At 35.1% G+C, this 62,486-nt stretch overlaps 3 protein-coding genes and 1 pseudogene across 4 annotated transcripts; all 4 read right to left on the bottom strand.

Moving 5' to 3' along the window:
* Positions 1–7,190: 7,190 nt before the first annotated feature.
* Positions 7,191–10,768, bottom strand: LOC142632089 (NAC domain-containing protein 54). The gene is made up of 3 exons (XM_075806507.1): positions 10,526–10,768; positions 9,832–10,109; positions 7,191–7,783 (listed from the first exon to the last, which is right to left on the bottom strand). Exons 1-3 carry the CDS (start codon positions 10,680–10,682, stop codon positions 7,490–7,492), a joined length of 729 nt encoding a protein of 242 aa, XP_075662622.1. The 5' UTR covers positions 10,683–10,768; the 3' UTR covers positions 7,191–7,489.
* An 8,677-nt stretch (positions 10,769–19,445) lies between these two features.
* Positions 19,446–29,506, bottom strand: LOC142631734 (uncharacterized). 2 transcript variants are annotated; one of them, XM_075806022.1, is made up of 5 exons: positions 28,544–29,506; positions 28,314–28,448; positions 28,107–28,189; positions 19,864–19,969; positions 19,446–19,758 (listed from the first exon to the last, which is right to left on the bottom strand). In XM_075806022.1, the coding sequence occupies exons 1-5, from the start codon at positions 29,135–29,137 to the stop codon at positions 19,669–19,671; spliced, it is 1,008 nt and encodes a 335-aa protein (XP_075662137.1). In that variant the 5' UTR covers positions 29,138–29,506; the 3' UTR covers positions 19,446–19,668. The 2 variants fall into 2 exon arrangements, with proteins under 2 accessions (XP_075662137.1, XP_075662138.1); XM_075806023.1 differs by lacking the exon at positions 19,864–19,969 and having other exon boundaries at positions 28,544–29,277.
* Positions 29,507–30,681: 1,175 nt separating this feature from the next.
* LOC142632615 (protein FAR1-RELATED SEQUENCE 5-like) lies at positions 30,682–40,534 on the bottom strand (annotated as a pseudogene).
* A 5,433-nt stretch (positions 40,535–45,967) lies between these two features.
* Positions 45,968–53,966, bottom strand: LOC142631265 (uncharacterized). Its single transcript, XM_075805395.1, has 7 exons — positions 52,990–53,966; positions 49,996–50,034; positions 49,831–49,901; positions 47,398–47,462; positions 47,093–47,182; positions 46,847–46,939; positions 45,968–46,680 (listed from the first exon to the last, which is right to left on the bottom strand). The coding sequence occupies exons 1-7, from the start codon at positions 53,604–53,606 to the stop codon at positions 46,279–46,281; spliced, it is 1,377 nt and encodes a 458-aa protein (XP_075661510.1). The 5' UTR covers positions 53,607–53,966; the 3' UTR covers positions 45,968–46,278.
* Between the last annotated feature and the right edge of the window lie 8,520 nt (positions 53,967–62,486).

The raw sequence follows: 62,486 nt of genomic DNA on the forward strand, positions 1-62,486 counted from the left end.
AAATTATCTGTGTGTGCATATATATATATATATAGAGAATCGGATGGCTTTTATAAGTCAATTCTCGATAAAAATAAAAAATTGGATATAACATATCGGTTTTTGGTGTTTTGATATCCAATAGGTATAAAATTATTTCCAGCCTCTTAGATTGTGCATATGCTCTAAGATTATGTTTTGGTGTTTAGGGGTTCGATCTAAAATTTCAGAGTTTTTAATGTGAAAATCAACTTTTAATTCTTTAGGAATTTCGCTTTTAGGTTATTTTTATTTGATTTAAGTGGAGGGTATTTCATTATTTACATGTAATAATTTAAGAAAACAAAGATAAAAAAAAAAGAGGACATTTACTTGAGGAATTCTAAACAAGGAGTGCTTGAATTCTATTTGAAAAAAATTTGAGGACTATTTTGCTAATATGACTTAATTCGAGGTAGTTATTTTCCATAGAGAAATATTAAGAAAGAGAGAAAATGTATTAATCAATGAATTGGTTTATTGTTCTACGAATGAAAATGTGATTATATTGAAGTATATATAGAACCTTATAAAACTATTGTATTGGCCAACATATATTTATCCTAGTGATTCTATTATTCTTCATTCGCATTAGTAATTCTAACGTGTATTAAATGAGATTAACATGTTTGATAATATAACTAACTAACCAACTAAGTAAATGCCTAACTAACTAAATCCAACGTTACAACAATGGTTGTTTATATATACGCCTATAGGCGTTAGGTTCCTAACATTTTCCTCGCGTTCAAAATACCTTGCCTGTGAGAGGTGTTGTTGTGGTTGGCATCTTCGTGAGGCGGAACCAACCAACCACTAACCCAATAGTCTAAGGCATCTTCACCATCAAATATACCAACTACTCTAAAGCAATTAATCACATTCTAAAATGAGTAAGCAAATTTCATTTCGAATTAGACCTGCAAGGCGGACACTCCCAACTGGACCGAATTCTATCATTCTTTTATGTCCGTTTACAGCAACTCTATTTTCTGCGTGGACCATAGCCAAAGCACAAGGGACTTGCACTTCTTTAATCTTTCTAATACAAGCTCATCATTTATAGGCTATGAGGAACTTGAAACATTTTATATCTTTCCACGTAACCAATATTTCCTTGTCCGTTGAAGCAAATTCACTCCATTTTGTAAGTATAAAAACCAAATTCTCAAAAACTCATTGGCGGAGACCCAAACATCATTCTCAATGCCAAGGGATGCAACCGCATTTAGTTTCTCTAGAGTGGACATCTGTTTTGTTGGGCTAATTAGTATCGAGTGCACAACCTGCATGGGCACGAGCTACTGGGTTTGAGTTAGTCTGAAGCAAAGGAGGGAATGTGGGCAGGAAAACAAGAAGTAGGTTGTTTAATTTGTTTGCCTTGGAACTAACTGTTAACTGTTCCAACTTCCAATCCAAGACCAAACGCCCAAGAATCATTATTCTTTTGGCCACTTATTATTAATATTTCTTGTTTTGCCGCAACAAAATTCAAATTTTCCAACCCGTATATCTCATGTTCAAACGAGTTGTTGGTGATTGGGAAGTACATATCAATCCAAAACATTTTCACCACACCAACTATATTATTGCAAGGTTTAGAATTTCTCACCTTGGGACAAATCTCCTTCCCATGCAATAGACCATAAGCAGCCGGTGTGATTTTGATCTCTAAGTCATCCGCATTGACCAATAATGTGGAGATATACCAAAATGATATCCCATGAATGAGCTACTATTCAGTTTTCTTTGTTCACTAAACGCAGCCGGTTTACTATTCTCAAGAACCACTATTTGTTCTTGGAGTTTCTGAAGACTTTTTCCTAACAAACGACAAAGAATATCACATATATCATACCCAGATTCTCACCACAAAAAACGACGTTGCATTCCAATGGATTTTGGTATGCTTTACTAGGTGACATGTGCATGTGTACGTATGCGTATGACACGTGTATGTAGGCATTCCACGTCTGACATTTTAGCCTTTTTTTTCTTTTTTTTTTTTGGATTAGAACCTAGTGCACTGTTGCGCCTGGTGCATTGTTCATGTCCCAAGAATAATTCATCAAGGTATATGAACAGTATTTTTTATTGTAAACAGTATTTTTTATTGTAAACAGTAACTGAAAATTATTTTTTTATTGTTATTAGTTTTCAACAAAATAAGTTGTATTTAAACGCACCTTTATTTTAAGGAGTCGCTACCAATTTTTAGGATTCTAAGGTTTGATTGGTTACTTAAGTCTAATTAATTTTATTTTCTAATTTTACTTAAGAAAACCCTAAGGCTCCTAAGCTAAACTAGAAAATAAAAAAATTTCTCGAACCAGAAATTGTAGATTCGGAATTTCGGTTACATGTGGTAAAGATATTATGCATCCCACAACGTCTATACAAATCCATAGTACCTTGTTTTGAATTTAAACTTAAAATTTCACCATTTTAAATAACAACTAACATATTTGGCATTTGGTAAAAAAAAAAAAAAAAGTATGTATGTACATGTGAAATAAAGCATAAATAAAACCTATTTTAGGATGACATATGATCTATCCCAGTATGACATAGATAGAAATGGCATTCAATCTATTCTAGGATGACATGTAAATATGACATGCAATCTGTCCTAAGATGAAATGTATGAAGGTATATGAAAGAATGACATGTAAACTATTATAGGATGACATGTAAAAATGACATGCAATCTATCCTAACATATGACATATATAATATGATGATGTATAAATGAATGGCATGTGAACAATGAATAAAAAGTTTAAATAAAAGGGGTAAAAGGTATACCTCATGCCAATTAGAACATGGATTAGATCAACAATGGAGGATGAAGGGAATTTTTCTAGAGGGCTGGGAGTTGTTCCAAAGGGCTCTGGAGGCAGGGGACAAAAAGTTGGGCGTTTTTTGTGTTATGACCAATGGGGGAGCTGGAGCTTTTAAACTAGCTGTGCTGGCACTCAAGCGCAGCTTTAAGCCTAGTCTAGTTATTCCAGCTCAGTTTTAGCTGCTCTTTGTTTCCAGCTTTCCCTGCACCAACTTTGCATTCTGATTTTGATGATCTTGGTGTCCACTGAAAGATCTTGCAGCGTACTTTCCGTTAAATATTAACATTGATATACCATGTTGAATATGCTAGTATAGATGTGGAAGTAAAAGCATAAAGTATAGAATACAATAACACATGAGGATTACGCGGTTCAGCTTAACGGCCTACATCCACGGAGGAAACTCTAAAGGGCTACATCAATAATATATTAGAGCGAAGTACAAATCATGTGTTACAATGAACCATAACATGTGTACATATAGTAGACTAAACCCTAGACTAATAGACTTCTAGTACAAGTAAAAGACTTGGTTTGCACACAAAGTAGAATTAGGCTTGGGCTTTTACTAATGGGCTAATATATCTCTGACACTTTCTATAGGTTCCATCCTTGAGTCATTTGGAGCTCCTTGCAGAAAGTTAATAGCCTCCAAACCTGGCTGCACACATTAACCTCCATGATTTAGGCTAATCTTCCCGACTTAATACCTCTTGATTCAAACATAATTTTATTGAGCCATCTGCTCCAAGATGTTAAGGAACACTCTCAATTCAAGAAAGTATGTACCTTTTGGGTCCAAGATCCACGAGCAATTAAGAATCTGCATGAAAATTTAGTACCGAAAATGCAATTTCATCGGATTTCCTTAACTTTGGCCTATTTTTCCTCTAAATCATTTTAGATTTCCCGATCTCCGTTTTGATCAAATGAGGTGTCATTGGAAAGCTTATGAAGTCCACTCTCGAAAAATACTTGCTTTTTTTCTCCAAGTTTCAAATTGAGTGAGTTTATTTAAAGATTTTGAAAAATGGGTGAAAAACAAGAGTTGATAAATAAAAATAGTAAAACACTTTCCTGGACTTTTGGTAAATTACTTTTATTAAATGAGATTTTAGCAAATTAAGCTCACCAAAATGAAAATCACCACCCCCCTCCCAAAAAAAAAAAATGAAAATCACCACAAGCCCTTTCCAACAACATCTTATTTGGGCAACTTTGAGGTTGTTTGCTTATAATTCAATTAAATGAACTATAATGACACGTTGCCACTTTCAATCAGTAAGCAATTATTATTATTTTTTCCACTAAATCTTGTTCATTTTAAATCTGATTTGGGTCCGTGAATTGTCAAACTGAAAAGAGTTAAATAACCTTAATTGTTTTGTTTGCAACATTATTTTATTATTTTAAAAATATTGTTAGTGGAATACTGACATGGCAGAATCCAGACCATTAAATCATTAAAGAGTGGTTAAAATTTAAGGAAATCTACTAATACAGTACCCTAGGAAATCTAGAGGATCTGAATCTTTTTTTTTTTGTCAAAAACAAGGTCAAAATGTGGGTTAACCATAGTCAATCTTGGTCAAAATTTCAAACAATGGTTGAAAAAATTTTAATTTTAAAATGGAAAGATGAAAATGCTCATTTAGGAAAAAAATTGACTTGGTTTGATTGTCGGTCTACTTGGTCAAAAATGGCATTTTGGTCATTTTGACTCTGAACATGAAAAAGTGATAATCCATCATCCAATTGGGATGAATTCTATTGTTTTAAAAAATTCTCTTAGTCCCAAGATTAAGAAGGTAATTTTTGCAATTTTGTGAAAAATGAGAGTTTGGTACACAAATTGAGCAAACAAAATACAACATAAAAAACATGAATCTTCAAAACCATGGGCTAGTTCAGTTGATTCAAGAAGTTGTAACTTTTATCGCTTGTACCTTCAAGAAGCTGCAACTCTTCTAGCTCCTCTTTGACATAGAAATTAGCATCTTAGTTTGTAACAATAGTTGTTGGTTCTTGGGAACTTAATTTGTTCTTCGAGTTCCATTGAATCAAGAGATTGTAACTCTTTTTTGGCCATGTTCTCAACTTCCTCCAATTTTGAGAGATCTTCTTTCATAGCCTTGTGAGATTCACTACAATTCTTGAAAATCTAATCGTAAGTCATCTTTACACTTATCAAGATCAACAGTTCTAATACCACTTGTAAGGAACCTAGTGGTTCCTAATGAGATGGATAGGAATTGTAGGGAAATGTATGGGATTTGTAGAGAAATTGACTTAATTAAGCAGCTGCAACTTCATTTTCTAAATACCTAATGTGAATTGGACACTATTTATGCATCAAGCACTAAATATGTTTCTAATTTGTATTCTAGTTAATGCTTGAGCTTTTGGTAAGGAATTCTCTTCATGTTCTATTCTTTCTAGTCATGTATTTGAGTTGTTAGCTATTCCATGAGTTCTTTCAATGATTACAGTCCATGGATGATGTTTCCATCACTACAAAAAAACGTGTTTTTAAGCCGCGTTTTTTAGCTGCGTTTTACAAAAACGCAGCTATAGGGGGTAATTTGAACTGCGTTTTACACCCTAGACGTATAACCGCGTTTGAAAAACACGGCTACAGACCACCTCTGAAGCTGCATTTTGTGATGTTGAGGCTGCGTTTAGCAGGGTGGGACTTAAGCCGCGTTCTTAAAAACGCAACTCTCCACCTCAATTTTTGTATCTTTTTTTTTTTCAATATGTCTGGAGCTGCGTTTAACAAACACAGCTTAACAAATGCTTAGAGCTGCGTTTAATTAAACGCAGCTTAAACGTGTCTGGAGCTACGTTTGTTAAACGCAGCTTAAAAATTTGTAGAGCTACGTTTGATTAAACGCGGCTTAGTTTTAGTATAAATAGAAAAATAAATATCCCTCTCTCAAATCACTCTCAACTCTCACGGTACCTCTCAATCCACGACGTCGCCGATACACTCCCCTCCTTCCCTCACTTCCACCCTCTCCGAATCCCTTTCCTCCCAAATCTCCAAATCCCTTTCCTCCTTCGTCTCTTCCAATTTTCGCAGCAAAAATTGATTTTGTTCATTGATTTTGTATGCAAGTGACAGCTTGTGTACTTGATAGTCCTTTAAGTTTTCTTGGTTGTGTATATTATTTCAAATGCTTGGACCAAAACTTAAAACTCTTGGTAGTAAAAAATCTTGAGTGGCTTTTTCTGTACTAATGAAAATTTCATCATCGAATCATGTTTATGACTCATTATAACAACTCTTGCAAAGATGAGTTGGTCCTGGCTTTAGATTTCATTTACATCATCATGCTACGGCCTAAAACATATTGGAACTTTATGTTTAGCATGTTTTAAGTCCAAATATGTTGTTTTATGACTTATGGAATCTCTAAATTGTGTATGTACCTTAAGCTCAATGAATTGGTTTAAGTGCCTTTAAGCAACTATCTTGAAATTCGGTTGTAATTCGTTATCCTAGTTACTGTTTTGTGCTTGTTTAGTTGCTGTCATGGCTGTCCAACCCTTAAATTATCTTAAATAAGTGTGTTAATACAAGTATGAAACTCAATACAGGTATGTGATTTGGTCATTGACAAAACATAATTATCAATATGATTTATTTGTTAAGCTTGCTTAGGTAGACAGTAGTAAATCCTTGATGTTGAATTGAATATTTTTCCTTCTTGCCATTTCGAATCTAAGAATCTTGCTTGCTATAACTCAGGCTTTGTAGGTTCCCATCTCAAGCATCCATTGTTACATGATTTTTATCCATATCTTTGATTTATGCTTCATGCTACAAAAGCCTAGTTGACATTCACTTAATTGAGAGGAGTATTTAATGACTGTACCCTATGCTTTGTTTGTGTGATGCATGCCTCATAAAATATTTTGGTTTTCTTGTTATCATGGTTTCTTTTGGTTTGGTGCATCATGTTATTTGATGTATGCATGTTGTATTTTGGGAACATCATTGAGGTGGGATTAGGGTTTTCTTGATTTTGAGAGTTTGGTGGTGAAATGCATCTATAATTTATGCCAAGGTAGAGTTTGGTTTGTTCCAAGTCTTTCGATTCGTCGGAAGGCACATCATTATCAGGCTTTTACAAATAACAAAGACTATTTGCTCCAAATTTAACTTGTCGCACAACACCACCGCATAATCTCAATTTTTTCTCTAATGAATATATGTATGAAGATTTATACCCGGCCCATGCATTGGATATATAAGACTCTGGAGGTTAGAAGACTGCAAATTAAGTGGCGTATATATACCCGGCCCATGTATTCGGCCATTCTAAATATCAAAACAACGATAAGTAACACTTATGTCCTTTTATTCCACAAGTAACACCCAAATTGCCACAAAGAAGAGGCAAATCTCAAGAGAAAAAAAATAAATAAAAAACTCTCCATAGAGTCATCCGATAAATTGACCCTACTGAAGCAACCCAACCAAACCATCAAATTCAATTAGAGATAATTAATCTACATATGAAAATTGAAAAATCTTAGAAACTGTTTTCGAATAGTGTCTTATTATATCCAATATTTTGTTTTTTAATGTTATTGGCCTCCAATCATGCATGCCACTAGATGGTTTAATTTGTGAATGCCACGCGAGAGACTTCTTCACCACCACCACCACCACCACCACCCACAGCTGCGTTAGAAGAACACCATGCATCGTCTGTGATGAACTGCATCCACGAATCATCTTTGTCTTCCTCATCCAAGCATGATGATGATGCCATGGTAACATCTGGAGACATGGTTTCATACTCGTTTATTACACCCTGTGAGCTCTCAAGTAATGATAAACTACATTGCCCTTGCTCTTCTATTTCAGAACAGATTCCATTTTTCTTGAACACGCGACAAAGTGCATACGTATCCTGCAGGTAACCAATTATTGTAAGTGTATCTACAGCAAAATGCTTTACGTTTTATACATTTTTGTTTTTCTATATGACAAGTGTTGTGAGAGAGCAGAGAGCGCGACAGAGAGGAAAATAAAGACTAAAGCTGGTTTATTAAATTGTAAGTCTTCTATATATATATATATATATATATATATATATATATATATATATATATATATAAATAACTAACATCCTTATGGATATTATTTAAAGCCTGTATCCAAGGCCAAATAAAGTTTAAAGCAGTCAGTCAATAATTGGGGCTGAAACTGATACGTTAATTGTTACTCTAACAAGAATTATTGTATTAGTACAGAACTGAAGTAGCAGAAAATCTTCCATCTTTCGTATAGCCAGTGGCTTCCTCAGTGATTGTGTATGTAAGACTAATTGTTTAACTATTACAATAGGGTGAAGTATTGCAATACTTTTGTTTGTGAAACCCATCATATATGTTGGAGAGAATAATTCACAATGTATTGAAGTTTCTAATACAATATATTGATTGAAATCTTTTAAATCCAAATCCATAACCCTTGGAAAGGATACATTTCTTGCTACAATACATAATTAGGGGATGAATAATTTGATTAATATCGACTGGCTTGTTGTTTTATTGTTTGGAATAAAGTAAAAAGCAGCCGACACCTTCTTACACCGTGAAAGTGATAGGGATGACGCTTTTGGAGTGCATAACAATAGTCATAGAATCTACATTTTGTAGATCAGAGAATATTAAAAAGTTGATAAAATAGATTAATAATATGGTTTGAGCTGGGATTCTGGTCATTCGGGGATAGTACTTTTGTCTTACTAGAGAAAGACAAAGTGAAGCAACACTTTGTCACTTAAGAGATCTAAGACCAGTGCAAGCAACGAATATGTCAGGCATTTTTGTTTATGTTATAAATATTAATAAAAAATTACAAAGGAGAGAGAGAGAGACCCTAACTTTGCATGCACGTCATGCACTTCTCACGTTACCACACACGCCTTATCTATGTTCATACAGCCGGTAGTAATTATTAGGTTTAATTGTCATTGCTACTGTGGTTGTAATAAATTAAACAGTGATCTAGCATATTATAATGGCAATTGGTGAAGCTTCAGCTTTCTTTCTGTCCTTTGGTATAAAAGAGGTGGGGGAGAAAAGCAAGGAAAAATGCTTTTCTCACTAGGATAAGCATCGGACTTCTTGCTTTTCAAGCCAAATAGTAACATTTATGTGGAAAAAAAAAATGTACTAGTAATAATAGAGTGGAAATCATAAAGTAAAATGAAATGAATAATTTTCTAGTAATATAATTACTATTACAATGTCTTTTGCCCAAAAACAGAAAAGGAGGGTAAGAGTTAGGATTAATTTGGTTTGGGATTAATGCTAAATGGAGTATTGACACAAGAAAACTCACTTTGGAAAATGGTGCCATGAATGAAAAGCTTTTGTTGAAAATCCTTATGAATTCAATATTCGTTACTAGTTCATCACTTATCCGGCCAATTATGACCCAAAAATACACAAAGAAATGAGATAAATTGAATTTCTCAATTCATCACAACATTGGTAATTAGGGTGGGTATTTCCATGCCACTGATTGGTTTTTTTGCTGTTGGAGGAGGCTTGGAAGGATGAAACTTTCTCCATCAAAAGCAAAGTATTTTGGTCAAGAGTATTATTAGATGTGGATTTTTCACTTCTTTTGTTATCCATGTTGCAGTAGTTTCATTACTAAATCAAGAAACTATTAGTTCATCAGCCGAAGTGTCATCGATCGCACTAGAAAAAGTGCATATTATGTTATATATGTTGTTGATGATGATGATGATAATGAATACAAACCTAGTAGGGGACAACAATATTTTTGTTTAAGATCCATAGTGACTAATCACAGAGCAACGCCATATGTGGAACAATGTTACTACTCTTTTAGATTGTCAGTGCATTTATCAATGATATTATCAAGGATCAATAATACAGTCTAAGACCACAAAGCAAAAGCATGCATCAACAATGTAGGTACCTGAATTCCGGAGGGGTCCTCACATTCCTTGTCGTCAAGGCGATATTCATGCATAACCCAGTCAGTTCTAATCCCCTGAGGCGCTCGTCCTCTGTAGTAAACCAACGTCTTCTTCATTCCAATGGGTCGGCTCTGGCATGTAACCCTTCTGTCCTTTCCAGTTGACTTCCAATATCCAGCTCGAGTTGCTCTATTTGTTCTAAATCCATTTGGGTATTTTCGATCCCGGGGTCCAAAGAAGTACCATTCTGGGTCTCTACTTGGCAAAAATGATTTTTCTACAATAATTTATAGCAAAATTTCAAACAAACATAGAGTATTCACTCTTATAATAGCAATACAACAAACACAATTTTTATTTTTATTTTGTTTCTGAATGAACATCGAATACTTAATTCGGTAAAATAAGAGGAAATGTATAAAGAAATAAAGAAAGAATGAAAGAAAGGCATCCGAAGACATTGGCAATCTTTGATGGTGGGTGTCAAATTAATGAATGGACTTTCCTGCTTGCTTTAAAAAAGGCAAAATACTAAAAGAACCTTATGTATGTACGCTATCATCTGACTGGTACTCAATAGAATGGCATTCTGATGCTTAATGCAATCTAACACACAAACCATACAGAAAAAGAATCAAAGACATAAAAATCAATATGGAAGTTGGAGTGTGAGGAGGAGGAGGAGGATCATACCTGCTAACTCCCATGGTTCGCATTTGTAGAGATCAACCTCAGGAATAATGTCAAGTTCGATTTCTTGGCCGTTGATTTTCCTCTTGAGATAATAATTCACAAGCTCTTCGTCGGTCGGATGGAACCTAAAGCCAGGAGGTAGTCCGACCGGTGCCATTTCTTTCCTTTCTTCTATCCTTGTAAACTCTTTTCTCTTAGCACTACTACCAACATGACTTATATACAAAAGGATTCAAAGTCCTTTGTCTTTGGGTCATTTTTCACTTTCTCTTTTACAGATTCTCAGACAAACTTCCTTCTTTCTTATACTACCTCTAATAATGCTTCAGGTCCAAGTTTCTCAACAAAATGCCCACTATTCCTGCTCTCCGCTCATTAATTAACTGCCTTATTTTCATGAACAATATTTATAGGTTAATATTGAGACGGTCTAGCTCCTATTACTAGCGGTTTGTGTAATATATACGGTAGGAGGGTTAATTGTTAGACCTAATGGAGCATACCGTATGCCGAAAGACATGATTCTATACTATAAACCTATTTGTTTTCTCAAATCTTTCAATCTCTATGTGTTTACTAAATTCCAAATTTTTATTTACAATAAAACCCTATGCCAGACATATATAAAGACTAGGAGACGAGCTACAGTTTACCCTAATTGGGCATTACACTAAATTGAGTCTCTTGAGCCAACCAATATAAATTAATCTCTTTAAGACTCCCTTCAAAATCAAGGTAGAAGCTTGTTGATGCCTTGAGTTTAAACATAAGTTGCATGAAGATCCCTTGAAAGTGGCATTGAACTTAATATCATGGATGCATGATAGATTGGCACAATGTGAAATGAATTTATAAGTGGGTTGGTGAATTTAGTTATATTGGACCCAAATGGGTTAATTTGAGTTAGGAACCGTATATGAGATCAAGTTTGTCAGACTGAAAAGAGGACTCTGCTAAGGTGGTAGATGGCATATCACTAAAATGGCAAGTAAGATACACTGGGTAGACATAGCGTGACCTAGCTAGTTGTGACATGTGGCATTAACGTCATGGAAGTCTGAATCAGCAAGTGGGGTAAATGAGGTGCATGATAGTGTAAGGACAGGTGCAACGTCATGTCAACCTTGTAATTTTGTGGTTGTGTAAATCGGTGACCATAGAAGTTCCCTTTATGATTGTGTATATCAATGACCGTAAATTGCATGTATAATTGTTCACTGATCTTAATGTATGTCATATTATTGAGGTCTTCGTATTGATTGAGAATTGCCATAGCTTTATCAAGAGAGAACCTATCCCCACTAGCTGCAAATTAACCACATTACTTAGAGCTACTCCTAAGGCTGTAAATGAACCAAGCCAATCATAAACAACTCGGATTCGGCTTGATAAAAAGCTTGTTCATATTTATTTGTTTGTTTAAAAATAAGCCAAGCTTGAGCCTTAATTTTAGGCTTGTTTAATAAGCAAGCTGAACCCAAACAAAAAAATTTGTTCAAGAACAAGCTCGTGAGCTATTATGCTTGATACACAACAATTCAAGTATAGACTCATTTATTAGTTTCTATGTGTAGCTAAATATACTCATTATACATATCTTAATAATGACATGGTCAACATGAGATCACTACTTATATTACCTTAATTTTTGCCTTCCCTTTAAACTGATCAGAACCACTTTAAACTATAGTTATATTTAAAAATAAATAAATAATTAAGTAGGTCGCATATGATCATTTTCTATCAATCATCTAAAGTAAATTTATGAAACATGTTAATATTTTCTCATTCCTAATAGTTACAAACAAGTATTTTTTTAGTCCTGCACCATCTAACGTGAATATAAAATTGTATTTTGAACAATTGCTGAAACTGTAGACAAGAAATGGTGAATGAATGAATTTAATTATGTAAATTATTAATTTAAATAATGGCTAATCATAAGTAAGACTAGATATATAATAAAATAAGTACACTATTTTCTTTTTCTTTTTTCTTAATTTTAGAGATTAAAGAATTTAATAATGTAATTTTTTTTAGATCTCTAACTCAAAAACTTGACGTGAGGTCGAGTTTGAACTTGATATTAAGTTTGAGTTTGACTTGACTAATTAATCAAGCCAAGTCAAGCCAAGCTCAAGCTTTTTGGCTTTGGTTTTCCCACAAACTCAAGCTTAAACACTATTATTAGGCTTGTCACAAGCTCAAGCCAAGTTCAAGCTTTTGATTTTTCTTGACAAGCCGAGTTTAAACATGCACTACTTGACAAAGCTCAGCTCGTTTACAGCCCTAGCTAACCCTTTTCTTTCCCGATCTGGCCATAAACTTTGCCTTTGTAATTTCAGTAGAGATGGCAAAGTAAGCCTAAACTCATTTGCCAGTCTAAACGCACCCACTCTAATTAAACTCAAACCCACTCAATTATTAATTGGGTTAAATGGACATCAACCCAATTAGACCCAGTGATTATTGGGTTTTAACTAAAAACTCATTGAGGCCCATTTAACCCAAAAACAATATACTCAAATTCAACCCAGTCCTTCCCATAAAAATAAATAAAATAAAATAAAAACCCAGCCCTCAGACGTTTTAGTGTTTCACAAGGGTTTTCATTTTTTCTCATTTTCTCAGCCTCCAATCACGTTTTAATCAGAAACCCAACAGCTTCAGCAGCTTCAAAGCTTCGGAGATTCCCCAAATTTTCAGCATTTCTTTCAAATCTTCATCATAAACTGAAAATTTTCTAACCTAGCCATCATCTTCTTCTCTCTACTCAAACCCTAGCCTCTCTCTTTCCCTCTTTCTCTGTGCTTCTCTTTGAGCATGAAGCTCTTCAATGGAGGCGTTATTCGTGGTGGAAATAAGAATCTATTGTAGAAATGGACGATGAGTTTGGTGGTGCTATGTTTGTTTGGCGAGAAAATGATGGAAAATGAGGAAAAATTGTGGCTAATGAGTGTGCCTTGTAATAATCCACATCCAGGTCGTTCTCCAGGGATTGATCGTAGGTGAGCGGTGGCTCTAACTCGTCTGAGTTAGAGGTGGCTTCGTGGTGGTTGTCCACTCGTGGTGGCTACCTCAGAGACAATCTCAGATCTTAGATCCCAAGCCGTCAATTCCAAGAATCCTACTTTCTTTTTTTTTGAGAAATTTAGTATGGCTTCTGTTGCTGTTAGATTTGTTAGGCTTCTCTGTATTTCTTTGATTTGGGGTAAGATTTTTTAGGGCTTTTCTGTATGTTTCTTATTTTTGGTAGATTTCAACTGTTTGGTAGATAAGAAAGTGTGGGAAAGTACAAGAAATTTGTTTAATATTATTAGAGTACTTTGGTCATTTTCACTTTAGTGGCATTTTGGTAATTGGGTAATTAGGTGGGTTGGGGTTTACTCATAATAATTGAGTTAGGTTGGATTTGGGATAGAAGCAATTAGTTAAATGGGTTTTAATGGGTAAATGGGTTTTATATACCCAACCCAATTATGTCCACTCCAAACCCACCCATTTGACACCCCTAAATTTTTGCGTAGTTTTTGATTGCTTAAAGTCATCTCAGTAAGCCTCTCCCCTTTCTTGGCAACTTTCTCCCCTTAAAGCTTGCTTGTTGCATTAATTTGACGCTTTATCAACACATTGGGTTTGCTCCTCAACACCTATTTCCTCCGCATCCTGAGTTATTGTCCATGTTTGGTGTATAGCAATCATCATCCAGGTCAATAGATACGCCAACATTATCAAACTCGTCATTTAGAGCACGCTCATTATCTAGGACTGGTTTGTTTAAGGAAATTTGAAGGACACTAGTTGCAGTACTTTTCTTGAACAATTGCTTTAGTTTATCATTGTACTCACATCCTTTTTTTTTTTTTTTTTTGAATTTCACTACTTTAGGATTTGCCTACAAGAAATGTGTAAAATTAAGTCAAACAACATGTATTAGATTATTTATTTGGCACAAACAAAGAAAGATAACCCACACCTACTTAGGGCCAGTAACAGTGTTTGTCAACTCATTCCAACCCAATCCTATATATGCCTGTTAGGATCATATTTTATATGTAATTGGGTAATCTTTTGACTAAACACGCTTTACTTGTAATTAGGTAGATCTAAATTGGGTTTAATGTATTAAGTAGTATGTTGTTCAAACATATTAAGTGGTATCATTAAAGACATGAAAGTTGATCCAAGAAACAAATGAATAAAAGTTGTTTCATTAATTCTCAACACATGCTCAACACATGCTATTATCGAAGATTAATGGAGAAGCTCGACATAAGCTCAATCTATCAAAATCTACAATTTTAGAAATCTTAAATCTGAAATTCGACCCATGATGACTTGAATGATTAGGGTTTCTCTTCTTACAACCCTAGTCATATATAAGACTTATTTTAAAATTCATCACTTACGAAAACAAAGATCTAGAACTTATACACTCTATAAGAAGTTGTGTTTGTGCGCCTTAAGGTTTTGTAACCAAATACTTCCTCCTGATCTTCATAATTTATGAAGTAAAGAATTTTGCAACCAACAACAATCAATCAAGTTGTTAGAGTTAGTCACGTTCTAGAATCCATGCAAAGAAATTAGCCACAAATTGAAGATTTGTGCAACAAAGGAAAGAAGTCTTCTACATAATCAAGTCCAATTAAGTATTGGAGCACTACATTTATTGCCTTCATTGCCACCACAATTACTAAATTTGACATCCCCAACATCACAGCTATTACTATCACCATAAATACTTAGTTACTCCATATTATATCAGATAATCTTCTTCTTTTTTCTCTTTTGTGAAAAAATCAAGATTTTTAGTAAGTATTTCATCGTATTGTTTGGTTAATACTTAGTTACTCCATTGCTGATGAGTAACTAAGTATAATATGATGAAATGCGATGTGTTAGGTGTAAGCGCACAATTGTACCCGGACCTAAAAACGAATGTTGGGCTCAGGCCCAATGAGCCTTATACAATATAATTTGTAGAGTATGGGTTTGAAATCTAGGTTCGAGATGCTGGAGGTTTGATTAGCAAGCTAGAATGTTACAATCTGTGCACATGATGAACAAATATGACAAATAGATCTCCTCGGACGTAAACCGAGGACGATTTGTATAAATATTCTCTTTCTAGGCCAAAGTTTACAATTCTTAGTTCTCCTTTTAGTTTTAGAGCCGATCCCCCTCTCTTTCCTCTCTCGTCTCCTTATATACTTCTTCCTCTTCACTGTTCATCCACGTGTCATACAAATCTTTCCCTTAGATACTTGTCCCATCCACTACCTTCTTGAAGTCTTTAAATAATAGCAGGAAGGTTCAATTCTATTGTTCAGAGGTCATTTCCCCATTAATGCTGCCAGGAAAGTAGATGCAGGGTCTTTAATGTGGAGGTAGCAGCCTTTTCCCTAGATATTTCTATCACATCTTTGCGTCTAGAGGGTGCTTGGATCACCCTCTTACCCATCAGTTTTTTCAGAATTCTGCCTTTAACCTTCTTGACGAGTCTCAGGGTCATTGCCAGGCCAGTCCGAGGACACATTCCTCCTCGGACAACTCCTCTGACCTTTATGGTGCATACTGACTTGTGGGCCTAGAGGCCTTAACTAAAAACAAACTGATACCCGTTAATAAAGCCCAAAGCTCAAATGTTTATTCGGGAATTTTTATCCCCACAATGTGTTAGGATGTGTGCCCTTAAATCCTATTGTATGATGCTATGTATAATATTATGTATGACTTAGTGTTGTGATTAATAAAGTTGTTTTATTATTATCTAAAATAATGGTAACATGAATATTGAGACATTATCATATAATCCATAAGATCCATAGTATGTGATTTAGTCACAGAATATATAAATCACAAGTACTTTGTAAACTCAGAATTGTAGTTCGTAGTCGATGATGAAATTGGGTATTTAATCTGCGAAGACTATAACGTATCAACTAAGATGATTTGTCTTGATCATGAAAATGAAAATTTCTAGTTGGTATGTTGATATATTTTAAGAGTTAAAACATATTGAACTGGACGGCTGTGAGATTTATTATTCTTCTAACAACTGTCAAATGGATAATAAACTCACGACTTCTATTTACATAAACTCTTAATCTTGAAAGGATAATGAACCTAATCATGAAATGTAAGTTACTTTGATATATCAGGAGTAAGATCTAAAGTCACAATCAAAACTTCAGTATGTTAGGCAACCACATTTAGTGTTAATGGAACATATATTTTCAAGATGGAATTCATAATCTCTTAATGGAGATATAAAATATTCCCTTGAAATAAGTTTAATAGGTTTGGTTATTCAGAGTGTTAGGCCTAACCACTTTAGTAAGGAGTTACTAAAGTATATATTTATAGAATTTGATTTCATAAATATATGATGAATAACTTAAAGAATTAAACCAAGTACTCAAGAAATTAAGATGTAGTAATTTTTAAAGTGACAGTCTATATTCATGACTTTGTATTACTACGAATAGTTTATAAAGTGGTTGCATGTATAATAAAGTCTTGGGACATAATTTATAAATAAGTCTTAGAGTGCAATTTTATTTATATAGTGGTATTAAATATAATTAACAGTAACTTTAGACTTGTCAAGAGTTGACAGAAAAGTCCAAAGCCCATTGGAGTTAGTGTCTTATTGGTCCATTTTGATCTCACTCCAATCCACACACTAAAACCCAATTGGAGAGACCCAATAGGTCAACCCAATTAGATAATCAATTAGTTACAAAGGGAGAAACATATAGAATTTTATGTAGGTGTATGAAATGGTGTGTATGTGAGTGTGAGACACCCTCTAATTCTCCCTTAGAAACTGATTGAGAGGCCACTCTTATTGGGAGTAAAGTGGAATTGGGGTGAAGATTAAAAGTATTTCCAACTACTTCTGATCTTTGTTTTGAAATTCACTACACCAAGGTACGCTCTCTTGTTCTTAAGTTCTAAAACTTACATAGTGCATGTTATCGATTGCGAATTAAGTAGATCTGTTAAATTTCCGCTGCATATGTTTGTATGCAATACAAACATGTATTTTTCCAACATCAGGGGCTGTTTGGATTTTGATGATTCCCTCACTCATCACCCAATTTTCATTACTCCTCACCAAAAATGATGGGACTCATGGAGATGCAGCTTGTTTGGATTTATTTTCAAGTTTTTTTTTTCATCACTCAATCTCACATTTTTTAGTAATGAGATATAAAAACTGAAAACAAGTTTTAGGTATTTTTAAGTTATGGAAACTGACTTATGATAGCATTTTTGTAATTCTCCTGAACTTAGTGGTCCCACCCACATGTTAAGTTCCATCCGTGGTAGAGCAATAATGGCCAACCAACGGCTACAACATTATTCATTCTCAGCCTCCATTGTTGTTGTTTCTAAAAGGTGATATTGCTCTCTAAAATCTATTGCTTCAATGTATCTTTTTTTTTTTTTCTTTTTTTCTTCCTTTCTTCACATCTATTGCTTCTTCAGCTGAAACACCATCTTCCTTTAAATTCACCAAGTCCTCAGTCACAATAACGTCCTTCCAAAGATTCACAAAACCCAATTTTCATTACCCATCACTCAAAAATGATGGGACTCACAGAGATGCAGCTTGTTTGGATTTGTTTTCAAGTTTTGTTTCCATCACTCAATTCTCACAATTTTTAGTAATGATATACAAAAACGGAAAACAAGTTTTAGGTGTTTTTGAGTTATGGAAACTTAGTTATGATAGCATTTTTGTAATTCTGCTAAAATCAGTGGTCCTACCCACATGTTAAGTCCCATCCGTGGCAGAGCAATAATGCCCAGCTAACGGCTACAACACTATTCATTCTTAGCCTCCATTGTTGCTGTTTTTGAAAGGTGATATTGCTTTCTAAAATCTATTGCTTCAATGTATCTTTTTTTTCTTTTCTTTTCTTCCTTTCTTCACATCTATTGCTTCTTCAGCTGAAATACCATCTTCTTTTAAATTCACCAAGTCCTTGGTCACAATAACGTCCTTCCAAAGATTCACAAAACCCTAGACACAAACCCAAAAAAAAAAAAAAAAAAAACTCTCACTTGCAGCCACTCTCAAAGAAGAAGACATTGACAGAGAGAGAGTCAATTTTTTATTTATTAAAAAAAATGAATAAAGAAGAAGACATACTTGTGGATCAATGGTAGCATGGTTAAAAGGTGGATTCTACGTTTTTGAGTTTTTAAAGTTATAAACAGAACTAAGTTTTAAGTGCCAAACCGGGTTTTGAAAATATTTGGGGATTATTGATTTATAAGAAATGAGTTATAAAGTAATGAGTGAGCATTTTTTTTCTCATCCAAACAGCGTAAACAACATTTTTCTATTGTTTGGTTAATACTAAAAATCATGAGTATTTCACAAATGGAGTAACTAAGTATTTCGTCATATTATATCAGAGAATCTTCTTTCTTTTTTTCTCTTTTTTTTTTTTCCCTGACATCCTTATAGTTTAAAACTTTAAATTTGAGAAGTCATTCTATTTAAACTGCATTCATAGCTAAGCTTACTTTTTTACAAAGAAAATTCATACCATATTCTTCCTCTTTCTTCAATAAACTTGACGAGTCACCAAATTCTTATTAAAAAAAAAAAAGAATTGCCAAAATTTTGAAAAGAAAAATTTATAAATTATAATCCTCGTTCCTGAAATTTGGTATAGATTAAGTTTAGTCCCTTAAATTCAAAAGGTTTAGATTTAGTTCCTAAATTTTCTGTTTTAGAAAAAATAAATGCAATTTGGTCCCTCGATCTACTTCTGTCTACATAACTAACGGTATGTAAAACCGAAATGGAATTTTTACCACAAATTTTAGGAACCAAAATTATAATTATCATTTATAAATAAATAAATAGAAGAAGAAGAAGAAGAAGAGGAAGAAGAAGAAGCTGAAAAAGGACACTGATGTATGAGATATCAAACAAAGACTAGAAGTTCAACATGTCCATATTTATGATGATAGCTTCCGAAGTGCTACAACCTTTTTTCTTTGATAATTCAATTGTTACAACAAGTGAGGAGGTTTAAACCTTTGTTCTCCTCATAAGACTAAGCAATATTATTGAACTACAAGGCTCTTAGTGATGAAGCACCACAACTTACCTATATTTAAGCAGTTCCACAAACCTTCCACTGCTCAAATTCTGCAAAGCTCAACAAAAAAGAACTGGCATTTTGATGTCCACCACCTCCAAATTCCTGAGAAGGATTTGCAAATCACATTTACCTCTTCAGTTGCAATTACCACATATACCCTTGTTAAGGGGTAGGAAACTAATTCTTTCAGAAAATATGTAAATGAACCTGTGAGATGGGTGTTGTGTCTTCACTGTCCACACTCCTAAGGCTTATTTTCAGCAACTGGTCATTTTCAAGCTCAGGGACTCTGTATACAACAGCTCCAATGCCCCTAAGAGAATGCAAAATGCATAATTTATAAATAAGCATATGGAGGATGGCTTCAGCTTCATATATGTGTGTGTGCGCGCGCGCGCACGTGTGTGCAGCAAATGGCATCCAAATAAATAAATTTGGTGCCCAACCTTTGCCCCGTGTTTCAAAATGGTCCCTATCTTTTAAAATGTTTCAATACCCACACAATTGATTCATACTATCTGTCACAGCCCTAGTTGACTAGAGAGAGAGAGAGAGAAAGAGAGAGAAGATGATTCCATACCCACACACACCCCTAGTTGATTACTTACATACACATAAGTACAAAAAGGCTAGTAAGGCACAAAGACACCTCACCCACACACACACACACATGCACGTTGAGTACACAGCCAAATATTAGTTCCACAAAACGTTAATTTCATAATTCAGAGGGTTCATTGTTTAACAAAAATTAGAAGAATCACACACCCCACCAAACCAGAAAGTTCACTCACTCTCACTCAACAGCTCACTTGAGTAAACCTTCTTGCTCAACACTTCGCTCAAGAGAAATAGGTTTGCAAAAGCAAACCTCCACATCAAATAAATTATTAGGGTTAAATGATTTCCATTTGCCACGTCATCCTTTTCCATCCAACAGTGGATGGTGTGTGTGTAACCATAAGGACTAAAATGAACATTTTAAAGGACTTTTTGAAATATGGGGCAAAGGTCAAAGACCAAATGTGGAATTTAACCTAGAAAGTTATAAAAAATTTATTAAAAAAAAAAAGGGAAATTCACAACAACAAAAAAACACCAAATTTCACCTCTTGTGACAATTTAAATCCTGACTTGATTTTGCCATTTTAAGCCTGATATTTTATAACTATGACAATCCGAACACTCTCTCCATAATACCAAAGAACCTATTCTTGGCAGTCATTACTTCAATTCCTCTCTCAAATATCATTCACTTTTTCTTATTTATGTCTGAAATTTCTCTTTTTACTAGTATTGTCCCCCTCTCTATTGTGCTTCATGCTCTCTCCCTCCCTCAGTGTTTCTCTCTCTAATGTCAAGAAGAAGAAAACCAGTAACAGAAAAATAGTGTCACTTGGGTATAATAGGCACCAATCAAAATTTTCCTCCCACCAAGTAGGTAGTTTCACTAATGGTTTTTAAAAGACATGGACAAAGATGGTTCTCATGGTATATAAAGCCTACAATTTGATATGGAAAAATCTAAAAAGTAGGGTTTAATTTGTCAAAGGGGGGCGAACTCAAGGGTTTTTTTTTTTCTTTGAGGGGGGAAGGGGGGGGGGGTACCTTCCCCTATTTTAAATAAACAATCAAAAAAGCTTATCAGGACAGAAGCCAACTTAATGCAAATGAAAGTGATCTACATCAAGTACACGATATTAAGTTGAATTCTAGTAGGGCAGGAAATGAGAATAAATTACACCCAAAACATGGTAATTTGTATGTCCAAATCAAATTCTTTTTTTAGCAATGTGTTATTCAGAGAATGCTCAGTTCCCAGACATGAAAGCTCATGGCACGTTGAATGTAACAGAAGCAGAATGGACACATTTGAAAATGAAGATGACAGGATGGACCTAAAATGCTTCCATGATTATGGCACCTCAAAGTTGAAAACAACGCAATGGAGCTTGGTTGTCAATATCAACCTCATTCTGAATCTAAACAGAAGGAATTTTGATCAATGGTACTACATAAATGAAATTGGAACTGGACTAAGTTCAAAAAATTTATATGTAATGTTGCAACAAATTAACATCTAAATTTAGCCAAGGCATTAACTTTCAAGTAAGCATAAGCAAGATATGAATCTGCACTATCCAAATGAACTTCAAACTGAAGGTGTGAATGAGTGATTGTTGAACAACACATTGATATGGACTAAGTTCAACTTAATGGATTGAGAATGAACTCCTTTAACCTCCTTCGAGCTAAACCAGGTCTTCATTGGCTTCTATGCAATTTGAAAATAGTACTAGGCCAAAACCAACAGGAAAAACTGCCGATTCTCTCTACAGGTTGGTCTTGTCACTTAAAAACCAATATTTAGTGTTTAACAATCATTTACTGGTAAAAAAATGCATACATCAACACTGAAAGTCCAAAACCAACATTGCCTCCTCAACTTACTCTCCAATAGAAATTTTCTACAAGACCAATAGCTTTGATATACAGCTGCCAGTGATTAAAATTTGACAAAGAAATTAGCAACATGGATTCCATCTACTGATTTTATAATTCCAACAGAAATTAATAATATGGTGAAACACAGGACATGTTCATTCTTGGCGAAAAGAATTTTTTTTGCATTTAACATTATTTTTGAAATATTTTAGTTAATAGTTATGTTTGCAAAACAATGTAGCAAACTAGCATCTCGAGTCTTAGAAACTCGAGTTTCTAAGACTCAAGTTGCATGTGCTGACAGTCTGATGTGGAAAAAAATCCACGTGGAAATCAAGTATTTAAAACTCGATTTCCATTCTTCTTCGTGTTCTTCTTTTTCTTCACCTGGTCCGTTCTTCTTCTCTGTTTTTCTTGGTTCTTCTTCTGCGGGTTGCTTTCTTTTTTGTGCTTGGGTTCTTCGTGTTCTTCCATGAGTTTCTTTCTTCTTCGTGTTCTTTCTATGCCCGTGGGGACTATTCTTCTTCTTCCTCTGTGGGTCTCTCCGTCTTCTTTACTTCTTCAATTTCAGATCTTCTTCTTTCTTTCTTCTTTAGATTCTTCTTCTTATTATATGGAACTCGAGTCTTTAAGACTCGAGTTCCATGTGGCAAAAACATGCCCATGTTAGCAATCAGAACTCGAGGCTTTGAGGCTCGATTTCTTTACTGAACTCGAGCCTCAAAGGCTCGAGATGCTATCCTCCTCAATTCTTTCCAATACCTGCTAACTAACGATATTGTGTAGCAAACTCATGCTACTCTACAAATATCCGCCGATGCCAAAGCTGATTCAAGAATTGATACAAGTGCCATGTGCCAACATTCTTATACTCCAACGCTTCAAAACTTGAGGCCGAGTTTTCTCAAACTAGAAGAGACTGGTGCAGGAAGCACAAAAAAAATTATTATTTTAATTTTTTTCTATTTGATTTTAGAAGCCAATTGGATTTGGTCAATTGGATTTCATTTTAAGTCTTATTAGTTAATTAAGTTGTTAGGAGATTATTTAATATCCTAGAGTAAAGTTTATTTTTGTAATTCAATAATTAGGATATCCTAATTGAATCAAAATTAGGATTTTCCAATATAAGTTAGAGCTAGGTTTTACTCAAAGTGATCTACGAAAGCATGCTATTCTATTCCAATGGAGACAAGTATGATTGATTAATAAATATTTGTTGGAATTTTCCCCATAATCTAGTCCGAGCTCTAGAAAATCCAGGTGCTAACTCCTAATTTTTAATTTTTTCTTCAATTTTAATGTTGCATCAAGTTTTGGTTTGTCCTACATTAAAATTACCATTGGGGATATTTTATACTAGAAAGTACACATAACATAACTTAAATTCTGAATAAATCCTATGGTATCAACTTACATGACAAGCAATATACCATTTTTACACACTACCATGCACATTGTTGAATCTTTCAGAATCTTACGCAATCAGCAATTGACTATCAAGTGGATAAAGAACAAAATGATGGGATTAAATTTAATAAGAATTTTAATCCAATCAATTTAGATCTCCATTGTTTGGATAACTATATGTAAAATTAAGAAACTAGAGTATTATAGTAATTACAATGATGATAATAATGGTAGTGGTAACAACTTCATTAAAAAATGTGGTGGTATGGTGTTTTGGTAGAAGTGTTGGGACGATGGTAATGGTGTGGTGATGGTAGCAGTGGTGGTAACTGGTTATCAGGTTATGGCAAGTTGTGGTAATGATGATGGCAGTGGCAACAATAGTTATGGAAATATGATGAGTAATAGTTGAATTGTATGAAAATGGTAGTGCTGGTAGAATTAGTAATTGAAAACTTTATCCATGGAATTTGAGCTTGGAATTTGGATGCTAAGAAATTCCAAGTTCAAAATTCCATATGATTTTTGAAACAACTTTCTTGTTAATCCAAACAAGAAAAGTAAACATTAGAATTTGCAGATAAAATTTTTGAGTAAATTCTCACCTCTGACACCTCAAAAACCCTTATCTAAACAAAACATAAAAGATATGGACAGATCTTTTGCCTTATATCACCAAGTAATATCTGCAGTTATATACCATTCCTTGACTAGAAAGAATCCCTTTGGACTCCTTTTAATCTTGATACAATCAGTGATTGAGTATAAGTCATCACATTAGTGAAAGAACTTTTGAAAAAGGTCATTCATTCTCCTTCAGATAGATAACAAAGCTTCTACCTCAAAACTCTTTATCTAGTTCTATTATTTAATCTCCTAATAATTTTCATTTGAATGTCAAATTTTCTCTTCTTCTCTAAGATTTTTTATTTGGCTAACATTTTAGGAAGAATCTTGAGCCAGCTGAAAGCCATACATGAAATCTCACCCTCAACAAGGACTATATGGGGAGTGGGGGGGGTGGGGGGATAAGAGAAATCATTTTTTTTTTATAGGTAATAAGAGTAATATTATTTATAAAAGAGAGAGAAAAGAATACAAGGTGTTCAAGATGATGAACGCACAACAAAAAAGTAAAAATAAAAAAAAAAGGAAGAAGAAATCTAATCAGGATACTATTCTAAGAGAAAGCAGAAACTATATAGCAGAACAATCTGAGAAACCCCAACACCAAGACCAATCAAAAAGAGTTTGTTGGCACAAATCATTTAACTAAACCAACAATTTCCCTCAAATGAGCGACGATTCTGTTCCCATTCAAACAATCCACATCAAACAGCCTGGAACTAAATTCCAAATATATAAATTATGTATCCCAAGAAAATGTCGCCAACAAAATAACAAACTCTTCACCAAGCTTGGCATAACCCATTGAATCCCAAAAACCTAAAGAATATGCACCCATAAAGAATGAGCTACAGGACAATGAAGAGGGAGATGATCCACAGATTCCCCATCACAACACATATAACACCAATTTGCCAACGAACAACCACTAATCATGAGATTATCCAAAGTTAGAATTTGGCAATGAGCTGCTATCCACAAAAAGAACGCCGTCATTTTAGGAACCTTTACTTTCCTTTCCAAGGGAAGGTAGAGTTGGGAAAATCCCGAGTCTCATTGTAAAAGGATCAGGTATCAAACTTACCATTGCCATTAAGGCACCAAAGTAGACTGTCTATAACCCGCACCCTTAGGAATTCAAGCTTGGGTAAATTCAAGGAAAGAGAAAACTGCATCTAGTTCCCAATCATGAAAATCTCTATAAAATCTTAAGTTCCAAACTCTATCATCTCCAACCTCCAAATGACCCAAAAGCACGGTGGGTCTACCATTTATATCAGAAATTTTAACTATAGCATCTCCATGAATCACGTTTTGTCCCAAAACAACTCAATAACTCTTGGCTATTCAAAATTCCTTAACTTCCACTGATTACCATAATGAAGCACATTTTTCCCATTCTGACCACCACCGGCTGATGGACCAAAACCACCAGTATTTGCAGAAGTCACCCCTTGTAACAGCAGTGGTTTTTCACCAGATAAGAACCTGCATAATTCTTTCCAAAACAAGGACCACCCAGAACGTTTAGAGCTTGTTGGTGTCATAACACAACCTCGACGAGCTCCACCATGATAAAGAACTATTTCCACAAAGAGACCAGCCTTATTTGATCTACCACAAAATTCCAACAACTTGTTGTTTTCTCTGGGTCACTTACAAAGGATATCCTTCCCTAGGACCCAATCACGAATATCAGCAAAGCAAGAAAGAATCTAATCCATGCCTTTACGCCCTACCCAAATGGAACTTTAACATTCCTGCAACTCTCATGGATAGCATATAAATCAGACTGCCCACCATCAAACAAACAAACAAAGAGAGAGAGAGAGAGAGAGAGAGAGTGAGAGAGAGAGAAAGATTTTGCATCAATACGAAAAGAACCTTTATTGCTCCCTTGACTAGCAGAAAAAAGTTTAGGCAAGGTATTGTGTGGGGATAATTTGATGGAATATGGTGTGGGTAAAGGGGTAGCAGATAGGGGTGTAGGTTTAGGCACTGAAGGAAGGTTAGGCACAGAAGGTGGCTTGTAAAGGAATTTTAGGAAAAGACTGAAATAGAGGGGGTGAGGGTGAGGTAGTCGATGTTGAAGTGGGGGGACAAAAATGGGGATATGGGAGAAAGCCAAAAGGTGGTGGAAACTGTGGTGGTAACAAGAAAGGGAAAGGAGAAGGTGTAGGAACATGTGAGGATGGTAGAAAGGGAAAGAAAGATGGAAGTGGCAGCGGCTGGGGGTGAGGGTGAGGATGGGTTGAGGGAGGCAGTGCAGTGCTCATTGGCTTATTTTCTACCTAGAAAAGGTGAAATTATGTATAAAGAAATCTGATCCGCATTTTTCCATGCTATAGGTTGCTTCTAGTCAACCTTTCATTTGTAAAGTTGCTTCAGGACAGTGCTAACCATTAAAACTCAAGGTTTCATACACATTTAATGATGGGAATATGTACAAAATTCTCAGATCTGTGAGATGCAAAAATAGAGAAAAAAATATACGCCAAAGAAAATATAATCACACACAAGACAGTATTTACGTGATTCGGCAATTTGTCTATGTCCACAGAGTTGCAAGAATTTCACTATTCTCAGGGAAAAATACAGAGTGCGGTAGTACAGTTTTCTCTCACCAAAAAAAAAAAAAATCAAACACAACTAGGCTCCACAAAGCCCACATTGCTTCTACGTCATCCTACACAGCCACGGACTCACTGATCTTCTGCTCATTGTGGAAGGTTGTTATTAGAATAACCAACACATGATCCACAGTTCAAGAATCTTGGGTAATTCATGGAACCTTAGAGCCAACTTAGACAACAGAGAAAAAGAAAATAGTCTACTTTTGATAGAAAGAGAGCTTTTGCAGAGAATAGAAATGGGCTCTGTACTGTGGGTTACTGATGGTTAAAGCTGTCCCCTTTCAATGCCAAATAAGATGTGTATACTAGAGGGACAGTTTCTCTCATCTCATTAGTGGGTCGGGCACACTAATGGGTGCCTTAGTTGAGCTGGACCCTACCAAAAGTTAACACTTAATATTTTTTTAAATGGAGTACTTTCTTTTGAGTTTTGACAACTATCCCATCTTAAATGCAACATTTCAAAAGCTTCCAATGCTTGGCCCTCTACATTTAGGAAAATACCCCACCCAAGGATCCCTTTGTGACCTTCCACTGCATGGAAAATGTAGGGATTTCAAGAAAGGAATGCCTATAGATTTTAGAAAGAATTCCCATTTGATCATACTGAATTAATTTCCAGGAAAAAAAAAAAGATATGTGCATTCCACAGCACAAAGTTGTGTAATCTGCAAAGAGAGACTTCTAGTATGTATTTTTCAGGCTGCAAGTGTTCTTGAGTTTAATCATGTTCCTTTTGTATATACTATAACTAAGTGCTTCAGAATCATAAGCCCTTTAAGCTAATGAATAAATTTCTATGTAGCTTATATTATAAATATTATAATTACTAGCAAAAGGAAAGTCCACCCCTATTGAATCAGTAATCGGAAAGACGACTCTACCTCCTCTGTGAGATTTAGCTTGATTCCAACCTTTATAATTGCTCAATACATCATGTATTCATAAAAAGAATAGTGTTACTGATCCACTTAGAATTTTCCACACTCCAAATTGTGTTTGTGTGTTCTTGCAAAAGTATAAACACAAGAAGTGGACTGGCAAAAGATAAATACTGAGGGCTAACTTGCTGCTCAATCAAAATTTTCGTAAAGCTTTGAATAATTTTCAGGAGAACTACATAGACAAAAAAAAAAAGTATGAATCCATTTGGAACTATCCATCCCATTTGAGTCACCAAATTTCTTTATTCATGTATCAGTCTTACAGTAGCTATTCTTGCTATTAACTATTGGCATGGCACATTTCTTTCAAGCTTATGCACAAAAGCTAGAAATGAAGAATAAAAAATTGTAGAGAACAAAATTATAATGAAAAAAAGCATTTATGACAAACCTCAAATTTTGATTACGACTTTTGGTAGCCAATTGGTGCCCTAATTCACTCCTCAACTCTGAAATGGAGTCTGCATCAACAGCCTACAAATTGGTGGGCAAGATTAGTAATTCATATTCAATTTCTCCATTTTAATTTTTTTTCAATGAGGAAACATAGAAAATAAATTTAATATGAGTAAGCATAACAGGAACTTAATTTGCATACAAGGCAATGTCCAAAACGTCCAGCAGCAAGGGCAATTTGATAAGAGTGGTTGAGAGCATCATCTATTAATATCTGCTTGTGTGATAAGCTCAACATGCCTTGAGTAATCACAGACTCCACATCCAAGCCAAGTAACTGCCAAAGATTCATTTTTTATTTAAAGAAGAAATTGACGAGGCATAGAATAGTAGTAGTAGTAGTAGTAGGAGGAGGAGTAGTAGGAGGGTTACCTGTTGAAACAAGGTGGGGTTTGAGCGAACATCATATTCGATACTCAAATCTTTCAAACCACTGTTAAAAGCTTTGCTATTGAGAAGCCTCCACCTCCAAAGATCTCCATCTTCAATGTAATCGAACAGTGGCCTAACACGCTCATATACACCCAAATGACCATCATCATGATTACGATTATTACTATTAATAAGCTTATCCTTAAAATAATCAAAAGCAATGGTGGCCCCACTCCTCTCCATGTCTATCACCTTACTCACATTGTCAGGAGGAAGAAGCGAAGTTTCGGATAGCGCAGTTTTGTGATGGTCCAAGATGACAACTCTGTCAACTATGGAGGAGAGTTGTTGGACAAATCCGGAGGGACCCACGAAATCAAGGAGGTAGAGATCACCGATTTCATATTCATGGAGAGGAAGGTTTTGAGGTTTGATGGGATTGTAGACAGTGTTGGGAAAGAAGAGAGCAGGGAGCGATGTGGCGGAGAAGTAAAGGTGAGCCGCCAATGCAGCGAAAGCGCCGTCTGGACAAGGGTAGTGATACAGTATTGCTGATACCTTTACCTTGTTCTTCATCTTCCTATTCCCCGTCATTCATACTACCAACACCCACTCCATTTAGACCCCAACCTCTAACAACTATCCTTCACTCCCACTCCGATACTTCCACCTGATCCAGTTTGAAATTTTCAGATCCTATGATAATAATCCTAATTATAAAATCATCTATCTAAAGTTAGATCTACCAAGTGGTGCTAGTAGGGAAATTTAATAAATTGGCATAATTTTGCGTTGCCACTCGCCAGGCGTAAAAGTTGTGGTCGATAAAAGTGTGTTCTCACATGGCTAATCATCCCCCTTTTACCGATCACAAGACGTGTTGTGGGCTTGTGGCACAAACTTATGCCAATTCATGCGTCTCTGACGCTACTCCAGTTGTACCGCACCTTCTATTTTTTATTTAGGCCTCGTTCGGACGGGGAAATAGAATAAAGAAGTGGGAGGATGAAAAAAAAAAAGAAAAAAAAAAAGAGAGGAAGAAAAATATTTTAGTTTTTACTGTTATGTATTTGGTTGGAGGGTAGAAAAAGTGGGAGGATGAAAAACTCTTGTATTCGGTTGGAGAGAAAAATGGGATGATAGAAAATGTAATTTATATAAATTAACTATTATACCCTTGTTATATAACATGTAAGAAATAGATTTATCAATCATTACATAATATAAAATTTATCAATCATATATATAAATTTTTATTTTTATTTTTATTATTATAATGTAAAAATTAGATTAAGTTATATTAAAAAAAAACTTTTGTTGAAAAAAAAAAAAAAAAAAGAGAATGTTCAGGACCACCAAAAAAAAAAAAAAAAAAAAAAAAAGAACCTTGGACGGTTTTTATAATCCAAAACCAAATATCATTATGTAAGGTATCCACATGGTACAACAAAAACTACTAGGTGCGAGATTATTCAACCACATGTTTACCAAGCAATCTTATGCCACATTCATCCATTCATTCAAAACAAAACAAAACAAAAAAAACAAAAAAAACAAAAAGGGCTATCTCAAATGCAAACAGCGCATTTGCCTTCTAAATTCTACGGAAACATTCCAGCTAAATTTGGCCCAATTTAACAGCTTTGAGCCACTCTTCTTTGACCTGTAAACTCTTTATCTCTCTGCAGTGTTTTTAACCATGCTGATCAGTACATTGAACTTCATGAGAGAACTCATACAAGTACAACAACATAGATATGTAGATGACTTATCCAAAAAAAAAAAGAATTAACCTGTGCTTACTCAGGTTTCATCAGAACCAAGAATGAATGACAAACCATCTCAATCCAACACACCTAGGCTAGACAAAATGTAGATCTGAACCAAGAAGAAGTACAAAACTTTGGAGCAAAATGATATTAATTTCATTTATCCATAGCACAGTGCAAGTTAGAATATTACACTATCTTCTACTGTCTTAACTAAAATACAATTTCATCAAATATTGCTAATTATGTAGAATACTACATTTAGCCCACAAAAGTTAGCGAATCAAAAGTCAGCAAAATGTTAAATTGCATTGTTTACTATTATGCAACTTAGCTACTACCAAAAGTCAATTGACAATTATCCAACCACTAAGGTTCCTTAGCATACATCATCTTCAATAATATTTGTCGGCGCAACTCACTAGTAGGAACACCAAAAAATGCTCTCATTTTGGCTGGATCCTTAATTAGGAAGAACATAGCATCAAGTTGCACGTCCGTCGGTAATCCTATTTTCACCAATTCAGAAAATACTTCATCCTCAGAGTAACAACGTGGACGTCCTCTCTCCATGATAGCGAGTCCCTCCTTCGCAATCTCATTTCCTCTCTCCATGATAGCAAGTCCCTCCTTCGCAATCTCATTTCCTTGTGATATACTTGCTGCCACATTATCAATTCCGGATTGGAAAATTTCCATTTGCTTTTCAAGCATTTCAACCATTTGAGGTGTTTTCTTCGCCTTCTTGGACGATGTCTCACATGAGTAGGAAGGAGAGACCATTGGAGAATATGATTCTACATTTGGCATGCTAAACTCATCAAAACAATCAAAATTTTCTTCCAAATTTACGCTATCCTCTCTTTCCTTTTCCCATCGACAGACTTTCTCCCTTGCACTTATAGAACCTTCACCATTTGCCCTATCCTTGGAAAACAAATCAAACAGCTTCTCATAATGTTGAATTGGAGTTCTTTTCCATTTTTGAGCATTTGGGTTTGCCTAATACAATACACCCTTATTAGTATTATTATTATTACACTTCATAATATCAAAATAAATATAACTAACCTTTATTAAAGGTTCCCACACTTCATCTTCAGCCTCAAAAAGTCCAGTAAGTGGATTCCATGCAAATCCACTCATGTTCTTGAAAAGGTCATGACATGAATGGAAAGTACTTTTCAATGTTTTGATGCGATTCTTGATGTTACTTTTCTCAACTACATAACCGAACGATGCTGAACACTTTTTACACATATTTGAGTAAGCATGAGAACTCCATGTTCCATTGGGCCTATTTCCATTGTTTTGTTCCTCCAACATGACATTAAGTAAGAAGCCATCCATGTCATCAGTCCATCTCATGTTAACCGCTTTAGACTCGCTATCGGCTTTCTTCTTCGATGTCTTAGACATCTTTAAAGACTGCATGTTAAACATATTAGTCTTAACAAGATTACATACAACTACTACAAAGAAACCAATGCGATTTACATACAAATACTACAAACAAACCAACAAAACAAAATACAACATAGCATAATGTTGCTATAAATAAACTAGTAATTGAACATTCTTCTAAAACATTAATAAGGTACACATAATAGTTGTACAAATGCAACTACTGGTAAATGTTTAGCAACAGTCATTCCATTCGAAACTATTCCATAAAAAAAGATACGCATAAGCAAGTCAAATCTCATAACATAATGTCTAAAATTATTGATCATGCAATACATAGTTATTCCACATTCTACTTGCTATACTAGTTTGTAATATTGCTCCTCTTCGGGCATCTGCATCACTATCATTTGTACTGTTTCTAGCTTCATTATGTATGTCACCATTCGAAATCTCTTGATCAACTTCCGCAATCAACCTTTCATCTGGATCAACTCCCATAAGATAGTTGTGCAATATACAACAAGCCAAGATAATCTCAGTAACTATATCAACTGGAAAAAAAAGGTTCTGTCATTCCAAATATGATAAGAAATCGTTTCTTCAACACACTAAATGTCCTTTCAATGACATTGCACAAAGAGGAATGCCAATGATTAAATATCTCCTCAGCATTTTTTGGGCCACGTGCTGAATACTTTTTTAAATGATAACGTACACCCCTATATGGCGCCATAAGTCCACTTCTCAGCATAAAGCCCACATCTACTAGATAATATTTGCCTATTAAGAAAATAATTTATATAAGTAATTTACTACTTCTTGTTAGAAGATAAAAAATGGTAGGAGAATAAAAAAGGTGAGATGATAGAAAAAATTTTATTTTCTCTACTTTTTATTTGGTTGGGAGCAGTAAAGTGGACCAATTAGTTTGAATATATTTCCTCATATACCTTTATTAAAGAATGATGCCCCATTAAAACAAAAAAGTGACAAATAACCACACAAAAAAGAGCAATCACCCAAATTTATTAAAAAAAATAAAAATCATGTCCAAAAAAAAATCACATCTAGTTAAAAAAAAAAAAAAAACAACAACTATCATGCTCAAGCCCTAGAAAATAGAAAAAAATAAAAAGAAAAGAAAGAGGCAACGTTACTGCCTAGAAGAAGAAGAAAAAAAAAAACAACGTTACCGCCCAAGGGAGAAGAAAAAAATATAAAGGCAACTTGAAAAAGCTCATGTGCACATGCACACGGGCATTATTGTCAATCAAAAAAAAAATTCATCCTTACTCAGTTTTCTCTCAATTCTAGGGAAAAAATATTTTGGTGGGCCTGGAGAGAAAACATACCCCACTATTTATTTTCTTTCCTACCAAATCAAACAGACTTTAAAAAAGTTTTTCTTCTCATTTTCTCTCCAAAATTTTCCTTCCACCCTGTTTCACCTCCAAACAAGCACAACTTTAGGTACAAACATGATTAAGATCCCATGCAATACCTAGGGTATTGCACGGAATGCAATAGCATAAATCTCAGTCTTCCATTTAATATAATGGCTCATTCTTTAAACACCTCACCAATCCAAGCTAGCAATCTATGTGCTCACTTCTGTTTTCATTTCATCTTCTCAAATTTGAATTTCACTAAAACTTTCTCTCCTCTCTCTGTCACTTTAACTAGGCTCTCTCCCTCACTCTCCCTAACACACCATTCTCTGAACCTCCACGCTTGGTCTCTACCTCTCCCTCAACCCCATCATCACTACTTCCAGCCTACCCAACTCAGACTGATTAGCAAAAACAAAGAAAAAGTAGTAACTCACCATCTAAGATCCCGATCTCCAAACACTTGCACCCCTTTTTAGACCCAAATCAAAGAGAGAGTAATGGTTGGGGTTTGGAGAGAATCAGGTGTAGAGAGAGAAGTTGATGCTTTTCAGACCCAGATTAGAGAAAGTAAGGGTTAGGGTTTGGAGAGAATCGAGTAAGAGAGAAATGGATGCTTTTTCAGGTTTGGTCAATGGAGGGAAATGAGATTTAGAGATAGAGAAAGAGTGTTTGGCCAAAGGAGATAATAAGCCACCATCAAAGGTGCTAGTTGTGATGAGCTAGCCTTGCTAATTTGGTTTAGAGACTTGGGCTTGTTTCAGAGAGAGACCACCACCCAGTAGGTTTTCCTTTATCTCTATTTTTGTATTAATTTGTTTAATAAACTCTATTTGGTTGTTAGGAAATGAAGGAAAGTAAATTATGGTGTCACAATTTTGTTTATTGATTGATTGGTGCTGAATTTAATTCTATTTTCTTTTCTTTTTTTATGTTTTTGGTTTTTAGCTTAGGAATTGAAATCAAGTCTTATATTGCCTGCATTTTTGTCAATTGTTTAAAAATGCTTAAATCCTTGCAATTTGTATTCAATGGGCTTAATATTAGGTTCCTAATGATGAAAGTTTGAACCTTTATGAGCTATTTGACCAAAACTTGAATGTTCAATACACTAAAAGGCTATCACAGAAAAATTTTGACAACATATATTTCCATTTGGAGGTAATTACATGATATTGACTTTAAAGACTTCTTGTAGATGTGTGGTTAAAAATGCATGCTTTTATTGTGTTGAATGATTCATATCAATTGTCACTTCGTAGATATAGAAGAAACTTAATGGTAGCAAAGATGATCAAATTCTCAATTATACAAAATTTACTTTTTCAGATTTTCAATTGTCCTGGCATCCCTAGAAACTGCTACAGATGCAAATCATTAGCCATGAAGTTTGTTATTTATAATTTCTATAATGAAATTGGTTCTTTAATCTTACTCCTTTTGGATTTAATTTGTAGTCAGTTCGATTACATGTTTTTTTAATAATTTGCATTACTTCCACAACTCAACTAAAAATCATAACAACTCATTATTGTGCTTTGGGTATGGCTGAATATGTTGTGATTGAATTTCTATTTGATGGTGAGCTTGTGTGTGTCCTTGGTGTAAATATGTATTATGGTTATAGCTTTTGTTTGGATTTGAAACCAATGAATGGTGGTTGGATGGGCTTTTCATGTATTAGTGTAAAAAAATTGCAGTGGGTGAGTGTATTAATCTTCTTGTTGTTTTTTCCCCTTTGGTTTGATTTTTGTTATTGCTTTGCTTGTTGTTGTTACCTCAACAATTTTAGGAGGTTTTTTTTTTTTTTGGACATAAATTGGAAATTCTATTGCTTGGTCATGAGCTATACTAAAAATCCTTATGACATTTTTTCTTTTTTGTCCTAATTTTTCTTAAGTGTGTGTTATTTTCTTAAATACACTATGTAGCAATGTATTATTCTAGTAGTATAATATGTTTGGCCTGTTGTCATTCATTTTATACATACAATTAATAGCTCTTGACATATGAACTTATGAGGAATTTTTCTGCTATCTAGAATTGTTACTAATCATACTTTATAAGTTCAACTCAAATTTTTGGTAATGATTACATATTTTTATATGTTTGTTAGTGCATGCCTAAAATATTCTGGGTTCTTGGTTCAAAATCATCTTCCAAAATTTGGTGATTTTATTTTTCTTTTAATAAAACATTAAGTTGTAGAATTGAAAGAGTAAATTAAATTAAATTGAAAGAGAAAAATGGTTTGGTGTTGTTTTTGTGGTGCTAAATTGCACTAAGCAGTAGAAATTGAGTTCTTTTTGTATGGTAATGAATCGTTGACTACTTGTGTTCTTTTTTCTATAGTAATGAATTTATCAATGTTTCATATGATAAAAAAAGTATGTTCTATACTGCTGTGGTAGAAGTCTAACTAGTAAGTTCAAATTATTGACTATAATGATTGTAACAAAATAAATAAATAAATAAAAATAAAAATTCTACAATTACTGTACTAATTGAAAATTTTTTTTTCAACACTATAGGATGACATAGAAGCCAAGCCTACTCAACCTACCATAAAGTTGGCTTTGTTGTGATTTTTTTTTTTTTTTGGAGAAATTGTTCATGAAATTTTAGATGTAAAGAACATGACTCATATCTATTTTGGTTGGGATCATAATCAAGATGTGGCTATTTTGGCTTTCTTAAAACACTGTAATCACATATTTGTATTGTGAAGCTAATTTAGCTAGGCTATAAAGCCTTTTTATTTTGGGTTTTGTTCATTTGGTTGTGGATAAAAATTACAATGAAATTTTGTTCTTTACAACAAGTGACAAATGAATCTGGTGGCCCTACTACTAAGCATAAATGGTCTTTTCTTCTTGTTATTACTAGATAGTATAAGGACCATAATTATTAGCTTGTCTTTGAGAATGAATTATTAGCTTTTATGTGCTCTGGTTGTGCCTTTTATATAAGAACTTATCCATAAACTTTCTCAAGAATTTATCAATTTATAGTATTGTGGATCAGATAGGAATTATGAGGAGCAGTTTCTCCATGTCTTTTGTGGAATTGTGGAACAAAGTTATGTTTTTTGGCAAATTGTATGATTAACGTTGCTTATCCTAGTGAACAATGCCCCCTTCCCTCTCCCAAAAAAAAAAAAAAAAAAAAAAAAAGAAAGAAAACTGATCCAATTCATTGCAATGAGCATTTTTTTAAAGTAAATTCAACACAATATAATCAGTTTCTCTTACTCTATAATTATATAGCAACACAACAAAAGTTTAATTACAAATACGAGGAAAAAGTGAATGTAATGGATAATAAATTAGATGTATATCTATAGTTATCAAAGTGTCACACTAAATTATAAAAAATCTAGAATTTAATTTACAATACAACATAGCATTTTGACTCCAAGAACATATCATTCCCCCCAAGAACAATTCCAGTTAAAACAGCGGCCTCCAGTAAGAGCATGTAAAAGAAATCGGTTATCCTTCCCCTAAAAGAGTTCTCTTCAAGGCGCTTTTAGAGTCAAGCACGTATATCAGTATATGTGATGAAGCATAAAAATATTAATCACTTAAATTTAAAAAATGAACGTACATGACATTACATTTAAAAATATTAATCACTTGCATATATAATTAATGTTTAACTAGAAGTTACTCAAACATGCACTTATACAATTTAACATGTTTGAGTAGCTTCTTTAGTTAAAAAAAATTATCCAAAAAATTTGCTACATGTGCAATCAGTTGTCTAAATAGTCATATATGCGGTCCAAGGCAAAGTTGTCCAAAAATACTATCTACTGTGTAGTGTGCTACCATGTCCACTGTGCAATATATTATTAAACAAACTATCCAAAAAATGTTGTCCATCATATTGCAAAATCAATATTAACCTGAAAACCTTCTCAAAAAAAAAAAATTATATACATATATAATATTAACCTTAAAATATGTCAAAAAATCAAGGTACATTTTAAACTTTTTTTTTTATATACAAGATAGAATTTCTACTCTAGCCTAATCTAAGTATATATATATGTGTGTGAAGTTCCTTTCTGGAGACTTGAACCCCAACCCTTACCCCCCACACCCCACAAGCATTTATACATGTAAAGTGACCATCGCACCAAGGATGCGCAGTAGTACATTTTAAACTTAAACAAACAGAAGAAAATTTCACTATAATTGAACTTACCATTTATTAGTTTTCTACATACCAAAAAAGTATTGTGTTTGTAGGCAAGCATTTGTATTTTCAACACATGGTGTTAGTGCATAATTGAACCTAACTTCATTTCCCTGATATATAAACAAATAAGTTTATTCGATAAACATATATGAAAACATTTATTTTTTACTTAACCAATATTCACATGATTTGATACTTGAGATGACAATGGAGTTAAGGTGGTATTAACGAATGCTGCCTATGTAATCACAGTGATTATAAGAGTAAAAGTGTAACAAATAATCTAACTAATTATGACTACAAAAAGTAAAACATATAAACAGGTAAGTTTATTCAAAATTTCATGTATGAAAACGTTTACGTTTTACCTGACAAACATCCGCACCATTCGATACTTGAAACAATGATGGAGTTAATAGTGTCTATGTAATCACAATGATTATAAGAGAAATAGTTTACGAAACCATCTAATTACTTATAATTGCAAAACAAGTAAACATGTAAGTTTATTCAAAATTTCATGTATGAAAACGTTTACATTTAACCTAACCAACATTCGCATGATTTGATACTTGAGACAAAAATGGAGTTAATGGTGCCTATGTAATCATAATGATTATAAGAGAGACAGTTTAAGAAATCATCTAATTACTTATAAGTGCAAAACTTGAAAATAAGTAAGTTTACCCTTAAGAATGATGCGAAACTAGTTTGGTAACTATGGATTGGTCCCAATTTAGATGTCATCATTGGTGCAAAAAGACTGACAAGATAAGTTTGCTATATCACAAAAAAGAAAACCTTATTAATAAATTCATAAATGAAAAGGCAAGTGTAGTACAATCTCCAACTTCACAAATTATCTATTAATTATTCTACTATGAATTTAAAAAAAAAAAAAAAAAAAAACCTCTAATTTGATGTGAATAATGTTCTCCATGTGAGCCATAATTATTACATTGTATGTTAGGAGCAAAACCAGGTTCCTATACGAAAAATATATATATTGTTATTAGCCATAACAATATAAAAGTTTACAAATAATGGAAACTTAGTAGGGGATAAAAATAAATATATATAAAATTTGCTTTGGAAAACTATTGGCTAACCTCGTCATTTAATTCAACTCTACCTTTTTTTTTTTTTGCTTGCTTCTCAACCTATCATTTCTTTTGTTTTCCACCCTTGCAACCTTTTTTTTGCTTAAGACCTTTAGCTCTTTTAACCAAATTTTCCAAATGTTGGTTAAGATGAAGATTTTCATTACCACTGAACAATGGCATTTGATGGGGCATTTGATGACCAGCCATATTTTTTGTTACAATGTCTTTAACTTCTTCTTTTTTTTTTTCATATTCCTCTATCATCTTCTCTATTAATGCAAATGCATCTTCATTGTACGCTGCTCGAGAAGCTAATCGTACCAACTTGGGACATAATCTTCTATACCGCTGTGTAATAGTTAAGTTGACATCCTCTTCCACATTAGTTATCTTATTGTCCAAGATATATCTACTTTTTGTCTCTCTTGTCCATCTTTTCAAAATGTACATATTAGAAATTGTCTTTATATCAAGGGAGTTAAAGACTTTCAGAACATGGCAACATAGAATCCCAACTATTTCAAACTTTCTACAACTATATAAAAATTTCTGATAAGCAACGTCATAAGAGACTATGTACTCAACAGGCTTATGAAGAAACTCAACAGTGTATGTATGCACTACCAAGTCCTCTTGGAAATTTTTTATCCTTGCTACTAATGCAAGGTCATACTAATCATGAAGCATTCAAAATATTATAGATGTGTACATTTGTACTACTTGCTTTAACATGGGAGAATTTTTCAAGCCCAACTGAGAAAATTTTTTCCTAGCATTAAATTGAACTTATAACTCTTTTTCTCGTTTTTGCTCAATCACCCAATCAAAATGTTCAAAAAATTCTACGACATCCAAATTAGATTTCAAGTAATCTTTCAAATCTCCATTCAAACTTTCATTGAGTTGGGTGCTTCGCAATCCCAATGTAAATTCATTATTCATGTAACACTTTGCACATTTTCTTTTCAATTTGTAGATACAATCCAACCTATTACAATCATGTATAGCATATGTATCAATCATGTCCTCCCATGTTTTTTCAAATTCAATTTCATCATTAAAATCAAACGTACAAGTTTTTAAAACTTGAAGAAAAGAAGAACCATCTTTCATCAAATTCCCCAAATGTTTTATTCCATTTTGCATTATGTGCCAAGTATATAATCCATGGTAAGTGTTAGGCATTACCTCGTTCAATGCCTTTGCCATTGTAGGATCTGGATCTGTAAAAATATTTTTAGGTCTTTTACCTACATGTGCAACTAGAAAGCTTTCAAAAAGCCACTTAAATGATTCCATTGTTTCATCATATAAAAAAGCAGCCCCAAAAACCGGTAACCCTCTATGGTGATTGAAACCAATAAACACCCTTAAAGGTCTTAGCTCTTTATTAGTACCATATGTAGTGTCAAATTTCACCATATCACAAAAATTAGCATAATCATTAACCATTCTAACATCAGCCTAAAAAATGTTAGTTATCTACTCAATGTTATCTAACTGTACTCCATATTGAAATGATGGATTTTTAGTCAATTGTTCTTGAAAGTACCCTAATAAACATGCAGCTTGACCATATATCAAGTTTTTTTGCCGTCTTGTTCTAAGATAATTTTTCTGATCAAGCTCAGTGAATCAAAGATTAGCTCTTCCACTAGCTTCTCTACTCATTAACTTATGTGCTACTTTTAGCTTCATTCTAGAAGAGGATGCTAACTCAATCAATCCTGCATGAACTTCTAAAATTTTTTGTTGAAATCTCATTATGTAAATTGTTTCTGATAAATGAAGGGTGTGATTACATTCTCCAACAAAATCAGACACTTTATACTTTCTAGTTTCTTGCACTAATGAAACATATAACTTTACAGGACAATTAGTCCTTGTATCATCTCGGTTACGAGTGCGAATGATATCTTCTTTTTCGGTACCTTGAATGCCCTACTTTGCACATATAAATCCCCTTGATGTTACCTTTCCATCCTTCTTACTTTTATTTATGTAATGTTTTCTAACATCAAAGCCCATTTGCCTTCCATATTATACCCAAAAGTCTCATGCATCTTCTGATCTATCGAATTCCATACCAACTCTAGGATTCAAATTTGCATTGGCATCCATGTTTTGAGAGAATTCTCTCGCCACATTATGTAATGAATTAAAGAATACTCTTGTAATTAACAAATGTACAAAATATCTACCATTATAAATATAAAAGAATGAATGTTTTTCATTGAAAATAAAAGCTGAAAATTTGTGTACTTATAATAAACCAATATATAATCATAAGAGATGATGACCCAATTGATAAATGACAATTTCAAGATAAAATTTCTTAAGAAACTGTTTAAGTCCTTGAATTATCAAAATTTTCTATCCCTATGACAATAAATTTTTATTATTTAACTTTTGAGTTCAAACTTGAAATGCAAAAACTAAAACACTACAGTTTAAAAACATCTAGGACCTAAAAGCATAGAATTCAACCAATGTAACATCTAAGTAAGTAAAATTGGGATTTTAGCTATATCCCCCGTATCACTGACCATCCATTTCTTTAATTTTGCTAGATCATATTTCACATATCCATTTGAAAATGTGCAATATTCAAGTTGTAGCAAAAAAACTACCCAAAAATATTCCTCAAAACAAAAACTAAATAATTATTCCATGGTGAAATATATATCACTAGTAGAACTAAAATCAAACCCCAACTATCTTGACCCTGACCCAACTCTCCCTTTACCCAAAATTTTTTTTTTTTTTAATTTTTTGATTCAATGTATACAAAAGAGAGAACTCACCTCCTTGAGTCGTTTGATGTTGGAAGCAACCTAGGAATCAAAGATGGACCCACGGTGACTATGCCAAATGAGATTTTGGGGATTTTTCTGATGATACAATGGCCAAGTAACGTCAGAACCACCGATCTGGCCATTGGCTGCATTGCTTCAGAGAGAGCTTCACTCCTTGAGAGTTGAGACAACTTCACACTTCGAGATAGAGTAAGAGGGAGAGTGTGAGTGTGAGTGTTTGGGGGTTAAGAAATTTCAGATGATAAGATGTAATTTTTTCTCTGTTTTGGCTTATGGTTTTGAGTTGGGTATGCAATTTTTTCTCGTTCCACAGTATTTATAGCTTTTCACTAATTAATGCTTAGGATTTTTATTTATTTATTTGAGATAAAAATCTATTCTAGCCTAATCTAAGTGTATATGTATGTGGGTGGGTGAAGCTCTCTACTGAAAACTTGAACCCCAACCCTTGCCTCTTCACCCCACAATAACTAATACCTATGGAATGATTATCATGCCAAAAGTGTGTGGTTGTAATGCTCAGGAAACCTATTAGACTTATTTTATTTTAAACTTAAACTCATCATAAAATAAACAAACCTCCCATTTAGGGATAAAACCGAAATTACTTTTGCCATTTGGATTACCCAAAAAGAATAATTAAAAAAAAGGGGATTGGTTAAGAAAAAAAAAATCAAGGCATTACCCTAAACCTCAAGGATGTTTATTGTATTTTATCCTAGGCTTCATGAAAAAAAGAAAAAAGAAAAAAGAAAAGACAATAACATGGTTATTTGATTTATAAGGGCATAAATTAATTATTACAAATGAGTTTTAAATTCGATCCTCCCTTTAAAACTCAATTTATTAGTAATTTATATAGTTAATTTTTAACAATCACAATTTCTATTGCTATAAATTGTAGGAAATTATGGAGCTAGCCTTCTTAGGAAATTCGGGGAAAGCAAGGAATTGAGGGCTAATTCAAGATCACATGGGAGTTTAGGTGAAGGGTTTTACTCATTGTATAGGATTCACTACTAGCACCATGACGGAATTTGGGCCCTAAGAGCATTCTCATCAAGGGTTTTAAAAATTTTAGCATTTAACATTTAAATAACCAACTTTATAGCATTTAACATCACTTTACAATAAACCTAACATCAAAACTTCTACTTTTTTTTTACCACTTCATTAAAATATTATTTATTTATCATTTTTTATTCTTTGTTCTCACCACCCAAGCCACCACAAACCCACACAACCAATAGCCTCCACCACTAGCACAACCCATAGCACCACCCACGGCACAACCAACCACCTGCCTCCACCCACAGCACCACCCACGACACAACCTTTGCTTTTCCCTCTCATCCTCTCTCTACCTCAACCCACGGCACACCAACCACCAAACCCACCACAGTTACCTAGCAACCCTACCACCACAAACCCACAACCAATAGCCTCAATCCACCGGCCTCAACCCACGACATAAACAAGTCAACCCACGCACCCTCGCCACCCAAGCCACCACAAACGCACAACCAACGGCCCCAACCCACTAGCATAATCCATGATACAACCAACCACGGCACCGCCGAGACCCATCAAGCAACTTAGCAACCCACCGCTGTTGAGAAACACCACCTCTGAAAAACACCACCGAGACCCACTGAAACCCATCAAGCAAACCACAACAGAAAAATGACCCATGACCCCATCGACCATCGAACCCATGACCCACTAGCAGTCATCAGACAAACCTCCACTTGCAGTTATCGACAACCCCATCGGACCCACAAGAGGGAGAGTCTAAGAAAGTGAGATGAGAGAGAACGAGAACGAGAGTGAGAGTGAGAGTATGAGGAGAGAGAATTAAAAACATTAAAAAATGATAACATCTTGCAACAGTGAGCTCTCAAAAATGAGAACTCACTGTAGCAAGATGTCAATTTTTTAAGCATATAGCATCTTTGATGGAGTAGAATTTTATGGTTTTAGATGCTAAAAATAGCATTTTAGCATTTATACCACCCTTGATGAGAATGCTCTATGGGATGGGCTTCTAATGGCTTCCTAAAATTCCTCTCCTAGAAGTTGAATTTGATGCTAAAGTTGTTGTTCAACTAGTCCTCTCTAATTCGACATCTAAGAGCATCCACAGCAGTTGAGCTAAAAATTTAGCTTTTTAGCTTCACAAAAAGTTACTTTATCTATTTTACCTATACATTTTACAAAACATGCTGCAGCAGTGGATCTATTTTAACTTTCAACACAATAAAATAATATAAACCTCACAATAAAATAATATATCTACTACAATAAAATAATATATTCATTACAATAAATAACAATCACAACCAACCGCAACCGCTATCACTACCACTACCACCACCGCCACCGACTCTTCCACCGCCCACCGTCACCGCCGCCACCGCCGCCACGTAATAGAATAATATATTCTCTACAATAAATAGCAATCACAGCCACTGTCATCACCACTGTCACTACCACCACCGCCATTACAACTGCCACCACCACTGCAACCGCCACCATCAAAAAAATTATTTTTTTCTCACCAATATTAAATAGTAATAATATACCACTTAAAATTTATTACAAAAATATTATAAAACATTACTTAATTTTAATTTCTTATTATTCTTTATTTTATTTTTCTTATTTATCTTATTTGTTGGTTTCATCCAAATACACGTATTTTTTTTTCCTCTTTGTTTGCTTCATTTCTTCAATCCTCTGAACTTTTCTTTCTGAAAGTGAATGAGAGACAGAGAGAGGCACGGTGATAAAAGAAAGGAAAAAAAATGGAACAAAACCCAGAAGGATCGGCGGTGAGCTCAGAAGGATCGGCGGTCAAACTCAACCAAAAACCCAGATCAAACTCATAAGGATCGGCGGCGTGGATCTGAGCTAATCGGCGGCTTGGAGGGTCGGTGACGGTGTGGGTTTGAGAGCTTGGGACGCAGTGGGTCTGAGGTTGAGAGGGTTGATCGGCGGTGGGTCTCAGCTGGTGGGTCGGTGACGGTGGGTCTCAGCTGGTGGGTCGGTGACGGTGGGTCTCAGCTGGTGGGTCTCGGCGATAGTGAGCTTGAGAGAGTTGAGAGCTTCGGACGGCGTGGGTCTCGGCGACGGTGAGCTTGAGAGAGTTGAGAGCTTCGGACGGCGTTGGTCGGTGACGGGCCGGCGGTGGTGAGCTTGAGTGAGTTGAAAGAGAAGAGATGAGAGTTGAGAGAGTTGAAAGCTTCAGTGCACACAGAGATGAGAGTGACTGAGAGAGAGAGAGAGAGAGAGAGAGAGAGAGAGAGGCTTTGAATTATTTTAATCGGGGCCCGAATAAAATATATATTTTTTATAACTTTCAGCTACAGTGCTCATGTATTGATACATGAGCACTGTAGCGCAAAGCTAAAATTTTTTAGCTTTGCCTCCACTACTACAGGTGGGTTTTTGTGGTTTGAGTGGAGCTAAAATAGCAATATAGCTATTTACCTCCACTGCTGTGAATGCTCTAACAGAGCATATTCTTCCCTTTTAAATGATTGCAAGTTCCTTCTCAACAGGTTCCAACAAGTCAAAGTGACTTATTTCTTTCAGAAAGTGAATAGATGCGCGGGCTAAAAGGTGTTGCTTGCAGCAGGAGGATTTTTTTGTTTTAAATATTGCCCCCCTCCCCTGATATTTCATCTTTTGTAACTTCTGATGCTAATTTTCTATGCTCTTTAAGGCGCTATGCCATGTCTATGCCTGCTTTGGCTAGCTAGTTTTTATTAATGTAAATAATTTTAACCAAAAAAAAATTGTAGGAAATTCTAAAAAAAACTATATAGACATTAAAAATATAATAATTAATTAATCTTTTAGTTAAAAATTTTAATATCTAACCTTGCTTTATGTTTCGTTGTCCATAAAGATTACTTATAATACAAATCAATAATTATAAATCATACCTAAAAAGAAAAAAATATAAGCCCTTTTGTAGTGGTACTTTGAATTAAGTAATTTGTTTAAGTTTGGTGAGAGAGTGTAATTAAGTGTGTGTATTTAACAGTTAGTTTGTTTCTAAAAAAAAAACACCTGCAAATGGTGCGGGATAACGCCTAATATTGGCGTATTGCTAATTCATCCTTTACTATTCTACTTTGTTTAATTTGCAGTGAAGCCTTGATTCTAGAACTAGACAACCTCAAATTTTATTTTTTTGAGAAGATGGACAACCTCAATTTAAAATGACAAAAATCTCAACCTAATATTATTGAGATTTTTCCCCATATATGTTACTATCCAAATTCATATAGCATAAATCCTTTTGAGTTCTTCTCTCTCTCTCTCTCTCTCTCTCTCTATATATATATATATATATATAAATTTTTTGGGGTGTGCTTATAACTTACAATTGAGAAAATTAGGATTTGAATTTTGGAACCTACGTTATCCCGAAGGAGAAAATAGGACAGTGATATTAATTAAAGCAAAAGGCTATTGGCTACGCAGACCTGTATATGCTTAACTGAGTTACAAGTTCTACACCTGAAAGATCTAGCCAAACTTTCAATCAAGCTAGAGCCTAACACCAAGGAGAGGTATGCAATTATTTGGATGAGCTGAAGCGTATATATACCATTACATGAGCTGCATCACTATCAATTGGTCTGCCAAAAAAAGTGTTCATAAATTATGAAAAAAATGTGCTAATTCCACAGCATTTTCACAACAAATCATACATAGATAGTTGTTATTTGTTCTAATTTAAACTTACCATTAAAATTACTTTTCTACCCCACCAACAACCTGTGCCAATCTGTTACATAGAATTTGTTGTGAACATATCATTTCTCATTGTGAAATGCTCCAAATAAGCAACCAATCCTTATCTCCCTAAAGAAAATGAGAAAATATTTGTTATGAGGAAATTTAAATCCCGAAATTTCGAAAAAATGAGTGTCGGGTTTTCCAACATAAGAAATGCTGATATTTACTAGGCCATCCAATTCCTTGCTTCCCTTTGGTTAACTTATCAATTTTGCTTCTCATATTGTGCATTAGCTAACATCATACTCTACAATTCAACCATTCAATTATGTCCTTCATAATGGCTTCACGTTCTGGTTCAAAGAGGAGATCATGTAAGAACCCATCAAACAATTTAATGGTTTTGTCAGTTGAGGAGGCTTCTGCATACAGTTTCTGAGAAGCTTCAGGGTCAGTTACAGTATCAGCAGTGCCATGGAGAACAAGAAAGGGAACTCTCAATTTTCTTAGATTCTGCTGCAAGTAGGATGTTATTCGGAGAATTTCATAGCCAGTCCTTACCCTGATGGATCCGGTATACACTAGTGGGTCTGAATATTTGGCTATTAGTGCCTCTGGGTCCCGAGAAACTGGTCTGCCCTTCTTATTTGCAGCACTAATTTGGTATCTTGGCAACAAAAATGAGAAAATTGGAGCCAGTACCTGCAATGGGAACATGAGAAGATGAAGGATGACTCCACTTGCTCATTTATTTGCCACTTCAATGGTGTGTATTTTGATAGGAAAATGGCACTTAAAATAAATTTCGTGAGTCATTAGCATTTCCAAATTAGATATAAGAGAGATCTCACTAAAAGGATATTCTCACCACAAAAATTGGATGGGATGCTTGAACTCCAACTGCAGGTGATGTTAGTACTGCACCAACTACACAGGCTTCAACCTTTGGGTCAAGCATTGCCTAAAATTGTTCACATAAAACAATGAAAACCATGCATAAACTTGAGGTCCTTTAGGTCAGCAAAAATTGGTACTATAGTATATTATCATAATATATGGATATCAAAAGTCAATCACAGTATTGCGAAAATTGCATCTTTCAACCAAACCTTACCTTCAGGACAATTGCTGCACCAGTTGAGTGTCCAAAACAGAAGCACGGAAGTCCAGGATTCTCAGCTAAAATCTTCTCAAGAAATGATTTCTGACAAAATAACAAGATAAATGCAGAGTTAAACTAAACAATCTTTGTTTTTTTGGGCTAGCAATATAATCAACCAATGCCCCTATTCATCCCATAATATGCCTTGATAAATTACTCCAAAAAAAAATGCTATGATAGATTTGGCCACCAAAAATTTGTGGTGATTATTTGATTACAGTATCATCAGCCCCTTGTAAATGAGCCTCAAACCATACCATATCATTAACAGCATCATCAAGAGAATGAACATATGCATGCAGTCCATCACTTCCACCATGACCTAATGAAAATAAATAAATAAACGGATAAGACAAATTTAGTAATAAAAAAACTACTGAAGTAGAAAATAAAGTGCCATGTAGCAGGGGTGGCAAAAGTAAGCCATGCCCCTAAATCTTCTGGTTTAAGATATTTTAGATCCGTTCCTGCTGACAGCTCAAGTAGGTCTGGGGTCAAATTAGCAAAGCTATCACAGATCCCAAATGGAAGCAATTATTTAGGTCATCACAAGAAGATGTAAAAAAGAATACTAAGTTTAGAAAGTTAACAGCACAAAAGATAAATAAAAACAAAACAAAGGAGCAGAAAACCATTATCTTATATTATATTTGGCATATATTACAAGGCATTTAGCAAAAGATAATTTTCCCATTTAGCTTATATAACAAGATTAGCAATTGAGTAAAACCCAATTTCACAAACAGCACCTAAGAGAATGTATCAAGCATAATGTCTTTAGATTGTCTCATGTTCACATGCTCACGGATCTTAAGTTTGGTTTAAACAATGATTGATGTTCTCATAAATGTTGATTCAAGAAAAGCATCGCATTCCATTCTAAATTTTATTGATTCAAAACCCTTGCACCAATCAGAAGAAAGGAGAATGAAAACAAATTTTGAATAGAATTTTCTGTTTCTTCGGCTCCTATAAAACAGGGAGAAGGCTCCATGTAGCTTTCAGCTTTGGCTTAATTTCCAAAACCCCTCCTTTTACCAATGTCAAACATAGCAGGTAGACACAAACTTGCAGATAATAAGCTTACTTATTAAGACGAGCTTTCACATGTTTTTGGCACCAATGGGCATCCCAAATGAACTACTCAATCCCTGCAACATCCAAATATAGATGCATTGTTGAAGAATGGTGATCTATAGACTATAAAACAGTAATTAAGTGGGGGAAAAGTATGACCTTTGTTTGAAAGATAAGCTCATGGGAACAAGAATTAAGTGCAAGGTTATATGTAAAACTTGTTGAGAAAAAAATGATCACCATTTCTTTGTAGTGTGTAGATTCTACCGTAGACACTGAAAGATGAAAGTAAACTCAGGTATGAATCTAAAACATATAAATTGGAGGGAGGGGCATTGATGGATTATATATGTGACGTTGAGAGATTACAGGACCAAACAGGAGAGACCAGAGTATTAAAAAAAAAGGGGGGGTGGGGGGGGAGGGGGGTTGTGGGGGGTGGGCTTCTTTAAAGCTTCTCTGGGTATTGGGTAAAGTAACAATAGCAACTAAAAAGTAGAAAATCTGTTGAAATAACTGCGTGGGTTCTCTTCTATCCCCCCACATCTTATTTTACTTTTAGTCTCTCTTGGTTTTATGGCATTCCACAGTACCAGCATAAAAGAATTACCACTATAATAGAGATTGTATTAAGCACGGAGCATAAATAAAATTATGATGCTTGTGCTAGCATCGCACGCATGTATAAACCAATGACTTCATTGTCCACCAAGACAATAATTAGCATTTTTGCTAGTCACCAAGTTTTTCAACAACAACAAAAAAATCAAATTCAAAATCAAAATAAAAAACCACCAAGATGTTGCTTAAGAATCATCAATTAGTGCTCCAAATGATAGTCTAAGCATAAATTGTAATTAAACTATAACAGACTGGTTAATTAAAGAGCATAATAAGTACATCACTTTAAAATTGTATACCACTATTCCCGGAGAGAGAGAGAGAGAGAGAGAGAGAGCAAACAAACATATGAGCTAAAGGAGAATTACATAACATCTAAATCCTTTCTTATTCACTTTTGGGCCTGTGCAGTTCATCTATTTGTGTGTTGGCATGATAGGGGTTAAACACTGCTTTCCTTTTCCCTTTACTCTGAGGTGCCTGTCACTTGCTATGGATCAGAATTACAGATTTATGCCTCAGAGGGAGGTATCAGATTAATGAAACTCTTAGTATTTTCACATGAAGGTATGGATTAAATTACTAATGCCTGCCTCAGATAGGTATCAGAGTAATAAGACTCTAAAAATTTTGAATATTTCAATAGAATTTCAACTTATCCAAACTTCCCCCAATTTAAATTTTTAACATGAACTTTACGCTTTTAACAAATTCAATAATGCATTTATGCAAACCTTGGAATTTTCAATTTAAGAGCCTTTGAATACACATGGAATGTGTGTGAAGAGGATAGTTAATAGAAATATCCATTAAACTATAAACACCATAACTCAAAGAGTTAAAAATAAGATTGAAATAAACTGGACCAATGATTTATTATTAACGGCCAAGAACAGTATGTAGCATCTTCAAGCACACACATACAAATAATCTTCGCTTATATAGGGGGAGAAACTCAATGGTGAGCATGTAAAGATGGTTTTTAAACTTACCAATCCAATCCATTCCATAGACCTTGTAGCCATTGGCATTTAGCTGCTTTGCAAAATCATTGTATCTGCCACTGTTATCAATAATAGAAAATTCTTGAGAAATAGATCAAGCAATATAGTCCACCGAAGATAATTTCTATACAGGCATGAGCATAAATCACAGACCTGTGCTCGTTCAGGCCATGCATAATAAGAACCAATCCCCTGCACAAAATAGATAGCAATCAGCACTTTTATTCCATATAAAAGTTGAAAACAAACATGAAACTGCAGAAGTTAAGAACACGAAATCAAGGGGAATACTGCACAAACTTAGCATGGAATTGTATATTGTAACCAACAGAAAAAGCCTACTGGATTTAGTTAACAAAAAATAAATAAATATGAAAAAAATACTTTTGAAGTATTGGAAAATCCCATATGAAAATGGGTTACAAAGACTGATGTAAGCCTGTTGTGTCCACCTAAGATAAATCTCCAAAGCAGTTCACCATGACTGTTAATTGGCTACTTGGTGTTATTGTACATTGATGACACACATTACTGTAAGAAGTGACGAGTAAACTGATCTTACAATTTTGGACCCCAAGACTTGTGAAACTTGCCAATCATGTCAATTTTTCAAGTCCAAAGTAACAAAAGACAATCCTGAATCATCTGATCTCCACAACTTCTCATCACATAAATTTAGCATTGCATTTCAATCCTCTCTGTCAATAATATGCAATGATATGCTAATATGTTTATGAACACAGACAAGTTTTCTAAAAGATGCTGTGGTACCACCATTTTTTCTGAGCAAAACGAGAGAATTAAACAATAGTCTCTTTCAATAAGGCCTCTTATTGGTCTGAGTACAAACATTACTGTTTAAATGTTTTCAATCCCACATGAATTGTTATTCTCACTGACCATTTAATTCCTTTTTTTTTTGTGTGTATGTGTGTATTAAGTTGGAGTGGGAGGGGGGGTGGTGAAGAGAGGAACCCCATAGAGCTCATATCCAGTGGCAAGTAGTTTAGACAAAAGCCTTAAAACTAAATACCAATTTGTCAGAGATTAAATCTCTATCACAGCACAAAATCTAACATATAAGTAACTGTAACTCCCAACTGTCAAGAATTAAACCATGTTAATGGTCAACAAATCTCCGGATATCTATAGGAAGATCTAAACTCATCAACATGCCAAGAAAAAACATGATGTTTAAAAACTTTATAACACTCTTATACAAGGACAAAGTTTGGCTACTAACTTCGTTGCAACCTTAGGCTTCAACTTCCTCTAAGAAGCTAACATGTGTGTAATGGTCACCATGCACCCTTAGTGTAATGGTCATTCCACAAGTACAAAGTTCTTGTGAAGTGGGGGGGCAACGGCTAGGATTCAAGTCTCCAGGAGGGAGCTTCACACACATATACACTTAGATTAGGCTAGAATAGAATTTATATCTTGTATAAAAAAATAAAATAAAAAAGTGCAGTTAAGTGAGTCATGTGCAAACAAGGACACATGTTAGTTTCTTAAAGGATGTTGAAGCCTAAGGCTGCAATCAAAATTGTAACCAAACTTTGTTCTTTATACATTTTCATCTTCTTCTATTATGTTACAGGTAGTACATACACAAACTGTCCATGAACACATCTCAGCAATTTGTAGCCACTAATTAATCAATGTCAACATAAAGTGGGTATGGAAATGACTGTCACTAGGATGGACAGACGGGAGAATTGAACATAAGTGATAAAGCAATGTCCACAATGCACACGGCAAACCACATTACAATATTTAATCAATCGAATGAAAACTTGAGGCACCCTGCAAATAAAACGTGGTAAACGACACTAATTTACTTAAATTGTGTCAACTGAAGAATGTGAGAGATATTGTGTGGCACTTGCAACATTATTAGATCAACCACAGTGGCTTTCTGAATAAACCGTGACCTTAGTAACACACGCAGGTGAAAAACAAGGGACAGGATGTCAGGACCCCTTGAAAGAGATGCTGGGTTAAGAAAAAGCCAAGAGAAATGACTGAAATCCCTCAGGCCACAGTCTTGATAAAAGGGATTGCAGAGAAAGTAGTGCGGACTACCCTATTTGGTTTAAGTATGATACAAATAATTTGCAATGGTAGTGACAGTGAAGATATGAAAAATGAGAATTGAAAGTGCCTCAGTTCTGAATACTCAATTTGTTGGAAATGCAGTTATTTATCCAAAATTCCGTCAACATGATTGTAAAGACAAGTTATATATAATACACCGTATTTAAAATTGAGTGGAGTTGTGATGTGCCTTTGTGTTAGAACCCATTTTCTTCTCCCTTATGTGTGTGTGTGTGTGTTTGTTTCTCTAAAAATGTTATTTTCAAGTATATCCTTTTTAACATATGTATAGTTATTAGCTGCTGATGTCCCTCATATATACCCAACTGCGGCCTAACCTTTAAGGCACCAAAAGCCCAGTAACTCAATTGATACTTTCTCTTGTTTCCAACGGAAAAATCCCCTCTCCCAAGGACAAAAAAAAACACACACACACTGGGAGTGTTTGGTAGGACGTTTTGATTCACAGTTTCAGAGTTTAAATAATACCACATATATTTTTACACACTTTTTCACCTATGTATATCTTTCAAAAAAATAAATAATGTTACTCAACGTACCCTAAAGATCTCAATGTACCCTAGAAATCTTATGAGGACTAAGTTAAAAACCCCAAGCCACCACCTTGGGGCCACCGCCTTGGATTCCTCCTGCAATTAACTAGTGTGTGTTACTCGGTAGTATTGGACAAGGGGACAACTCACTGCGGGCCAACTCACTAAGAGAATAGTCAGATGCTTTAAAAGAAGTCAGAGAAAGAGAAGTAGATATTAGGGTACAATATCTACACATGTTTAGTAGCTAACAATGACTGATGTTATAATTGCAGTTGGCACAAAAAAATTTCATATGACAAAGCCCATTATATTTACGAAATAATTTGAACCTATGACATCACCGATTTGAACCTATGTCGTTTATTTAACCCTAATTGAAAGCCCTCAAATAAATTTTTGGTGGAAACTGGTAAGTGATAACAGATAAAAAAAAAAAAGTGACAGAAAAAACAAAAAGGAAAATGAATAGTAAAAGTAAAAGTGATAGATTTACCGAATGTTGTTGCTGTTTTTGGGGGTCCAGGACCGAGTGAAAATGGTATCACCTCTAGGCGTGAGGAAGAGGGAATAGTCTCTTACCAATTCCTCATTCAACCCATCATCATCATCTTGTGCCACTCTCCTCATAGCCAGTGCTCTTCTCACCGCCACTTCTTGCTCCACCACCACGGACCCACTCTTCCTCCACGTCACCATCTTCACTGGGACCATCACCTTCTTCTGGCTCTGGCTCTGGCTCTGGCTCTGGCTCCCACCTTCTTCATTCTTCTGCCTCCGTCGACGAAAAGGGACCAGAAGGAGTATCACCAACGCGTTCATCACCATCACCAAGCTCCTCCACACGCGCACCGAGAACAGTGCCCTCACGCGCCCGCTCGCTCCTGATGTCAGCATGGCCGTCGTATGAGTATGAGTATGAGTATCAACGGTGGTGATCGCCGTTTGCGTTATCGTCTGCCTCGTTTTCAAAACTGACAAACACAAACACCTGGGTGGTTCCAATAATAATTTTCTCTTTCTGACATGTAATTCTGGAGGTTTGGCTACAACTACCAGAATTGTTGAAGTTTCTATAGGGATTACAATCGATGTACTCGTGTAACAGATCATAAAACCTATAGAATATGCCGACCAGACAAAAACAAATTTAAGAAGGAAGAAGAACAAACAAAAAAAAAAAAACTTTCTTGTTCCTATTTCAACTAATAATGTTTGTGCTAAATTTAGTTGACCAGCCAAAGTTAGAGCAAAGGCCGAAATTAAATTAAGCTACCATCAAAACACAAGCTGGGTTTCCAAATTAACAAAATATAATAATGGGTTGGGTTATTGGCTTTGAGTGGTGTCTAATGTTTTGTGTCTGAAGTCTGTCTGAAATATGAATGAGGCGTGCGGCGTGAGTGGTAAGGATTGGGAATGTGTGTGTGAAGGAACATATATAGCAGAGATGCGGCGTCACGGCTTACGCATAACGCCACGTCCAAATTGTTCCTGCTTCTCATCTCTTCCCGAATCGCCACTGAATGACACGTGTCACTCTAAATTGTTATTTAATATATATTGATTGAAATGAGTTGCAAAAAAAGGAAAATAAAAGTTACAACAACGACTCTAGAAGATGAGGTTGGGCTTCGACTTGGACTGACCAGTTGCGCGTGACTTTGGGGATTGGGAGTTTGGGACGTGGACGTGTTGGAGTTGTTCAGGCAGAAGCAGTAATCTGGTTGAGATTCGGCCATTTGGATTTGGGCCCAGTATTTTTATATCTGCTGAATTTCTTTTTCTAAAAATAGTACCACATACTTTGCGACAATTATCTCAAATAAGACAATATGATTAATTTTCTATCACTATTAAATAAACTTAATATTATTTTCTTTATCACTCACCGTCTTCCATGTAAGAACATTCACATTAGTTTCTTTATTTTACACATTCATTTTTATACTAAAATCTACTTTTTCTATTTTACACATTCACTTTTACAAAACACCCACATCAATTCATCTATTTTATCACCTCTTTTAATTAAATAATCAGTTTTCTCAAATTTTTTATTATTCCCCTCAACCACCCCCTTTAATACACACGTGCTCTCTCTCTTTTCCCATTTTATTTGATTTTTTGCTCTCACTCTCTACCCATCTCTCTACCCATTCTCTACCCATTTTTCCAAATCAATTCTCTCAATCACGATCAGATTCGACCATATCAGACCCACGACAGGGCAGCTCCAACACCGCGACCCACGATCCACCACTCTAGTCTTGCTCCTGGGCCGCGCCACGGGCGTCGCGGCCTATCCATGCTAGTGCGGGAGACGGCGGCGTGGCAGCTGGAGGAGCGCAGGGCCGATTGGAGGTACTCAAAGCCTGTGGTGGCTCTGGACATCATGTGGAGCGTGGCGTTCGTGGTGGTCTCGGTCTCTCCCTAGCTCCGCACCGACCGATCTCCCTAGCTCCGATCCATAAGCACAGATCAAATCCAAGATCTCCCTAGCTTCGATCAGGCAAGACCCATCTCCGATCCACAAGCACTGACCGACCTGTCTCTGTGTGTGTGTGTGTGTTTTTTTTTTTTGAGCAAGTGTATCTCTGTTGATTTGTCTGTGTGGATGTGTTTGTGTATGGGTGTGTTTGTGTGCATTTGAGGAAAAAGAAGAAGATGAGGAGAGGAGAAGTTAACTAGGTTTGTTGAGCACGGAGAAGAGAGGGAAAAAAAAAAGGAGCGAATGGGAAATTAATAAAATAATGGATAAATGAGCTACAGTAACCGTGTAAATATACATGATTACTGTAGCTCGTGGATCGATTTGCACAACTTTACCCATTTTTACACTCACTGATGTGGGTGTTTTTTTGCTCAAAATGTGTAAAATTGGTAGTTTTTTCTAGTTTAGAAGATTTTATAGGAACCGGTGTGAATGCTCTAAAAGCATCAATATCCAACCTTCTAAAAGTCATAATATGCCATATTTTAGCATCAAAACACAAAAACACATGCATTACCCAGTTTTATAATTGTAAATTTTTTTACAATCTTGCTATAGTACCATCCTATATTTAAGATGGCACTGTAGTTGAATTGTATAATTTTAAATTATATTTTATTCTCTCTCTCTCTCTCTAATTTGTCTCTGTCTTCTTTCTCTTCTCTCTCACTCTTGTTCTTGTTTTGCTCTCTCCTCTCCTCTCCTCAAACCCAAAACCCCCTTTTCTCAAATCTGAAACCCCATGCGATGGTGGTAGCGGCAAAGGTAGGGATGAACATGGATTGTAATCAATGGCAGTGGCGTAGGTCTAAGTCGGTGGTTTTAGGTTGGTCTATGATGGTGGGGTTGATCTGGGCTTGTGGCATGGCAAGATCGGCATTTTGATCATATCTTTTCCCCCTCTCTCTTCTCTCTTTATTTGTTTTTGTGTGCCTCATGGTGATGATGGTAGGGGCTGTGGTGGTGAGTTTTGGTCCCAATGTGGTGGGTTTTGGTCCTGATGTGGTGGTGGGTTTTTTAGTGGTGGTTGTAGTAGGTTTCATGGGTTTTGTTGGTGGAGGTGGTTGTGGGTTTCATGGTTTTTGTTCCCGGTGGCAAGAGTAGGTTTTTTTCGCAGTGATGATAGTGGGTTTTGCTGGTGGAGGTGGTGCAATGGGTTGTGTTTGGATTGGATGGTTGGGTTTTTTGACTAGTTGTATGAGTTTGAGAGGAAGAGAGAGGTGGGTGGTGGTGGGGGCTAGGTTTTTTTTTTATAAAATGGTGGTGGCTGGGTTTTTTATTTATTTAATTATGGTGGTGGTGTTCTTTTAAACATAGAGATGGTGAGTAAGAGAGAACACAAAAATGGGTTTTGGGTTTGGTTGCTTGTAGGAAGAGGGAGAAAGAGAGGAAGAGGAAGAGAAAGAGAGAGAGAGAGAGAGAGAGAGAGAAATAATGAAAAATAATATTTAAATAAAGAGGAAAAAATAGAGTTTGGGATGTTGGGTGTGTTGTAAAATGGTAGGTTATAATAAATAAATAAAAATGCTATGTTCACAACATTTTCACAATAGATCCTAATGGTGGGTTGTTATTGGTTGTTATGGATGGGTAAAAAAGTAATTTAAGTTGTAGATTCAATTAGAACCAATTACAACTTACCACCTATGATTTGTTGTGAAAATGTTATGGACATAGCACTACTCAATAGATAAAACAACTTTTGAGATATTAAAATGAGATATTTTTTAGAAATCGGATGATAATGCTTTAAGACAATTGTGGTAAAGTGTGTACTAAAATTATTCATTAAATGATATGGTATAATGTAATTGGATGAGAAAAAGTCTTGAATCATACCAAAAATCACTAAAATTTCACCTAATACATTTTGTTGTTTCTATTGAGGTGAGATTGAATTTTTTTTCTTTTCAATTACATATAATTTATTAAAGAGAAAGAGAGAAAAAGATGCATTGGGTCTATCGTGATCCTTTAGGACAATGGCCTAAGAGGGGGGAAACGAGATAAAAAAGGGCTCATCCCAATGTTATCAACAAGATAATTTACTTGCCTAGGGACAAAAACAAAGTACCAAAACACAAAAATGAATTAAGAACAACTTTAAATTCATTAACGATAACAATTGAATTTAGATTGGAGGATGAGGAAGACATAACATAAACAATACCATACCCTTGGAATCACCTTCAAACATCACATAATTAAGGTAGTAATGAGCAACCATAGAGATAGCCAACTTTGCATCATTTGCTTCACCAAGTAGAGGGTCAAAGGAAGGCACTAGTTTTGAATATGCAAAGATAACTTCTTCTTCATCATTTCTACACACTGCTGCTGTGAGAGACCTCGCCCAAAAGTGCCTCTCAAAAGAGAGAGATTTTTGGTATGATTTTTAGGGCACCTCTCTTTTTGAGTAAGTGGTGTGGAGTCACCACTTATTTTTTTTTTTTTACAAAAAAATAATAAAAAAATATAAACATGAAATACATGACTGGATTGTTCTTCTCATTGATTGAATAATAAAATGCATAATTGAAAAATTGAAAATTACATGGCTTTGGATTTTAGTTACAAACTACCAAATAATTACATGCCTTTTTGTCCTAGTTACATTCTACTCAAAATAAAACAAAGACAATGCTTAGATCTACCTATCCAAAGACCTAAATTTGGAGACAAGGTCACGGAATAAGAATGTATTAAGCACCCATTCCGCCCAGATAGAGTCTGGTCTTCTAGACTCTTGTGACCAATGTACCATTTATGCATGTTATGTATGACATGTTGTGTATACACATGAAAAACTAAATCACATAAGTTTATTTATGAATGCATCCTCTTCTTTGTTAAAATTCAAATCTTTTTTTGATAATAAAAAATGGATTTTAGTTTGTAAAAAAAATGCCAGATCTGTTTTTGTATGTGTAAAAACATGGTTTTTGAAAAGAAAATTCATATTTGTTTTTGAGAAATGATGATGCAAAAAATCAACAGTTGAGCTCCTCATCGTAGCGGATGGACGATGATGTGAATGGGGTCGTCTCTATAGATGAGAAACCTGCAAATTGAACTGGGTGGAAGAGTAACACGCTTGTGTGGCGTCAGCCAAACCGCCTCTGATGCTTAAGTCAGTATGGGAAAAAGATTTTAAAGAGAAAATGAGTCGAGAGTGATTTCCTAGAGTATTTGTGTGTAATTGGCGTACCTTGGGTTTTTGTTATCTTCTATTTTATAGTTGTATGCCTCATTAATGGGCAATGATGTGCTACATTTATGCTCAACGGCTAGTGCGTTACAGAATCTCTGTCTGGAGGCCACAACTCATTTTGTGACCATTGGTCCGTCAGTTAAATTTTGTCATCAATGATTGTAATAAATGCATAACGTCTTTTCTAGGTGAATGACAACCTTCTTATAATGACGAACATAAATTTCTAGTTCATTAGCTGCCCCCTTATTCGTTATTTCGTCTTTTAGACAAGATAAGAACAAATTCATCTAATGCTTCGTATTCCGTGTACTGGGCATTTATGACGATTTGATACCTGGGTGGTTGAGCGCCACATGCACGACCAGGATGTGTTCGACACGCGAACATGTATCAATTTTCCCATGTGAGTTTTGGCAACTTCTTTTGCACTTTTCCCGTGTTTTTCCTTATTCAATTCTTTGTTCTAGGGTTTGATCCTGCGAACTTCCTTTCTCTGTTCTGCGTTTCCTAGTAAGTCCTTCGTGCTTCTTCTTCTTTTCAGATTCTTCCATGTTAGATTATTCTGCTGTTAGAGCGGATTGTCCTTCCATAGCCTTCTTTTTTGCTCATTTGGGTAGTTTACTTGAGTTTGTAGAGGGGGAATGTCTTGAAAGGATTAGTTCTTTCGTAGGAAACGACTGTCAGTATACTTCTGTTCTTTCTTCCTTGTTTCCTCTAGTTTCCAATTCTGCTGAGGTAGCTAGATTGTTGAGGATGTCTAAGGTAAGGTCAAGTGACCTGGATACAAGGTTATCCTCGTCTGATGATCGTGTGATCTCGGGGGCCACTTGTGTTTCTACCCCCTATAAAGCTTGGAACATCTCGTGTTCTCTTTTTGAGAAGGATGAGAAACAAATTAGGGACAGATTTCAATTCCCTGATTCTATAAAAATTAGGATTCCGAGTGACGAAGAAAAAGCCTGTCACTCATATGCTGATGAGGTTTGTTTCTACGAGGTCAATTTTACTAGCAGCCTTCGTTTCCCTGTTCAACCCTTTGTCAAGGATCTTTTTTCCTATTTGCGTCTTGCTCTGCGCGCAGTTGGTACGTAATTCTTATCGAATCCTTATTTCTTGCATGGTATGGATGTCTGCCATTGAGGATGACGTCATTAGGAGGGACGAGTTCCTCCATTTTTATCGTCTAAAGAAGTCTAAGGACCCTGGCTATTATGAGTTTAATCCATGGGATAGGGCTTCTAGGTTAATACTCGATTACCCATCATCTCTTCGCAATTAGAAACCAAATTTCTTTTTCGTTTCTGGAAGTAGTTGGGAGTTTGTCCCTGATGAGGTCTTGGACGAAGCCCCCAAGTTTTTTTGTAGTTAGGGAGTTCCCGTGTCTGGTGCGTCTTCTTCGTCTTTTTAGTTTTTTTTTTTTGGGAGTGACGATGATAGGTGACTTACTTGTATTCTTGTTTTGCAGTTGTCCAGCATCTTCATCTGAGGAAAAGGTACCAGCTGCGTGTGGAAAAAGTAAGAGAGTATTTAAAGACCGTCAAGGATTTCGATGAGCTCGTCTTTCCTCAGTCTTTATTTCTTCATTTTTTGGGTCCAGAACCGTCTACTAAGGTTCAAAAAGACTTGGAAGTTGTGAAAAAGAGCAAGCGCTCCTTTTCCTTTGGCTTTTTTTTTTTAAAACCTTTTCTTCGTCCTTTCAGGAATGACGACTAGGTTTACCAAGAAAAAGTTAGCCGAGGTTCAAGAAAAGAAGGCCAAGGGTGGTACCATTAGTGGCCTTTTGTCCAAGAAGAAAGCTGGTGATGTTGTCAAGAAGGAATCCATGAAAACACCTCCTCCTACCAAGCATCCTGCCTCTCTCATTTCATCATTGGAGATGATTGCCTCTGGTAGAGAGGAGAGTAAGAAGAAGAAGAAATCAGGTGTTAAATCTTTCCTTCCTACTTTCTGGGACGATGCTAATACAATTGCTCTGAAGGCCCACGAGGCATTTTTTGTGAACGATCTGAGTCCTCTAATGGCGAAATCGTCCAGCGAGGTGATGTTGTCTCATATTCAGAAGCTTGTACAAGTGAGCGTTGTAGGCTATTTTTACTTCTTCTTTTCCTTTGCTTTATTTCTGCTAAGAGAGGTTTTTGCAGGCTTTGGGGGAGTCTCTATTCGGCTCTGGGAAGTTCTTAGACTTGGAAAAGAAGGTGGCTTCCTCCGAGCCTCTGATCAAGTCTTGATCTGCTGAGAATGAGACGTTTAAGAATAAGGTTGTCATCCTTGCTGCTGAGGCTGAGAATGACAAGGAACGCGTGGCAACCCTAGAGAAAAGCCTACAAGTGTAGAAGGACTTCTGCAAGCTAAAGGACAAGCAGATTAGTGACCTAGAGCAGAAGCTACAGAATGTTGAGGCCACGGCGATACAGGATTTTAAGGACTCTAACGAGTATTCTGATAAACTATGCAAGTACTACGTGGAGGGCTTTGATCTTCTTGTGAAATGGATGGCAAAACATCACCCTGGCTTGGACCTTTCTGGCTTGGCTGTTGAGGACGTTGAAAAAAAGAGCTTATGTCTGATCGTCCTTCTGAGGCTACAGCAGAGAATGTGATGGAGGAGGCCACAGACATTGCTAAAGGAATGAAGGCGACCACTGTTGTAACCCCTGCAGATCTTGTCCCTGAAGATCAGTAACCTTTTATTTTTTCTACTTTCTTTTTTTATTTCCTTGCAAGGCAAGAACAATATTTCTCTTTTGGGCCCGTTGTTTTGGGCAACTAAACAATTCCTTTAACGATGATAGGTTTATGGATTTCCTGCTTCTAGCAACTCTTTTAGGTTTGGACAACTTAGATGATTTACTATTGAGTCATATTTGACTGATGGTCTCCGTTGTGTATGAACAACTAAGTATTTTAGCAGAGCTTGAACAATTTTTGATTGAGTCATGTTTGAATGACGATGCTAGTTGTGTTTGAACAACTTAGTATTTTTGGTTGTGTTTAAATAGCTTTTTATTGAGTCATGTTTGAATGACGACGTTAGTTGTGTTTAAACAACTTAGTATTTTTAGCTATGTTTGAACAGCTTTTTATTGAGTCATGTTTGAATGACGATGTTAGTTGTGTTTAAACAACTTAATATTTTTAGCTATATTTGAATAACTTTTTATTGAGTCATGTTTGAATGACGATGTTGGTTGTGTTTAAACAACTTGGCAACTGCATTTGAACAACTTTTGATTGAGTCATGTTTGAATGACGATGCTTATTGTGTTTGAACAACTTAGTATTTTTAGCTGTGTTTGAACAGCTTTTTATTGAGTCATGTTTGAATGACAATTTTAGCTGTGTTTAAACAACTTAATATTTTTAGTTGTGTTTGAACAGTTTTTTATTAAGTCATGCTTAAATACGATGTTAGTTGTGTTTAAACAACTTAGTATTTTTAGCTGTGTTTGAACAGTTTTTTATTGAGTCATGTTTGAATGACGATTTTGAGCTCTACTCATGACTTAGGGTCGTGGTATTGGAGCGTCTTTTAGGTTAACCATTTTTTGTTTTGTCTTGAATGACGATTATGTTGGTTGTGTTTAAACAACTCTAATTTAGTCGACTCTGGTAGTTGTTGTGTGAAAAACTCCAATGGCTATGATGCCATTGGTTGTGTGCGAATAGCTTTTAATTTGAAATTTTAATGACGGATATCCTTGAGACGTCTCCAAGGACGACTCCTAAGCATTGCACATGTTTTGGTAGTAATAAATCATGGATAATGATAAATACGTATTGACAAGTCATGGATAATGATTTCATGTATTATTGATCTTATGAATGATGAAAGTAATGGTTGTCATACATACTAATATAAAGATTAAGCAACTTGAAAATGTAAAGCTTTCCTTACTGGCAGTATTTCTTCAAGTGTTCTATGTTCCATGGTCGAGGCAATTCTTGGCCATCTAGAAACCTCAGGTAGTAGGAGCCTTTTCTAGAATGACGAACTACTTCGAACGGACCTTCCCAGGTTGGCCCTAGTTTCCCTTGGGATGGGTCCTTCGTTGCCTGTGACACCTTCCTAAGGACGAGGTCTCCTGTGTTGAACCTTCTTACCCTAACCTTTCTATTGTAGTATCTGGCTATTACTTCTTTGTGTTTGGCCATTCACTTCATAGCTTCTTCTCTAACTTCATTGATTAGGTCCAAATTGCTGTTAAGCTCCTGCTAATTCTTCTGGTCTTCATATGTTTGACTCGGAAGCTTGTCAGTCCTACTTCCACTGGTATGATGACCTCAG

This window comes from Castanea sativa, chromosome 4 (genome assembly GCF_040712315.1).
Source record: "Castanea sativa cultivar Marrone di Chiusa Pesio chromosome 4, ASM4071231v1".
Lineage (NCBI taxonomy): Eukaryota > Viridiplantae > Streptophyta > Magnoliopsida > Fagales > Fagaceae > Castanea > Castanea sativa.

Excerpts from the sequence above, each read along its gene's own strand:
- LOC142631265 (XM_075805395.1), bottom strand. The coding sequence starts at position 53,606 with ATGATCTGTTACACGAGTACATCGATTGTAATCCCTATAGAAACTTCA. Across the intron at positions 49,902-49,995 it reads CATGGCCTGAACGAGCACAG|TGGCAGATACAATGATTTTG; the intron begins GTCTGTGATTTA and ends TATTGATAACAG. Across the intron at positions 47,183-47,397 it reads ATGATGCTGTTAATGATATG|AAATCATTTCTTGAGAAGAT; the intron begins GTATGGTTTGAG and ends TTATTTTGTCAG.
- LOC142631734 (XM_075806022.1), bottom strand. The coding sequence starts at position 29,137 with ATGACGGGGAATAGGAAGATGAAGAACAAGGTAAAGGTATCAGCAATA. Across the intron at positions 28,190-28,313 it reads GACGTTTTGGACATTGCCTT|GCTGTTGATGCAGACTCCAT; the intron begins GTATGCAAATTA and ends ACCAATTTGTAG. Across the intron at positions 19,970-28,106 it reads AGTCGTAATCAAAATTTGAG|GGGCATTGGAGCTGTTGTAT; the intron begins GTTTGTCATAAA and ends GCATTCTCTTAG.
- LOC142632089 (XM_075806507.1), bottom strand. The coding sequence starts at position 10,682 with ATGGCACCGGTCGGACTACCTCCTGGCTTTAGGTTCCATCCGACCGAC. Across the intron at positions 10,110-10,525 it reads CGAACCATGGGAGTTAGCAG|AAAAATCATTTTTGCCAAGT; the intron begins GTATGATCCTCC and ends AAATTATTGTAG. Across the intron at positions 7,784-9,831 it reads AGGACCCCTCCGGAATTCAG|GATACGTATGCACTTTGTCG; the intron begins GTACCTACATTG and ends GGTTACCTGCAG.